General features: G+C 39.2%; 5 protein-coding genes and 1 long non-coding RNA gene across 10 annotated transcripts; 4 read left to right on the top strand and 2 right to left on the bottom strand.

Moving 5' to 3' along the window:
* Positions 1-6159: 6159 nt before the first annotated feature.
* LOC124177391 lies at positions 6160-10450 on the bottom strand. 5 transcript variants are annotated; one of them, XM_046560009.1, is made up of 8 exons: positions 10327-10450; positions 9664-10006; positions 8997-9273; positions 8139-8354; positions 7789-7989; positions 7311-7633; positions 7064-7232; positions 6160-6701 (listed from the first exon to the last, which is right to left on the bottom strand). In XM_046560009.1, exons 3-8 carry the CDS (start codon positions 9265-9267, stop codon positions 6448-6450), a joined length of 1434 nt encoding a protein of 477 aa, XP_046415965.1. In that variant the 5' UTR covers positions 9268-9273; positions 9664-10006; positions 10327-10450; the 3' UTR covers positions 6160-6447. The 5 variants fall into 5 exon arrangements, with proteins under 5 accessions (XP_046415965.1, XP_046415712.1, XP_046415799.1 ...); XM_046559756.1 differs by having other exon boundaries at positions 6161-6701; positions 8997-9294; positions 9465-10006; XM_046559843.1 differs by having other exon boundaries at positions 6161-6701; positions 9465-10006.
* Positions 9986-12885, bottom strand: LOC124187812. The gene is made up of 5 exons (XM_046580000.1): positions 12673-12885; positions 12405-12547; positions 11848-12333; positions 11207-11760; positions 9986-10006 (listed from the first exon to the last, which is right to left on the bottom strand). Exons 2-5 carry the CDS (start codon positions 12541-12543, stop codon positions 9986-9988), a joined length of 1200 nt encoding a protein of 399 aa, XP_046435956.1. The 5' UTR covers positions 12544-12547; positions 12673-12885.
* Positions 12886-50551: 37666 nt separating this feature from the next.
* LOC124179000 lies at positions 50552-52035 on the top strand. The gene is made up of 3 exons (XR_006869935.1): positions 50552-51101; positions 51696-51809; positions 51926-52035. It is a non-coding gene; the product is annotated as an uncharacterized LOC124179000 (long non-coding RNA).
* A 2954-nt stretch (positions 52036-54989) lies between these two features.
* LOC124187811 lies at positions 54990-57898 on the top strand. The gene is made up of 3 exons (XM_046579999.1): positions 54990-56511; positions 56647-57612; positions 57693-57898. Exons 1-3 carry the CDS (start codon positions 54990-54992, stop codon positions 57896-57898), a joined length of 2694 nt encoding a protein of 897 aa, XP_046435955.1.
* Positions 57797-58996, top strand: LOC124187810. Its single transcript, XM_046579998.1, has 4 exons — positions 57797-57917; positions 58120-58546; positions 58688-58865; positions 58984-58996. Exons 2-4 carry the CDS (start codon positions 58120-58122, stop codon positions 58994-58996), a joined length of 618 nt encoding a protein of 205 aa, XP_046435954.1. The 5' UTR covers positions 57797-57917.
* A 182-nt stretch (positions 58997-59178) lies between these two features.
* Positions 59179-61511, top strand: LOC124178463. The gene is made up of 5 exons (XM_046561861.1): positions 59179-59516; positions 59826-60110; positions 60415-60490; positions 60632-60800; positions 60893-61511. Exons 1-5 carry the CDS (start codon positions 59187-59189, stop codon positions 61056-61058), a joined length of 1026 nt encoding a protein of 341 aa, XP_046417817.1. The 5' UTR covers positions 59179-59186; the 3' UTR covers positions 61059-61511.
* The last annotated feature ends 10578 nt before the right edge of the window (positions 61512-72089 follow it).

The following is a 72089-nucleotide window of genomic DNA, read 5'->3' as shown; positions in this document are numbered from 1 at the left end:
GAAAGTTTTCTAATTTATTTCGCGCCAGCTAGTATGAATACTAGAAAAACTTGTCTACCAGCGAGAGCAAGAAAAGTGAGTCCAGTTGGTGGGACCAAAATTTTGCAGAGTCAAATAAATACCAAGGATCACATGCTGCAGAATAAAAGTGTAACAGTTGACTCACGTTTGTGCTGACAATCAACGAATAATTCCTTTTATTCGGTCCTTCAAATGATATTGTTACAGGCGTCTTTCCTTCTCGTTGGATGAATTTACAAAATGCAGGCTTTGGGTTGGCCGGATCTGCTCTGACAAATACTCTCGTTCGATATCACACACACACGCAAGATATGACCAACTATAATTTTACATAAATAATATACGGATATACGGATTACAATGAATCGAGTTTTACAGATCGGGATCGTTCTATACGGGTTAAGTTTCAGGCGTAGACTCGCTGGCGGGCCGTTTGTCAAACTTGCCACCTTGAAATTACGAGAATGGAGCAAGGACTCGAGTGGGGCGAATCCCAGCGCCATATTAGATGAAAGTCTTGTGCTAAAATGTGACGTACTTATTTAATCTGTCGTAACGCGCGACACTTGAATATCGTTGATGGGCGTCACTCGAGCGAACGAGTCGAGGACGACATTTTCCTGTCTTAATTTATAGTTTACATGAATGACATAATAAAAGAATTTTCGACTGATTTCAATATTGTCTTATTTGCCGACGACATGATTATTTATACGGTAGGGGGCAGTTCTGCCGAGATCGAAAGGAGACTAAATGAATAACTAATACAAACTGAAATATGGTTGTGTAAAAATAAGTTAAAAATGAACGCGAAGAAGACCAAATTTATGATAATAAGAGGACCAAAACAAACCGAAGGTGAGAGCGTACGTGTTATAAGTCGGGATGGGGAAGAAATCGAAAAAGTGACGAAAATCAAGTATCTAGGTGTGATGATTGATTCGAGATTGAATTTTAAAACGCACAAAGAATTTGTTACAAAAAAAGTTGGAAAAAAGATGAGTTTTTTTAATAGGTTAGGCAAATTCCTATCCCCTATGGCGAGATGTACGGTATATAAAACAATAGTAGCCCCCCATTCAGAATATTGTAGTACGTCAATGATAAATATGAACAAGATTGATATGGCTGCGATATAACAAATTCAAAACAGAGGAATAAGTTATATTACAGTGCAATCAGGAAACTCATAGATGATATGCTTGAAAGCATTATGATTTATGAATGGGAGAGAAAGATTACATTGTAATGTGTTATTTACTTATAAATTGTTAAAAGAGGATGATGAGAAAAATGTGCGTGACAGAAAATTTATGAGGGTAGGAGATGTAACAGGAAGAAGAACGCGCCAATCAAGTAATATAAGACTTGAATTTCGGAGAAGAGAAATTGGGCAAAAAGATATGTATTACCACGGATTTCAGTTGTACAATGAAATGCCGATGGAGATTGGACAATCTGGAACGTTGAAAGAATTGAGGAAGAAAACAGTAGAATGGGTAAAGATGGGGAGAAGGTGGTGAAAGTGAAATGAGAAAACAAAGAAGAGAGCATTCTAGAGGCTTGGTAAATAGGAATAAGAATAGTAAGTAAGAATTAGTGAATAAGAAATGAGGAGAGCGTAGGATAGAGGTTGTAACGTGGCATTTTTGATGCCCGTTACAAGGGGCTCCTTGAACCCTAGGCGGACCAAAATTTAGGAATTTCCGAAATTGAGTCGCGAAGTTTTTGCAAAAGAGCGCCAGGACTAGAGTCACGGATCCGAAACTACGAGAGGGGACACCTTAGCGAATAGCGTAAGATATTTCAGGTTTTTTGTTTTTTTTTCATTTTTCGAGCTACAACGGCATCAGGGAAAAAGTCGACACCGGATTCGAGGAAATTGCGAGGAGGCGGACTAGCGACAATTCCGACGGAAGGATGTCGAGGCTGCGGAGGGGGAGCCGACGCAGATCCCCGCATGGCGTAAATCCAAGGTGGACGCGATTTCCGTTGGCGGCCGGCGCGCCGCAGCCTCTCCCCCTTCGCTCCGCCAACAATTGACTAGCGAACGTACGACGGACCGACTAGCGACGAGGGAGCACCACGCTCACCGTCAAGACGTCATGGAGCTTCGCGGAGGACGAGATTGCGATCTAGCTTAAATTCTGCACAGCGATGCTATTGAAGGTGCGCGTCGAGTTGCGCGATCGACGAAATCGATGACGGATCGATTATTGCGTATTCTTGTGGGTATGACGTCACGTATGGGATGGCGTATCGAGATCCGTGTTGCGGCAGGTCGTACGTTTTTGAAACCACTCTAGTTCTGGCGGTCGTGATAAGTAGTCACGTTTTAGGGAGTTTCGCGGAGTAATGGAGTCGCCCAAAACTCGCCAGGGGAATGGAAAGGGGGTTGCAGGGATATAGAAGGTAAGCGCTGCTTCTATCCCCGCGATTGAATTTCGAGCATAATTACGAAAAGGCTTGCCGAGTAACGGATAGCCGTTTTCGATTTGCGTTGTTGAAAAGTACTCGAAATTCTTTTGCCGATTCTTTTGCTTGATGACCGTAGCCTGAGTACGCGTGTTAGAGTAGAGTAAATTTTGAGTTCACGAGAAAGTTGAGTAGAGTCACGAGTTTTAGTTGATTCTCTCTCGTTTGAGAAATCAAGTATAGCGGAATTTCGCGCTACCGGGTTGAACCGCGTTATCGGGTTTTTCAGTGTCACCTCTCGAGTAGGTCGGGAGTGCCGAATTGGAATGCTCGGATTAGCGGATAACGTTTTGGAGGATTCTGAGAAGGTTTAATTTCGGATGCGTTGCGATAGCGTATACTTTATGTTACGTTCAGTTGCGCCTGCATTGAGTTCCGTACCCGTTAGTCAAGATAATGTAAATTGAGTTGTGTTACCTTGATCTTGTATTTAGTTGAAGTTAAATTTAGTGGTGCTTGCGCTTAGTTAAGTTGCCGTTTAGTTAAGATAGTGTTGAGTGGAGTTGGGGTGATGTATAGTCGAAATTGCCGTTGCGTTGAGGAGCAGTTGAGACGAGAAGTTCGAGTATTGAGTTTTGGTTGCGTTTAAAATATAGTAACGTTCGCGGATTCGTTGAGCTGAGATAAGTACCAAATAAGCTTTAGGTTGAGTAATGTTGTCACGTTTAGATTTACGGCAGCTCGCCGTAGCGTCGAAGCTCCGGTTCGGGTGAGATCTCGGTTGAGATTGAGGCCGCCGTCTGTTCGGTGGCCCGACGGCGCACCGTCGAATAATTAGTTTTAGTTTCGGTTTTGAGTGATTAGTTCTAGTTTCGGTTTTGAGCAATAATCGCCATGGAGTAGAAATGGTGAATTCGCAAATTCAGAATTGCGTATGAAGATTTTGTGAACGTTGATTGACATTTTAGTTAGGGAGCCGCGAGCTCAGTAGAGCAAGAAATAGAGTAGGTTACGTGCAATTTTCTGTTCACCTGTAGATTCGCGATGAGCGACTTTTGCATTATATTTTTTTTGTTTTTGTATCACCCCTATTGGGAAATATAAGATTTTATTTTACTTCTTTTGTTAAATAGCGTGTGTATTTCGAGTGTCTCTCTCTCTCTCTCTCTCTCTCTCTTTCTCTCTTTCTGTATATGTATTCTGTATTTCTGAATATGATAATGCAACCATCTATGTCACATCTCAAGGTTGCGTCCTTTAATGCTAATTCGCTCCTTGGCCATTTTCCGTTCTTTATTGCGCATGTTGCTCTTAACTTTTATCACATCATATCTATTTCGGAAACGTGGCTTCATGACAATATTTCAGACGATCTTGTACAACTGCCAGACTATTTTCTCTTACGCAATGATCGAGTTGGCAAAAGGGGTGGTGGGGTTGCCTGCTACATTCACAAATCGTTACGCTTTAAATTACTGGCGCTCTCAACCCCTGATTTCTCTAATGCTCCAGAATATCTGATCTTCGAGACTCGCAATACCCAGGACCGCTCAGTTCTGTTTGCCACTATATATCGACGCCCAAAAGGCTTCTTATTTCACAATTTTGAGCACATATTCTCTTCTATTGCCATAAACTACCAAAACATTATCTTAACTGGCGACTTTAACTGTAATCTACTTCAGAATAATTTTGAATCAAGCTCACTTCGTGAATTTGCCAGCACACAAGCTCTTCATATTGTTGAGGCTGGAGCGACCTTTCACACAAGTACCTCTCACTCTCTACTTGATCTTTTCCTAGTTGATTCTTCCTCTAAGGTCCTTTCTTTTAATAAATCCTCGGCTCCTTTCATCGCTGGTCACGATTTACTTGAGCTCACTTACAATTTTCAACCCGATCCTCGCCCAGCACATATGATTGCCCGCAGAGACCTAAAACACTTAGTTGTGATAGATTATCTGGCATCGCTGTCATCTTCTCTGTCCCGACTAAATACTCCGTCCATCTCTACTCTTTCCTCACCTAATCATTTTGATAATATGGTCCGTGGTGTTTCGTCTGCCATCGCTCAGGCTTTTGATACCCATGCTCCGCTGAAGCAATGGACCACAAACAGAAGGATGGCGCCATGGCTAACCGATTCACTACGATCGAAAATTAAGTATAGAAACTCGCTTTATAACCGAGCTAGGCGTACGGGTGATTTACTGTCCATGGCCGTCTACCGTCAATATCGCAATGCCCTTTGTAGTGAATTACGTATTGCTAGAGATAATTTCTACTGCTCCCGCATCTCGTCGATCTCTGATCCGTCTGGAATTTGGAGGGAGCTGTCGTCTCTTGGTCTCACTAAAGCTAGGGGATCTTCTCCTTTTTCCTTTTTTTCTCCTCATAGCCTGAATCAGTTTTATTCCGCTGTCTCAACCTCTGATATTCCCTATCCAGACTCTCTATCTTCCCTATGTCTACCCCCACTGTCTCCCTCTCAACCTGTGTTCGAGTTTGCTGTGATAACCGCTGATTCATTGTCATCAGTTTTGAGTGTTCCCCACTCTTCCTCATTATCCCAGGGCCCCGACTTACTCTCTAACTATGCAATTAGTAAAGCTGTCCCGCTTCTGTTTAACAGCCTTCTGGATTTATTCAATGCAAGCCTCCGTCTGTCACATTTCCCGTCATCATGGAAACGTGCCTTCATTCGCCCAATACTTAAAGCTGTTCCTCCGTCGTCTCCATCTGACACAAGACCAGTCGCAAACCTCTGTGAGCTCTCTAAAGCCCTGGAGCGAATTGTTTTCGGTCAGATTACTGACTTTCTCCATGCCAATGATCTTGCTGATCCCTTTCAATCTGGCTTCAGGAAGGGTTATAGCACGTTAACTACTTTGCTTAAGCTTAATCAAGACATCAGACAGGCAGTTGATGACAGAAAAATAACGGTGCTTGTTCTCTTTGATTTTAGCAAAGCGTTTGACATGGTTCCACATCGCCTACTCTTACATAAACTTCGTCTCTTGGGTTGCTCGAATGGAGTGCTTGCCTGGTTTTTCTCATATTTATCTAAACGATCGCAAGCAGTTGTTGATGACAGGGGAGCTGTTTCCTCCTGGTGCCCCACTAATACGGGTGTTCCACAGGGATCAGTTCTTGGTCCTCTTCTTTTTTCAATCTTCATCCGTGATATTGGCATTGGTCTGAACTATACCCAATACCTCACCTATGCGGATGATACACAGATTTATCTCACCTGCTACCCCAGTGACCTGGCTCGTGCTCTATCCGATCTGACTATCGACGTGAATTATATCTTTGATTATGCTGTGGCGAATGGACTCAGGTTAAACCTTGCGAAGTCAAAGGTTATGATTTTGGGCAGTGGTGCTTACATAAATCAAATTGATTTTTCGACTCTCCCTCGCATTCGAGTCAGGGAAAATGAGCTTCCCCGTGCAGAAATTTAATTCCGGTGCTGCCTAGCACCTGGCTAGTTTTCCATGAATCTGGCTTGGCAATGGCTAGGTCAGCTGGGCTGAGCCAGTCCTGGCGTGTAACACATTTCTACGCAGTGCCTAGCCAGAAGGTCTGACTAGGGTCTAACCAGTAAAGTTAATAGGGTCTAGCCAGAATCCTTGCAAGTAGCTATTCATATAATTATCGGAAAAAAGGATAAAGGATAAATTCTAGAATGAATATTTCGCAACGTATGAAAGTTCTATTCATTTATATTATTATATTATTATTTTCTTCAATACATCATATCAGTCAGCAGTAAAGTACGTAGGATTTTTTTTTTTAAACATGTAAGTGAAAAATATGTTAGTAGTGAATTTCTTTTTTTTTTAATACATCACTAAATAGAAAATACGTAAGTAACACATATTTTTTTTATTTTTCAAACCCATCAGTGAGTAGAAAAGTACGTAAATAATGACTTTTTTTTTAATACTTTTTTTTTAATCAGTAAGCACAAAAGTACACAACTATTTTGGGAAGTTTTCGAATACGTTACTAAGAAGATTTGTCTGTGGATTTACGAGACAACGATTCCATGCTGGTGCCGCTGCAATGTACATTGACACAAACTGATTGGACTGCAGCGATTGTAGTACTCTTTGCAGCTTTTTTCTTTAGTCGAGATTTACGATGCCCATCCCAATCGACGGCATTACTCAGGCAGTTACCGAGTTCTCGATAAACACTCTTTTCAGTTACATGTGTCATTGATCCCTGCGCTCCCTCTTTGTATTTCAACAAAAGCACATCTGGAAGAAAAGACTTTAGTTAAAAAAACTAAACAACCCTGCTTTCTTTTTCTTCTAAAAGAGCAAATCGTGGTGGAAAGTCTATTAGTTTGTAAAGTTGGTGTCATCAATTTCAAAATTGCTTCAAGTCTTCACGATGATAGGTCTTACCTAGACTGAATCCAACTATACCTACAAGGCGAAGTCTGACATACCCTGAATTGTACTGTAATTTACTTCAAAAACGAAAAGCAGGCAGTTGTCTTTTCTCTTTTTAAAATGGGAAAAACCTTTTGGCATACCTATACGGATTCTTCGAAGATGAGTGAACAAAAATCTATCAGGTATGATTTAACGATTGAGGTTAACGATAATTGTGTTACCCAGCAATATTCCACAAAGTTGTGTCTCTTTGAAAATGCGTTTATCCATGCCAGCCTTCACTGCGTTGAAATTCAAGGCCACATCCCGTGAAATATTTTTTTTCAATAATGCCGTCACATTTTTTGGTAAGGTTGCATTGTGGTCGAAAACGAAATGCAATGTACTAGTCTATAGAGAGATTGAAGCAATGAGTGAGATATTGTATAAGTGACAATACAAATTCAGTATCCAAATTTTTTTACTCACGAATTCTTTACGAAATTTTTTGTCAGCTTTTAATTTCTCGTCGAATGCGTCAAAGTCCTTCAAAGTCGTTACAGGCAGGTTCAGATCATATTGTGTCGTAAAACTTTGGACATTTGCCCCATGAGCATCCATCGCTAAGGCCGATTTTTCAACGATGGCCTTGAGTTTGTCGATGGCTTTGGTTAGCATTTGAACATCGTATCTCAGTCCGCTAAGGATATCACAATCTCTCTGATTCAGTTCAGAGCTATTTTCTTTAGGCACATTTTTTGTGGATTTTGACACTTCACGTGATGATCTTTTGCTCAGTTTTCGTTCAATTTCTAGAACAAAATTTTGATGTAAAAAAATTAATTATAATGATGTATTATTCGACGAGGTTCTTGGTGTTTCTAGAAATTATTCATATCAAATTAGGTTCCAGAAATGTCGAAAAACGGCAATTGAATTAAACAATTTAAATAGTTTTTGTACACACCTTGAACGTGGTTTTTGCCGGTAGAGGAAGCATGTTCTTGTTTTGATTTTTGCTTCGGTTTTTTTCTGGGTTTGATCACATTGCTGTTTTCATCAGCTGTTGACTCATTGTCAGTTTCTGTCATATTTTTAAGTTTTGTATTTTTTTTCTTGGCCTTGATGCTGTTAATACAAGGAATTGGGTCAGATGTTTCAAAGGATGCTGTAACAATATATCCGCACTTCTGATTTTGCACAAGAGTGAAAATTTTGAGGGCCCTATCGAAGAAGCGAAAATTGCGCCGCCATTTTGGTCACCCAAGTGTCTAATTTATATATGTATAATATATATATTGTATATATTATATTTACAGTCTACATTTGATGCATAATCGTCATTCCTGGAGGTGTTAATGGGTTGCACTTGCATCAACTTTTCAGCAATTGCTTTATCGCCTTTGACTTTGATTCTCTGATATGCTTTTTTAGCTGCCTCTGATTTTTTTTCTGGTAACGTTCCATCCTCTGTGTATACAAATTTCTTGTCTGCTAATACTTTGAGACGTTTCATTGCATCATCATAAGTTGCTAGAAGAAGAAAAAATATAACAGAAATTTTTAACCTTCCATTATTTACAAGAAATGTTGCTCTCAGCTGAACTTTTTGATGCTATACAAATTATTTGGCAGTGAAAAATAAATTTTGATAATTTTAACTTTTTATTGCTCGTCTTCACATGTACACGATTCAAAATTGATGTGTTAAAAAGCTCAATGTATATTTGATCGGTATACGTCTAGATCTGAGATCAGAAGACACGAAATCAATCATGTGCTTGTGTTATTCGTTGCCACAACCCACAAAAATATATGAATTTTTGCAAAGCCGGCTTCTACAATATTGACTCTGTTAAAAGTTTCAGACGTAGACTATGTGACGGCTACACAGTGCAAGCTTGTGAGCTTCGGATGACCCTCAGAACCCAAGATTTTCATATCTTCTGATTTCAGCTCCGTCGACATATAACTGGGTTTACTTATAACTCTCTGAGAGCAGTGACTTTAAATACTGATCGAATCTTATGGCGTTATAGTGAGACTATACAGACGAACCTTTGTGATATGAACTGAATACGTCATCTTTTCAAAATTTAACAGTTATTCCCCTTTGATGATTATTTCCGAACAATATACAAATCTAATAGAAAACGCAACAGATCATTTACTTACTCGCATGTCCCTTGAGTGTTATTGGGTAGACAGGCCAAGATTCTTGTAGAGGGCTTTGTTCTTTGACGAGCCAACACAAAAGTTCAGAGTCCTCTACTGAATACGGAGGTGGCATGAATTTGCATTGGCATCTGCCAGTCGATGGGTTATAGGAAATCCAAGTCGATGGTACGCATTCTATCGTGCCTCGTTTTTGTTTTCTATTAGGTGGATCGAATTCGACTAATTGAAAAGCCTTGATGGCCTCTTCTGCCTCTTTATCATCTCCCATTATATGCTTAAAATACGAAGAGGGATTCTGTTCATAATATAAAGGCGTCTGTTATATGTATATATGCGCTGTTACAGGTTTAGTAAGATTAGGTTAGGTTAGGGTAGAGTACGCACGTGTCATATTTATATAAATAGTTTCTTATTGTGTCGTAATAAATATAAATGTCTGTACTTGAATATTCAAGGACAACTTACGAAGAATAGTCGATGGCACAGGTAGCTGTTATAAAAAATGATAAGCGATGCAATGTAAGGTTAGCACGTGGGATAACACGTTCAGCGAGCCGTTCGGTATTTGCGCAGCACGTTTTGTGTTTTGTACACTTTTGATCACTTCTCACTTCGTAAAGTTCAAAACAGCTTGCTTTCGTAATAATTTTAATGAACCACTTACAAAAAAATTCCAGCTTTTTCAAATGATTGCAATTTTCGTGAAAGAAAAATCCAGGCACTTCTAGGCTTTTAGGACGCTGTACACAACACGTGCCGGAACGACGATAGTCAACAAGTCGCCACTATCGACATGTCGCCACAGTCACGCGCGTTATTTAAATATCGAGACACATCAGAAACGTCCTCGTCAAAAATAATTCCAGTGTCGGCAATTGATTGACGGTCTTCCCATACTCAAACGAATAATATTGATATATGTATTATACATATATAATATATATGTATATTTATACATATATTATTCGTGAAAATAAGCTTGCGCATTACACCTTGTGACACTCGCCCTGAAATTAAATAGGGATAATAGTACATTTCTAAACAAGTATGGATAAGGCTTTTTGACGAGACGTGAGGTTTACGGCGCGAGCCGAAGGCGAGTGCTTGTAACACGCATGTCAAAAAACCTTATCCATACGAGTTTCGAGTTGTACTTTTCATCACTAGAGCCACGAAATCACGACGAAGTCGCGTTGGTCGAGATTTTGAGGTTAGAGTACTGAAAAATATTATTTATTGTTAAAATATAAAAAGATATCCAGCTACTTTTTTCGGATTAATACAAGTATATACGTAACATTACACTGTATACCACGTTTCAACCGACCTGTGTTAAATTAATGTAATAGAGATATTCCATATGTTTTCTCTCTTCCAGGCAAACGTAATATTATCATTTTGCGTTTGATTTGATCAATAGGGCACGTAATTGTAGTTGCAGATGATCTGTCTTCAAGCACCCATTCTTCCAGCACTCTCGAATCACACGGATACATATACAGCGACTCTTTGATTTTCCATTTTTTTCCAATAATTGTCACGTCTTCTAGATTGTCATCAGGGTACGACATAAGATTTATTTCGAGAATAGTGCCATTTTTAAGAAGAACTACATTATCGGGAGCCTTGACCGAAAGTATATATTTCCCTTTGAATTTCAGTTTCGATATCGCTTTGTGATTCATCCTACAATTTGGGATATCACTATTCTCCTTGAGTATCTCTACATACTGGGGTAGAGTTGCTTTATGATTTTTTATCGAAAATTTCTCATTCAAGCGGCGACAGATTTGAGCCAATGGTCGATTTGGCGAATGGACTAACTTTTTTATGTGACCGAGTGCATTTTCAAAAGGAAATGTAGTTATCTTTGTAAGGGAGCACTTCATGTTCTTAGCATCATCGGCCATATGAATTAAGTTATGAAGGTTCATGATTTGCGAATCTGGGCCATAATATTGGCGCATAACTAAGAAAAAACTTCTGAGATACTTCTTTGCAAACCTGTTGTACCTGAGGGCTAGATCTTCGCAGCATAAAATTCTGCATGCCGCATGAAATAATAAAAAATGTTTATATAGTCTATTGTTCAAAATACCCTTCAAGACTACAACTCCACAATATAATAGAAAAAATCTAAACTCGGTGGCCTTCCACTTTGCTATAAACGCTACGGACCGTGGTTTACGTTGAAATTCAGAAGTTACCAGAATTTTTAAATACTCCATTCTGCGAGACAGTTCGATTCGACTTCTGCGGCCTAGTCTGAGATGGAGATTGCCTAAAAGCCAAAAGTCTTTCAAAAGTTTCTTCATCACACCATGCCAAGCTAAGTGCAAGAAATCGAGAATAAATAACAAGACCAAGTTTACTGCAGGTCTTAAACGTAGCAATGGCGAAACACTATTGTGATGCTCTCGCTGCCTTTGTCTATTAAAGTCCTCAGCACTTCGTTCAGGACAATCCGCATCAGGAAATACAGTAGATCTGCCAGGTCTGCATCCTCTCACGGTACACCTTTCACACGCATAATATCCAGTATGACCCTTAACACATTTGAGGAAAGACCTAGCTGGCGTATCACATATGAAACTTTGAATTTTTACTTGAAACAGTCTGCCATTAATGTCAATACCATTCGCTGATAGTTGGTTCATTTCCTCAATGAACTCATCCAAGAACTCATCAACTCTTTTTGGTTTTGTAGAACCTGCGTATATAGCTACAGGCACCGGCTCGTATATGTCTGGTTCGTGGACAACTTTACACAAAATGGGCCACAGTTGAGTGTTACTTGATTTAAAGAGAGGCAGTCCGTCGACATTAACTTGGATCAAAATTTCATTACCTATGTGCACTTCTTCATTGACACAGGCTCGAAGCCTTTCAGCAATACCAAAGTACACGAATTGTCCCATATTTCCATCATAATCTTCCATGTCTTGTATATCATAGGCCACTGCCGATGTACGTAGAAATGTTTTTGCTGTCTTTGGAAGTTCAGGCAGCAATCTTCTCCTCAAAATCACCAAAAGCCCATCCAATTGAGAATGACTAAGGTGTTCTTTTATTGCCCATTTTCGAATTTCCTCAGCTTCATTTCGTTCATTCAAACTATCGTCAGTCGCTTCATTTATAGATGAGCCGATATCACTGTTTTCATCAATGACACTGGCTGATGATACACTTTCTTCGTGGTCTATCTGAGAACCGTCACCTGAGTCACCATTCTCTTCGTCGATCTCACTTTGGCTATGTTCAAGTAATTGTTCAGAAATACCACCCTCGGATACATCTTCTTCAGACCTATTACTATTTTCTTGATCACTGACACCTGCAATTCATACTTGCTTTATAACAACTGAAATTTTATTTCACTTATAGGTTGATGCTTATATTACACACATTCAGTTTCGGAGTTGATGTCAGAGTCACTGTCATCATTTAGCGGATGGTTCTGTGGCACAATAGTGTTTTGATGAACGAAACGATGCCTTCGCACACGGTCGCGTGTTCGTCGTCGTTTTTCAATTATGTTATTCATTATGCTGAAATAGATAGACAATAAAACATAAAAATGATAGGATAGAAATTTTTAGGTTATGTTACCTTCAAAACATATTTACTATGGTATTCTACATTCCCATTACGAAGATTACGAAAATCAACTCACAAATATCACAGTGGACGTCTGGAGTAAACTTTAAAAATTATAAGTTGGAGTACTGATAAATAATGGTAAACACCGGTAATAAGTTTTCATCAGCGAACAACGACCAGTTTCTGGACAGTGTTGGCTAGGGAACGCGGAATTGGGCCGAACTCGCCAATGCCGAGGCAGGGCCTGTACAGGTTGCGCTAGCCAGTAAATCACTACGAGGTGCTAGAGAGTAGCCTGGCTTTCCAGTTCAAATTTCTGCACGGGTCCCTATGTCTCGCACGCTCGCAACCTGGGCATCATTATGCAATCAAATCTTTCGTGGCACAGGCACATTATGCACATTTCGGCCAAGGTGAACTTTACTCTTTTTCGCCTAAAATATAACAAGAACCTTCTATCGAAGAAATTGCGCATCACGCTTATAACTGCACTTGTTTTTCCACTAATCGATTATTGTTGCCTCGCCTATATTGATTTAACCTGTGAACAGAACCTGATATTGGAACGATTAATCAATAACTGCATTCGCTTCATTTTTAACGTACGTCGTGACATCCATATCTCCCCATATCGCAACAGCTTATCTTGGCTTACGGTTTCAAATCGCAGACATTATTTTATGGGCATCCTTATTTTCAAGCTCCTCAAACTAGATGTCCCTTCCTACATTCGTGACCTCTTCTCTCTTGCTCCCACATCTACTCGTCCAACTCGTCTCCATTCTACACCAACATTCTCTATCCCCCTACATCGTACCTCCACACTACGCAATTCTTTCGTTCTCTCTGCTTCCTATTTCTGGCATTCCCTTCCTCCTAGCATCACAACTCTGCAGTGTCTCCCCACCTTTAAAAGAGATCTGCGGACGCATTTGCTGGCTTCCCAGCTCTAATATATTTGGTTTCTTTCATTGCATGCGGTTAAATTGGCTTGCTTGCCACTCTCCTTTTCTTTTCTTTTCTTTCTTTTTATTATTATTTCTTTTTCTTTGCACTATTTGTATGCTTTATTTGTGCTATATTTATACTTTATTTGTGTTTATATTCGCTCGCGGTCTTTCCGCGTCTTGACTCTATACTCTGTATGCTTCTTCCTAGTTTTCTTAGTTTTCTTAGTTTTAAGCCTAGGTTAAGTCTTATTACTTTATATTTAATCTGTTTTCATGTACCCATTGCCCACGGAGTTTTTTCTCCAGGGTATAATAAAACTTATTCATTCATTCATTCTTTCCAAAAATTACCCCTTCCCTCTCCACCGTACTGAGCTATCGAGCATATGCCCGAGGTATAGCGCAATGGTAATTTCGAGGCGTGTTAATCACGCCAGGCGCTGAAGAAAACTTCGCGATATCGTTTTTAGATCCAGGGTACATCGTGGACGCCAAATTATTGTGCACGCTGTAAGTTCACGGTCATTTTTTCCGAGTGACTAAGGAGCGGGAAAAATCTGAGTGATTGAGGAGCGGGAAAAATCCACATCACAGGGGGAAATCCCCCCATGACGATACCGAATGATTATGATAAACCTAAGTGTAAATAATCATTTTACCGAATACCTTTAACAATGAACCTCTTATAATTTGCCGTTGGTTTCTGTTACCTCAATTGGTTTCGAGACCTTAATTACCCTTTACCTAAGTTGTTGATGATTGCGAATATCTTAGGTCGCTTTCCTAAGGTTAAAAGTGTCCTTGCGATGCTTTATTGTCATATTGCTGATAACAATAGACCTTTATGTGGTTTTTCGTTCACCAATGATGTTATTTATGTCTCTCATTTATATACTAGTACCACGTTTTTGAATTCACTCTCAAGTTTTGTCGCTTCAGAACTACGAGTTGGTGGAGAGCACGTATTGCATACGGCTCACAAGGATACTTTTGATCAGATAACGAATCTTTTCGGTATTGGATATGCTTGAGTTGGGTAAAAATGTTTTTTGAAATGAGCTGAATGATAAGAACTCTGAAACACGAGTGCAACATACAAACAATTTAACTGAGAGGATTCGTCGTACGATGGAAGTGAAACGAAAGAAACTTAGAATTAACGTTAAGCTTGATCCTATACAACAAGCTGAATTAGAGAGAGCTTACCCCCAACTTGACATTGAATATAGGAATGTAAGTGTACTTCCCTATGCCTTTTTTGGGACGTCAAGAAAATGTCAATACGAATTTTGTTTAGATATTATTGGTTATGATGGTAGAACACAACCTGCAAAAGGATATATGACTACGGTTAAAGATTGTGGTGGTAACTTCATTATGCACGCCGAGAGAGGTAGGTTTGTGCACACTTGCAATCCTATACTTGACCATAGAGATGCTCAACGCTATTCCACTAGACCACTTATGATAGAGTGCTTGCGGACGGAGTCACAGAAGATCTACATATACCCGAATGCTACGAGAGCTCGTCGAATCTCGTAAGCTCATTTGTTTTGATAAGTCACAAGAATGTCCTGTTACCGCCGAATCGATGCTCTTTGTCCATAGCGTTTATGACATAAGCTTAGTTGATGTAGCTGACTCAATGGACAGAGCCAGAGCACGCCATGCTGCTGGTTGCATTTTGTTTGATCCGATGATACTGACGGATAGCAAATGGGGTATGATTCCTCAAGAAGCTTACTGGTAAAAATATGAAAAGGAAAATAAAATGCGAATACGAGTTTCGTTTAAGAATGATGCATCTTGGGCCTCCGATCATCTATTGGATAGATACATCAGTTACGCCACCAACAGCGTACTTGTCAGTTCTGGTAACCAAATGTATTATCTTGAAGTCAAGAACATAGTCGCTGGTGTTCTTTTTGTTGAAATAATTAAAAATATGGCGCCTCATGCCCCTAGATCAGCTATATCGCATAAGATATGGTTTGGCGATGAGAGGAACATTTGTGTCAAGTATTATGAGTGGCAGTTTCCGGGAGGGACAGAGCGAGCACGAATAAACATGAAACCGAAGGTGATAATAGTGCTTAAAGACATGTTGGAAAAAGGGAAACTATTTGCCTTTTCTCAAAATGGTACTACATTTACATCTGCTATAATAGGGCAGAGCGAGGTCTGTTGAGCCGCGGGGTCTAGTGCTCCACCTATAGTATTATGCACACGGTGTTTGATATCTACGGGTGGGTGGTATAAGACGAAGCAGGGGGTTGCGGGACCCGCGCCACTGTTGCATCAGTCGCCGGCCGGCCTTTGTTTTGGGTAGGAGCACGTGATGTTGGAAGTTTAGTGCTAAAAGTAAAAAAACATCATGTCACTGAAATTTGGTTTAAAAACTACGAATATTATCATAGGTCATCAAGTAAGTATATTGTGATTTTAACATAATTACTGTTAATGTTTCAAGTTTCATAAATAAATTATTTTCAATGAATTTGTAGTTATTCAACATATTAAATGAAATTCGGGGAAGGGGTCATTTGAGGCACAACAATTGGGGTCGAATGAGCCATGTTTAGTCATGTTCAAATGACTTCTGATATCTAGTCATGTTAAGAAAAATAATAAGAAGGTTAATCAGAAGAAGACAAAAAATGTAAAGAACACAAAACTTCCGTCAGACACCAAAGAGGATGATTATTTTTGTCTAGTGTGCGCTGAGTCCTATTCAATCAGTCTCCCAGGAGAAGAGTGGGTCCAATGCACTAGTTGCCGAGATTGGGCTCATGGAAAGTGCACTTCTGGTGTCAGTGCATTTCATGTTTGCATCAACTGTGACAGTAACTAAACTATTCAAGTGTTTTTTTTTTTAATACAGAATTGATTTGAGTTTGTTTTTGTTTCTATGAGAAATCTCAAATATTTTATCATGTTTTTGTTTCTATGTTTCATATATTTTAATGTGACAAGTTAGTACAACCCAATGGCTCTAGTGACACCGTTGGGTGGTTCAAAAAACCCCGCCAGTGGGGTCTTATGAGCCATATGACCGTTTTCATTAGAAGTTAAATTTAGTATAGTAAACAACGGATTTGTTCAAGTTTTTTGATCTCAATATGTAGTCCAATACATAAACGACTGATTTGAAATTAACTCTTTTGTTATTATTTCTTTGAATTCACCTTACACTGATTTGAACAAAATGCGGATCAAGTGACCCCGCTCTGCCGTACTTGAATATTTCGGATCAACTAATGGTATTTTGACAGCAAACGGTACTTCGATAATCAAAACGGGTACTACTATTCCGGCAGACGACCTGATAACTCTCGCAGGCGCTCTGTATGTACTGTAACGTGGCATTTTTACTGCGCGTCCCACACGGCTCCCCGAACTCTAGACGGACCATAGACTTAGGGAGCACGCGGAGCAGACCGCGGCTCATTTCGAAAAAGAGCGCCAGGACAACAGTCACGCATCCGAGACTCTAAGAGGGGACCATTGCCGGTTCAGCGAATAAGACTTTTCAGGATTTTTGTTTATTTTTTTTTGGGTGGCGAGTAAATGCGGCTTCAGACAGGAGATCGGCAGCAAATCCGAAGGACGTTACTGGATGGCAATCGCGGCGGATCGCGACGAAAGGAGGGCCTCGCACGGGCTACGGACAGAGCGTCAACGGAGAGCTCTGCCGCAAGGGAATCCAAGGCGGACGAGATTCCCGTTGGTGGCCGGCGAGCCGTAGCCCCCCCCCCCCTCCGTCGCCCAACTGACGACAGGTACCCTCGCGAAGTCGTCACCACGCCACTGCCAAGCTACGGGGTACCCGAGACTGGCCAGCCAATCAACAACCCGCGACAGCGATGCGCTAGATTGTAAGAATTGCGTAACGAGAACCCCAATTCGATCGGGAAAATTTTGACTATGAACGGCGCCTATGTTCGGGGCATGTTCGAATTGCGGCTCCAATTTGCAGGACTCGTCACTTGAGTCCTGGCGACATTTCGCGACAGTCGAGTAGGGTAGAAATTCAGAAAAAAAAAAAACCTGATTAAAGTGTGTGTGCCATGGCCGAAACAGGAGTTGGCGAGTTCTTGGTGTGGTTGCGAAGCGGTAAGCGCTATTAATTCTTTGCGAACGCATTTCGAGTGCAAGTAGATCGGCGCACCGGCACCCGGTTGGCCTAGCCCTGGTTGAGTTAGAGTAGTACTCGAAATTCGTTTGCCGATTTCCTTGATGATGACCGTAGCCTGAGTTTTCGCGATAACGCGTAGAGTCAAGTGGATACCTGTAAAGTCTCGCGTAGAGTCACGGTTTCGAGTGGGGAACAATTTCGGTTCGAAAGTGAGTGCGGCCAAACTCCGCTGCACGGGGTCTCGTCGGGTCTGCGTACGTAAAAAGGGTCACCTCCCGGGGGGGGGGGGTCGCGTGTTACCGTGCGTAGATGCTTCATTTGGCGGGAAGGGTTGTGAACTTTGGGGAAATAGGGACTACGACTGGAGCTCGGATGCGTCATAATACGCCACACACTCGCACGATCAGAAAAGCTCCCTAGAGTGATTAATTTGGTTGCGATTAGCGCGTCGAGTCACGTCTTTTTGGATTTAGTTTACGAATTCTTGTGCATCAGTAAGGTGGCGACTAGCGCCCGTAGAAATAAGATATCAGCTAGATTTAATCACGATTGCGATTAGCGCGTCGAGTATGGTCTAGATCACGTTTGTGTTTGGCGGTTTATAATTAAGTGACGAGTAGCGTTGTAGTCGAGGACGATCGCGGGCAGCGCATCGAGTCCGATTTTGTTTTTGGTTTTTGCGAGTTAGGGTATTATTAAGACGGCGACTAGCGCACGTAGGCCGTAGAGGTCTCCTAGATTTATTCACCTTTTTTGTTATTATTTGGTTTGTTTCTCCCTTTCTTATGTCTTTTGGGTTAAATTTAAACCTTTGTATTTGGGATCGCGAAGGACGACTTGCGCAGTCGTGTTATTATTTTTATTTTATTTTTTTTTTTGTAATATCGCTGACGAGAAATATATTATTGGAATTTTATCGTGATTTGGCCATACCATGCGTTGGCTTACTTGTGTTGCATTTCTCTCTAACCAAAAATTACCCCCCCCCCCCCCCCCCCCTCTCCACGGTACTGAGCTATCGAGTACATGGTCACGGTATTTCGCATTACCGATTTCGAGGCGTGTTAATCACGCCAGGCGCCCAACAAATTTCGCGATATTGTTTTAGTTCCAGGGTACATCGTGGACGCCGATTTATTGTGCACGAGGTAAGTTCTCGGTCAGTTTCTCCGAGTGACCGAAGAGCGGGAAAAATCCACGTCACAGTACATAGTTTTAAAGAAAGATACAACCAAGGAAAAGTATCATCGACATTATTAGAAGAAATTGAAGGAATGCGTAAAAGTGAAGCTTTCTTTCCGAGAGTTTGGATGAGGATTAAAGATCTTTTTGAATGGGTGGACGACATTTATGTCGCAATACAGTGCATGTTAGCAGCACCGGAACGGTTTCCCATCATTATAAACGATATGGTTCGCTTCAATGAATACGCGGAAGTCGTGTCAGAGTATGTCCGACCACTTCTTGAACCTCAGTATACAATGACTCAAGTTATAGATAATAGAGGTGTGGTCGACGAAGCAGTATTTTTTGATGACAGCGAGAGGAAAGTCGTCGATGAAAATGTGGAAAAGATGATAGCAGATATACTTTGCGACGTGTATCGTTGTGATGCTGATTTGGTCCTTGAAAAGATACCTGGTGATGGACATTGTCTTTTCAACTCTCTCGTAAAGGCTGCTTATCTAAGTCTTACAGCTCAAAAACTTAGACATCAGCTCTTGCAAGCACCTGAAATACATCAGTCAATGTTCGAATCAGAGGTTACTGTAATACTCAAAAGTAACGAACAAGGAAATGAGTGAATTGTTAGATTGTTTTGTCAAGTTCATAAGATGAATATATGTTGTAACGTGGCATTTCGGTTAGACCTGCCCGTTACAAGGTACTCCCTGAACCCTGGGCGGAATCCAGGAATAAGGGTTTCGGAAATCGAGTCGCGAAATAATCATAGAGAGCGCCGGAACTGGAGTCACGCATCCGGGCTTCGACAGGGACGAAATAGCGAATTACGAACAAGATATCGCAGGCTTTCGTTTTAATTTTTTAATACATCGGCTACCAACCAGCGACCAACTCCGACGCCGAAGATATTTCGAGGCAAGGCAAAACCGCGGAGATCTCGCGGGAAGGATACCGAGGCTGCGGAGGAGGAGACAACGCAGATCCCTGCAGCGCGGGAATTCAAGGCGGACGCGATTCCCGCTGGCGGCCGGCGCGCCGCAGCCTACCCGCTCACCGCGCCTACGCCCAATCGAGGCAACCGCGAGAGACCAGCTAGCGACGAGGGAGCACCACCCCGCCCAACCTCAGGACCCCGTAGAGATGCGCGGAAGATGACATCGCGATCTAGTCTTAAGTTCTGCGCTGCATAGCGACGACAGGTGCGCGTCAAGTTGCGCAATCCCCGAAATCAATGACAGATCGATTGTTGCGCATTCTTAGGGTGACAACGTCACAAAGGATTGGCGTGACGAGATCGGCGTTGCGGCTGATCGGCCATCTAAGATCACTCTAGTTCTGGCGACCGATTAGAAAGGTCTTGTGGCATTTGATGATTAAGGGTTTTGTAAGTTGTGCGGAAGAGTCAGGTTGTGTTGCGAAGATGATGGCCGCCAAGGATCACGAAGGAGTTGGCGACTTCGTATGCTGGATGTAGAGCGGTGAGCGCTGCTAATATTACTACGAGAGAATTTCGAGAGATAATAACTAAAGGCTTGCCGAAGAACGGATAGCCATAGAGGATTTGCGTCAACGAGAGTACTCGGAATTCTTTAGCCGATAAATCTGCTTGGTGACCGTAGCCTGAGTTGCGCGTACCAACGTAGAGCCACGGTCAAGTGACCGAGAAGGTCGAGTAGAGTCCTGGGTTTAAGTCGCGGCAAGACTACTGTAATTTGAGTGCAACCAAATTCCGTTGCACGGGGTCACGTCAAATCTGTACGATACAACCTCCTTTCTCGTATAGGTCGCGAGCCGTCGAAAGGGGAGCGTCTGAAATCGCAAACCGCGTCCCGACGTCGCGGAGAAAGTTGAGCTCGGGTGCGTGTTAATAAGAGTCTTCTTTTGCAGAGGATAGTCGCGGGTGACGTGACGGGCCTCTTTTCCGTTTGGACTTCGGTATTATCAGTTAGTAATAAGGTGGTGATCAGCGCCCGTAGGCATGAGCAATTTTATTTCTTTTTGTTTCCCTTTTTTTGTTTGATTTATTACCGATGGATGCCGAGGAGTCGGTTACGTTTCCGTCGGGGAGTTGATTATCAAGTTGGCGATGGGCGCCATTTTGTAGAGGACGATCGCTGGCAGCGTGTCGGGTTCTATTTTGTTTTTGATTTTTGCAAATTAGCCGTTATGATCAAGACAGCGACTAGCGCACGTAGGCCGTAGAAGTCCCCTAGATTCGTTCAACTTTTTTTTTTGTTCTCTCTTTTCTTTGATTTTTTTTTTTTGTATTATCGCTAGCTGGAAATATATTGTCTAATTTCATTATTGCTTTGTGAAATAACGTATTGACGTACGTGTGACGTATCTCTCTCTACCCAAAAATTACCCCTCCTGGCTCCGCGGTACTGAGCTATTGAGTATATGGTCGCGGTATATCGTATTACCGATTTCGAGGCGTGTTCATCACGCCAGGCGCCCAACAAATTTCGCGATATTGTTTCAGGTCCAGGGTACATCGTGGACGCCAATTTACTGTGCACGCGGTAAGTTCTCGGTCATTTTCTCCGATCGACCGAGGAGTGGAAAAAATCCACGTACGTCGTAGACTACCCACTCAAGTTCCGGACTTGGTCGGTGGTCGAGGGGCGTCTGCACCATCTACGAGCGGACCCCTTGGTCGAACCGATACTAGCGGACTTGGCGCCGTGGAAATTAGTGCTCCCGAGGGAGCAGCGGTCGCGGATTTTTACAGAAGTCCACGAAGACCCCCAGGCAGGGCATCTTGGCGTCGGAAAGACCTACGCGCGAGCGAAAGCCGACTACCACTGGCCCGGCATGTATCGCGACATCGTTTTGATGGTCCGGGCTTACGAGCGCTGCCAAGAGTGTAAGGTGCAACAGGTGCCACCGGCGGGCCTGATGGGTCGACGAGTCGTCGACACGCCCTGGACCGTAGTTGCGGCTGACGTCATGGGTCCATTTCCCAGAAGTCGCGCCGGTTCCGAATATCTATTGGTTTTCGAAGATCTGTTTACCCGGTGGGTGAAAGTAGCGCCACCGCGTAAATCCGATGCAAAGAATATTCTTCCTGCGTTTAAGACCTCGTGCTGTCCTGATGGGGTACTCCGTAGGTGCTCCTGACGGATCACGGTACGAAGTTCGCGAATAAGGCCGTCGACAAGCTGTGCGTTGCGTACAATATCACCCGCGCAAAGGTACCGTCGTATCACGCGCAAGCTAACCCCGTGAAAAGGGTGAATCGCGTATTAAAAACCATGATCGTGTCCTACATCGTGGCAGATCATTGGGACTGGGATGTGCACCTTCACAAATTTCGATTTGTGTACAATACCGCCGTGCATAATTCACTGAGAGTCAGTCCCGCGTTTTTAAACTTAGGTCGCGATCCCAAACCACGGATGCAGTTGCGACGACTAGTGGAAGGTTCCGCGGAAATCCCCGTTCCCCATCCCGAAGTATGGGAAGACCGAATGGCGAAGTTACGTGAATTGCGTAATTTAGTGTCGGAACATCTCGGAGAGGCCCACGAGCGACAGGCGCGGTATTATAACCAGGGGCACCGGGATATTCGTTTCGGAGTAGGGGACTGGGTGTGGAAGCGGAACAGAGTTCTGTTGTCAGCCGCCCAACAAGTAGCTGCGAAATTAGCACCCAAGTTCGCCGGTCCGTTTCGCGTTGCGAGGGTAATCTCGCCCGTCGTTTACCAATTAGAAAATAGAGAATAAAGGGGTCTCGGGAGACACCACATTAAGGATTTGAAGTCGTACGTGGAGTCTGAGGCACTTGCGCATGAGAACGGGAAGGAACAGTGAGGGGGTAACAGGCGGGGAGAGAAAAGAAATGACAGGCGATAGCCACAATCCTGACTGACTCGTCCTCCATAGTTGGCGGAGAGATCGCGAGGACAGCAGGTCTGGGACCTGCTGGACTGGGCGAGGATGCCGCCCCCCCCCCCCCCCCCCCCCCCCCCGGGGTCGATAGTTGGGGCCGGGAGCGTCCGGCACCAGCGGATTGGCGGCGGGGGGGCAGTTTCACGACTACCGCAACTGCGGGCGGGAGTTGGGAGTCTTCTGCCGGCGATGCGGCTGGCCGGGTTGCATTAGGCCAACCTGTCCGCGGTGCCACCACCAGCAAAGCAGACCCGGCAGGGAACTCTCCCGCCAGCCACTAGCAGGTCCTCCAGCAACCCCTACCATCACGAGGAGAGTCACCCCCCTGATCCCATCCCTAATGGCGATGGAGGTCCAGCCGTTCGTCTCTGCGAGGGAAACACCAGCCCTGCCAGACTCCATAGCGAGGGAAGACACCCCCCCCCCCCGTCCGTCCGTCCTGTTGTGAGGGACAAGGGAGAGGTAAAATCGGAAGTAGAGATATTGCGAATACGGGATCGTAGCGTCAGCGGCCGGCCGGGGCCGGGACCGAGGCCGAGCGGGAGGACGCGGCCAAATGTGAGGAAGAAATGAAGAATGAGCAAAATTTGAATGGCGTTTCGCTTTTTTTCCCCTGGGTCCTGGAGGCGGGTCCCGATCGAAGTTACAGGTCCGGTGGCAAAGTGGAGGGCTCCCCTGGACAAGCTTGGCCTGGAACAGGGAACCCATAGAGCTCGCGAAGAATCCCGGAGGCCCGGACGCCGGAACAACGGCGGGTAGACGGCCTTTCTGAGATAGTTGAGTGTTTTTCTGGTTTTTTTTTTTCGTGTGAGTCTCTAGGTGAATCCAGCGCAATGGCGTCTGGTTATAGTAGACTTGCTGTCACCTCGCGGGATGCAGCGCTGGCGCTCTGACACCGCACATTCCTTTGAGGGGGGGGGGGGGGGGGGGGGGGGGTTGTGGCATGGCATTTTGGACGACATGCCCGTTTACAAGGTATTCTCTAAACCTTGGGCGCATTTCAGGAATGAGAGTTTCGGAAATAGAGTCGAGAGTATATTGAATAAAGAGAGAAAGAGAGAGAGAAAGAGAGTATAGTGAATAAAATAAGTAAAATTAAAAACATCACGTTGAATGAGACAAGCGAAAATGTATGCCGTCGTACGTATTTGGAAATAAAATGTTGTTGTTGAAAGGCAATGTATGCGCGGAGCGCATGTTCAAAATAGCGGTAAACGCTGAATGAAAATATTCATTCATTGTGTCTCTCTCTACACCGGACTCCGCCAGGTCGGCATTTATCACGATCGAGTGGCGCAAGAAAATAGCTCTGTAATTATTATAATTCTATTTTCTGATCCCTATTTGACATGAGTTACACTCTTTCTGTGCTTTGACCTGAAATTTTGTACGACTCATGTTTCATTCCGCTCGTCTTCGAATTTTTAGTGTGAATTCTGTTGTGTCTTGTGTAACATTTGCCCTCTAAGTTCAACTCGGACATCATTGAGAAAATCAATCAATATCTCTCTTTCCCTGTCCCTGCCCGTAACTCCTTCACTCCCCCGCGACAACATTACCACATCCTAACATCCCCACATCCCCGCATCCCGTCAACCCCGCAGCACCACATCCCCGCATCGCCACATCCCCGCATCGCCACAACCCCGCAACGCCGCAACCCGACATCACCGCACCGCCACATCACCGCACCGCCACATCCCCATACCACCACATCCCGGCACCACCGCATCAACATATCCCCACATCCCGACACCACCACATCCCGAAACCCCCGCCCCGCGACGGCACCGACACAACCGGACACCCCGGCGACCGGACACCTCCGCCCCATACCGCCGCTCGCCCTCTCGCCCACCCCCAACCGCGCTTCAAGTACGCAAAGAGTATAAAAAGAGCACCGTTATGGGCTCTCGAAGATTTTTGAGAAAGTTGAGAGTGGTCGGATCAAGTCCTACTTAGACGATTATATCTTGCTCGATTCGAGGCAATCTGGGTATCATTCCAACTACAGCACTCAGTCCGCACTTCTCAGAGTAGGGGACGATGTTCGATGGAATATTGATGAGCGCATAATCACCGTTCTGATATTATTTGATTTTGGTGAGGCTTTTGACACTGTCAGCCATACACGTCTCCATACAGAGCTCAAAAACTTCAGTTTTTCAGAAACCACTTTATTGTGGTTTTTCCATGACTTGACGGGACGTACGCAGGCAGTGATAGACGATCACAACTACGCTTCGCAACAGCAACCTACGACATCCGGTGTTTCCCAAGGCCCTGTCCTCAGACCACTCTTGTTCTCCCTCTTCATTGATGATACAAGTCTTTCACTCAAGCACTCGAACCACATGAAAGTTACCTATGATACGCGAATTCATTTGTCTGTTCCCCCGTCAAACGTCGTGCAAGGCATGAAGCTTATCGGAGAAGATGCCACAGCAATCTCCAATCACGCAAAAACCAATGACCATCGACTGAATTTGGCCAAGTCACGATTTTCGGCAGTGAAGCATTGATCAGATCTATCGACGTGCATAGCCTCGGTTTCATTTTTGTTGATGGTATCTTGTTACACTATGTTTCAAGAGCGAAAAATCTTGGTGCTGTCGTGAGTGCGAATCTCTACTGGAATCGACATATTGCTGCCGTATCTCAGAAAGGTTATTTTACATTACAGGAGCTCAAATATCACAATAATTCTCTTTCGCAACTGATTCAAGTGAAGTGAGTATCGACCTTGATTTTTTTCTACATCGCTCGTTATTCTCTGGTCCATTTTGATCTTACGGTTGAACTTAATACGAAGCTTCAACGCCTCGTCAACCGCGCCATTAGGTTTATCGTCAACTTGCGCAGAGACGAAAATGCCACGCCGCGCCGTATCGACATCAGCTACGATGGTTGTCGGTCCGAAACCGCAGATTATATTTCTTAGGTATGTATATGTAGCAAGTCCGTTTCCTCCATCCACCCTCACACGTAACCGAACTTTTTACCGCTGCAGACCCTGCATCACGACACTGGGTACGGCACCCACTCTTCCTGTCATATTTCCACATTCCGCTCCATCGAACCACTGCTCTGGCATTTTGCTTTCACCTCTCAGGAGCCCATCTATGGAACTCACTCCCTTCGCCTATCACCGCTGCTAGCTCACTATCTAGATTCAAACCGATGTTATTCACGCACTTATTCACTAGCGAGTGTACACCCTAATTCATAATTGCTTCGCATTTGCACATCTTCTTAATATCTTGCACTGTGCTTATCGTAGTTTGTCGCGCGCGCTTCGTATTATGCTAAAATTTTGTCTGTAGTTGTATGTTGGTTCTAGTTCAGTAGTATTCAGGACGCTAGCAAATAGCTTTGTAATAATTCTAGTTCTATTTTCCAATTCCCATGCGAAATGAGTCATACTCTTTCTGTACTTTAATCTGGAATTTTGTAAGACTCGTGTTTCATTCCGCTTGTCTTCGAATTTTCAGTGTCAAATCTGTTGTGTCTTGTGTAACATATGCCCTTGAAGATCAACTGGGACAATCATAAAATAATTAATTCATATCTCTTTCTCCCCCCTCTCTCCCTTACCGTCACCCTAACTCCCGCACTTCCTCACTTCCACACTACACCACAACCACATGGCCACATCCTTACAACCCCACATCCCCACAACCCCACAACCCCACATCCCCACAACCCCACATCCCCACAACCCCACATCCCCACAACCCCACAACCCCACATCCTCACAATCCGACATCCCCACAACCCTACATCCCCACGACCTTACAACCTGACAACCCCACAACCTGACAACCCCATAACCCCACAACCCCGCATCACCGCATCGCCGCATCACCGCATCCCCACATCCCAACTTCACATTCGGACAACTCCACATCCCGACACCCCTACGCCCCCACATTCCGAAACCGCCGCCACACACCCACACCCCCACAACTCAACACCCCAACCCCACTTTGCCACTCTCCCTTCCGCCCTACACCCCTCTTTCTTGAAGTATGCAAAGAGTATGTAAAGAGAACCTTTTTGAGCTCTTTAAGATTTCTGAGAAAGTTGAAAGAGTCAGATAAAGTCCTTCTCAGACGAACATAACTTGCTCGATTAGAGGCAATCTGGGTATCGTTCCAACCACAGCTCTCAGTCCGCACTTCTCAGGGTAGGGGACGATGTTCGATGGAATATTGATGAGCGCATAATCACCGTTCTGACATTATCTGATTTCAGTGAGGCTTTTGACACTGTCAGCCATACACGTTTCTATGGAGAGCTCAAAAACTTCAGTTCTTCAGAAACCACTTCAATGTGGTTTTTCCATGACTTGACGGGACGTACGCAGGCGGTGAATGACGATCATCACTACGCTTCGCAATAGCAACCGACGACATCCGGTGTTTCCCAAGGCCCTGTCCTCAGACCACTCTTGTTCTCCCTCTTCATTGATGATACAAGTCTTTTACTCAAGCACTCGAACCACATGATAGTTACCTATGATACGCGAATTCATTTGTCTGTTCCCCCGTCAAACGTCGTGCAAGGCATGAAGCTTATCGGAGAAGATGCCACAGCAATCTCCAATCACGCAAAAACCAATGACCATCGACTGAATTTGGCCAAGTCACGAGTCACGATTCTCGGCAGTGAAGCATTGATCAGATCTATTGACGTGCATAGCCTCGGTTTTATTTTTGTTGATGGTATCTTGTTACACTATGTTTCAGGAGCGAAAAATCTTGGTGCTGTCGTGAGTGCGAATCTCTACTGGAATCGACATATTGCTACCGTATCTCAAAAAGGTTATTTTACATTACAGGAGCTCAAATATCACAATAATTCTCTTTCGCAACTGATTCAAGTGAAGTGAGTATCGACCTTGATTTTTTTCTACATCGCTCGTTATTCTCTGGTCCATTTTGATCTCACGGTTGAACCTAATCCGAAGCTTCAACGCCTCGTCAACCGCGCCATTAGGTTTATCGTCAACTTGCGTAGAGACGAAAATGTCACGTCGCGCCGTATCGACATCAGCTACGATGGTTGTCGGTCCGAAACCGCAGATTATATTTCTTAGGTATGTATATGTAGCAAGTCCGTTTCCTCCGTCCGCCCTCACACGTAACCGAACTTTTCACCGCTGCAGACCCTGCATCACGACACTGGGTACGGCACCCACTCTTCCTGTCATATTTCCACATTCCGCTTCATCGAACCACTGCTTTGGCATTTTGCTCTCACCTCTCAGGAGCCCATTTATGGAACTCACTCCCTTCGCCTATCACCGCTGCTAGCTCACTCTCTAGATTCAAACCGATGTTATTCACGCACTTATTCACTAGCGAGTCTGCGTCTCAACGGGGTGAGGCAACTGTGAATTTTTTGAAGAAACGATTTTTCTTCATTGGCTTCAAAAATATTTTGAACCCTTTATAATAAGGAAAAAAGGTTCCGTGCGAGAAAATTTTTTTTCCTTAGGAAATAGAAGTCTCCGCCAAGCGCGTCAAAACTTACTCCGAAACGACTACCTGCGGCAAACATAACGGGGAAATGGGACGGCACAATAGCCCCCCCCCCCCCCCTATTACTCCCAAGCGCCTGTCTTGTTGTTCCACGTGTTCTTCCGAGCCTTTTAAGCATTATGAAAGAAAATTCCGTTATGTTGAGTATTTGTGACCAGGAGGTTGATGGAAGAAGAAAGTTCAGTCGAAAATTCCGGTCAGGTAGAGTGAAATTTCAACTGTTGGGACAACGCAACATGTTTCACGTTTTTGACGTTTCGGCCGGGCCCTGCCGACCATCCTCAAGCTATAATAATCAACAAAAATGTTTTAAAAAACAATTCTGAATTGAAACAGAGACTACGTTCATAAGAATAGTTGCTGTTGTTATAACTTTGTTATAACTTAGTTATAAATTAATAAATTGTACACATGTTTGAGTGACTATTTTCAGGATAAGTGTAGAAATTTCGGATGGAGAAAAAAGGTATGAAATAAGTTTACATGAGTGAAATTTTGACGACTAAAGAATTCAATAATTGTGTGAGAATTGAAATAAACAAGAGATCAACCATGTTTAGACAGATTACTTACAAATTTTGACGACCTGTTCCCGCTTAGATGTACTTAGTTCAGCATTTTGGATGGAAGTGAAGATTCGCGGATATCGATACGAAAATCTATGGTAATGAGGTATGATATTGATCTATGTTCGAGTGAAATGGATTTGAAACTGATGACCAACAGAGCAAAAGGCGCCAATATTTGCAAACTAGAGAATTTCTGAGTATAGATGGTTGAGATGTTGGATATCTGCGCGTTTGTTGACAGAGTTACTTTTGTTCTTAAAAATATGGATCATTTCCTCAATAATACGTTTATACCAGTTCGGTTCTGTAGTTAAGGTTATGGAGTTATTAAAATCAAAATTATGTCCAAGACTCAAGGAGTGTTCTGCTAGAGCGCAACTTTCAGTATCATGGCATTTAATATTGGAGCGATGGCCAGAAATTCTATTTTTTAAATGTTGTGACGTTTGTCTAATATAGCTTTTGCTACAGTCTCGACATGGTATTTTGTATACACAATTAATTTTATCTAAATTAGGAGTTACAGATTTAAGATGAGAAAACAGAGGAAGTTTGGTAGTATTAGAGATTCTGAAAGTAATTTCAATACCCTCGTCATTCAAAATGTTTTTGATTTGGCTGGTGAAATTTTTAATGTAGGGTATAGAGATGGAGTTCTTCAATTTGTCTTTAACATTCGTTTGATTGTTGGAGTCTGAATTCCAATCAATCGAGTTGTACATTTTATCCACTCTATATTTTTTGATATCATTAATGAATTTCAAAGGGTAGCCATTAGAGATGAGAGTTGTTTTGACAAGTTTTAATTTTTTTTCAAGAAATTGAGCGTTTGAAATTTTAAGGCAGCGATCGAATATGGCTATGGCGACAGATTTTCTATCTTTTATGGGATGATCAGATTTAAAGTGAATGTATCTTCCAGACCAGATTGGTTTGTGATGCTAATCTAAAATTATAGTATCATTATGGTTAATCACCATAGTGTCAAGAAAACTGATTTTACCATCTTTTTCCAACTCAAAGGTGAACTGTATACGTGGGTGAAAATTGTCAAACTTGTCCAGAAGGAATTGTAGGTTTTCATTCTTTACACAAGTTATAATATCGTCTACGTAACGATCGTAAAAGGGGAGACTAAAAGGAAGATGTGAAATGATTTTTTTTTCAAAATGTTCAAGTACTAAATTCGCTACTACTGGGCTAATTGGTGAGCCCATTGCTACGCCAAAAATTTGTTGGTAGAATTTATATATTATAGTATTGGTGATCGGTCAATTAAGAAAACGTAATTTTCGTTAACGTTTCGACCCGGATATGGGCCCTCCTCAGAACGATTTATTTAAAAACTGTCAAAAAAACAAACAAAAGGAAAATAGGACTTAATCAAATAAAATTGGTACTAATAGTAATCGGACACAAATATTGCAGATGTAACATTCTCAGAGACAATAAACATTGTTGATAGTAAGACCTTATGAATAATTGTGATAAGGATGTTTTTTGGTATTATTTACCTTTTAAGTTAAGTAAGTGTAATAAGATGTAGTCGATTTCACCATTACAATTGGCGGAAACAGTGTTCTTTTTAGTGACGGTAGACAATGTCACTCTTCCAGTAGTTTTTTTTGTAGGAGTTAAAGGTTGGTAGTCATTTATTTAAAAAAATTAAAGAACTATGTTTTTTCACAGTCAATATGTCATAGTGTTAAAAGGTTATTAAAGAAGGTCAATTAGCAATGAAATTAATTCACAGGTGTCAAAGTGGAGGTAAGCTCTTTATAATTAAATTCTACATGTCTAACGAAATATTGTTGGTTGAACCAATTGGGACAAGAGGTGAATAACGACTGATGGGGGAAAACACAATAATCCAGAGTGAAGGTGAACATATTATAATCATTATACAGAAAAAACAATAAATATTTGGTACGAAAGGTTATGTAGAAAGAACTGTAAATGGGGACTAGATAATAATTTTTTTTTAAAAAATAAAAAAATTAGTTTAGGTTAAACAATATTTGTTGTGTGGGCAGAGATTAGAGGTTTGTAAATATTGCTTAAATGTTCAACGTCTTGTCTGAGATTTACCGTATTGGTATGACCTACAATGTTGCACATTTCTAAAAGCAATCTTCTGTAATAATTTTGTTCTTCACAAAGGATGTTTGTGTTGTCAAAATTGAAAGTGTGTTGTTTATCAATCCTATGTTTCGTTAGAGCTGTGTGCCGTTCATCTGTCTCATGTATATTACGTTGGTGTTCCCTAATTCTGGTGTTGAGATGTCGACCCGTTTGACCTATGTAGACTTGATTACAGTCCTTACAAGGTATTTTATACACTACATTTGAACGTTTGCCTATGGGGATCTTATCCTTACCGGTATCAAAAACCGGTTGTTGTTTTTTTGACAGTTTTTAAATAAATCGTTCTGAGGAGGGCCCATATCCGGGTCGAAACGTTAACGAAAATTACGTTTTCTTAATTGACCGATCACCAATACTATAATATACTACATACGAGGTCGAGAATTCTTATTCATCATATCTACATGTTGGTAGAATTTATCTTTGTAGGCGAAATAGCATGAATCTAGACAAAGTTTGGTGGCTGCAAGGAATTCTTTTTTATTTATGTTAGGGTGAGATTTTAAGTTGGGCCAGTTTTTACTGATAATAGATATTGCTAAATTGGTCGGAATTTTGGTAAACGGTGATTTGACATCTAAGGACACCAACAGGTGTTCAGGAGGGATTGGTGTGTTCCTGATTTTGTTTACAAAAGACCAAGTGTCCTTGATGTGATAGTTGGATGTACATGTTGTGTTATTTTATATAAAAATTTCGAAAATTGTACTCTCCTCTAGCAAATCGTTCTCGCTTGAACATGATATGCGTATTTCATATCGTCAAACATGAACGCCCCGCCTTTCAAAAATAAATGGCTAAGTGAATTTAATTTCACAGTAATAGCCACATACAGTATATGTGGGCACATACCAACAAGCTTCACACACAAGTCTAAAATGTGTCTCTTCGCGACGAATTTCAAATGTAAACAAATTCAATGGCACACGAAAACAAAAAAACAATTTCGAAATACAGGTGATGAGAGAAATTAATGACAGTGTAGTCAGGGCGGCTAGGTGGTCTAGTGGAGTAAGTCTCCGGCAAAGCATCTCTAGATACCAGGTTCGATTCCTGGCTCCGTCGTTAATTTTTCAACTCACCTAAAAATTTCGAAAATTGTACTCTCCTCTAGCAAATCGTTCTCGCTTGAACATGATATGCGTATATCATATCGTCAAACATGAACGCCCCGCCGTTCAAAAATAAATGGCTAAGTGAATTTAATTTCACAGTAATAGCTAAATACAGTATATGTGGGCACATACCAACAAGCTTCACACACAAGTCTAAAATGTGTCTCTTCGCGACGAATTTCAAATGTAAAATAATTTTAAATCGGCATCACAAACCAACCTGGTCTGGGAGATACATTCATTATAATTCAAATCATCCTATAAAACATGAAAAATCTGTCGCTATAGCCTTGTTCGATCGCTGCCTTAAAATTTCAAACCTTCAATTTCTCAAAAGAAAACCTCAAACTAGTTGAAACAACTCTTATTTCAACTGGCTACCATTCAAAATTCATTAATGATATTAAAAAGTATAGAGTGGAAATAATGTACAACTCGATTGATTGGAATATAGACTCGAACAATCAACCCAATGAAAATGACAAATTTAAGAACTCCATTCCTATACCCTGTATTGAAAATCTTTGTAGCTAAATTAAAAAAGTTTTGAAAATTGAGGGCATCGAAATGACTTTTAGAATCAATAACACTAACAAATACTCTCTCTTTTCTCATTTGAAATCTGTAACTCGTAATTTAGATAAGATCAATTGTGTGTACAAAATACCATGTCGAGACTTGTAGCAAAAGCTATATAGGACAAACGTCACAACATTTAAAAAATAGAATTTCTGGCCATCGCTCTAATATTAAATGCCATGATACTGAAAGTTGCGCTCTAGCAGAACACTCCTTGAGTCTTGGACATAATTTTGATTTTAATAACTCCATAACCTTAACTACAGAACCGAACTGGTATAAACGTATTATTAAGGAAATGATCCATATTTTTGAGAACAAAAGTAACTCTGTCAACAAACGCGCAGATATCCAACATCTCAGCCATCTGTACTCAAAAATTCTCTAGTTTGCAAATATTGGCGCCTTTTGCTGTTGGTCATCAGTTTCAAATCCATTTCACTCGAACATAGATCAATATCATACCTCATTACCATAGATTTTCGGATCGATATCCGCGAATCTTCACTTTCGTCCAAAATGCTGAACTAAGAACATCTAAGCAGGAACAGGTCGTCAAAATTTGTGAGTAATCTGTCTAAACATGGTTGATCTCTTGTTTATTTCAATTCTCACACGATTATTGAATTCTTTAGTCGTCAAAATTTCACTCATGTAAACTTATTTTATACCTTTCTTCGCCATCCGAAATTTCTACACTTAACCTGAAAATTGTCACTCAAACATGTGTACAATTTATTAATTTATAACTAAGTTATAACTAAGTTATAACAAAGTTATAACAACAGCAACTATTCTTGTGAACGTAGTCTCTGTTTCAATTCAGAATTGTTTTTTGAAACATTTTTGTTGATTATTATAGCTTGAGGATGGTCGGCAGGGCCCGGCCGAAACGTCAAAAACGTGAAACATGTTGCGTTATCCCAACAGTTGAAATTTCACTTTACCTGACCGGAATTTTCGACTGAACTTTCTTCTTCAAAAATTCCGTTAGTTTAGCGACAGCAAGCGCACAGTAAAGAGCGATTGATTGTTCATGAGCGACGATTTTTGCGTGTTTTCCGTGGTTTTTTTACGATTTCACTGTAAAATTTACGAACGCGTTAGTTGAAATGAGTGATGGAGTGTATCTTGGAAAAAAAGGTACGAAAACCTCGTATCCAACGCGACGTCGATCAGGCGGGATGAAACGACGACCCATGAATCAACATGAATGTGAGAGCGATGAGCACGAAAAATGTTCAGAGAATCGGTGCAGTTGGAAGAAAGCGAAAGCGGAAAATGCCTCGGATGCGTATCATCACAATCAGTCAATGAGTGAGGAGGTTTATGAAGCCATCAAACCCATCTACATGGAATTGAGCCGGGACGACTTGCTGGAGCGTTGCTCAAGGGCCTATACTCAAAATAATAACGAAAGCTTCAACGCTATCGTTTGGAGTTTGGCCCCCAAATCATCTTCAAGCGGAAAAACTGTCCGAGATATCACGACGGATATCGCTGTTTGCACAGTCAATGGCGGCCTTACCAACGTCTTGCAAATATTCAAGATGTTGGAGGTGGAAATTGGTGTTCAGTTACATAATTTCTGCATCGAAGCCGACGCCAAACGCATAACGGACGCGGAGACATCTCTGAGCGACGCGGCAAGAAGGGCGCGCGCGCTCCAAAAAACCACCAGGAAAGACGAAGAAGACGGAAATTTGGCCATCGAAGGACAAATGTATAGTGCTGGGATTGCAGACTAACGGTAAAATTTTTCTTCACCTTTTTTTTTTTATTTTTTCCAATAAAAAACTATTCGCAAGACTTTAAACGCGTTTTTCTCGAAACATGATTTTTCAAAATGGCACGCAACATCACTCGAACAATTTTCATTTTTTTTACTTGAAATTTCGACCAGATGGGAACATTAACATTATCTTGAGCATGTCGATCAGGATTTCCAATTACTTCATTCATTGATTTTTTATCAACAAAAAAGTAGCCGTTTTTCTCGTCAAAAATCAAATATTTTTTTTCAAACGCACGCCAAATCCGCAAAAATTGATACTTCTCAAAATCCGATCGACATTCTCTAGCTATAACCCTTTAGATTGATGGATTTTTTTTTTTTTTTTGTTCTAGATTCAAAAGTGCACCAGTGGTGCTGCGTGCCGCGGAGCCCTGCAAGCAAAACATGCTCCGGGAAGATAGCTGTGGAAACGCCATTCTGTTTTTGTTTTGCTGTAAAAAAATTTGGTAATAAAGTTTGACGTATGCCCGATAACACCCTTAAAAGTTTTTTTTATTACTTTCAATTTTGCAAGCAAAAAATTCGTGAAAAAACCTTTTTTTTTGGACTGTTCCAGTGGCCTTACCCCTCAATTCATATATTCTTCCCATTTGCTCATCTTCTCAATATCTTGCACTGTGCTTATCTTAGTTTGTCGCGCGCGCATTGTATGTCAAGATTTTGTCTGTAGTTTCATGTTAGTTCCAGTTCAGTGGTACCCAAGTCGCTAGCAAATAGCTTCGTAGTTATTCCAATTCTATTTTATAATGCTTATTTGACATTAGTCACACTCTTCCTGTACTTTCATCTGAAATTTTGTACGACTTGTGTTTCATTCAGCTTGTCTTCGAATTTTTAGTGTGAATTCTGTTGTGTCTTGTGTAACATTTGCTCTTGAAGTTTAACTAGGACATAAATCAAAAACACAATTAATATCTCTCTCTCCCTCCCCCTTCTCCCACTCTCCCTCCCTCCCCCTTCTCCTACACTCCCTCCATCCTGCCCTCCCCGTCTCTCTCTTTAGGTATACAAAGAGTACATAAAGAGCACCTTTCCGAGCTCTTCAAGATTTTTGAGAAAGTTGGAAGTAGTCAGATCAAGTCCTACTTCCCGGAGAAAATTTTTTTTATATAATTATGTACATATAATTATATAAAATTAAGTATCATTTTATATGATTTTATCTCGTTATATATAATTTTATCTAATGAAACATGATTTCGTATATAAAATTTTATATAAATATATATAGTTTTATAAAATTATACATAATTATATAAAGTTTTATAAAACGTATGTTGCAGGTTTCTTACGCTTATATAAAATTATATATAAATATATAAAAATTTGTATAATGTTATAAAATTTTACAAAATTATGTATTATTAAATGAAATTATATGTAATGGCTGCTTCGGGTTTTTTCTTTCATTTGAAATTATATATGATTATACTTAAATTTGTATAATTTAAAAAAATTATGTTCTAATCAAAGATAACTATATAAAGTTATATATAAATTCGTAAAATATCTATGCATATTTTTATATGGTTTATTTGAAATTTAGACATAATTATACAGTATATTATACATTATATTATATTATACATTGAAAAATTATTCAAATGTTTACACAGTTACAGTCAAACCAACGATTAATTGCAATTTAGTGAACTACATATAAATACATGAATTAAAAAATGTAATTGTGATGAAATATAATTGCTTTTTCAATTGTATGAAATCTCAATTACCAAACTTGTTGGGTTAAATTTGGTCTTTCACACAAAAAGTCACCGACTTTAATAAGTTGAGAAATATATCGTAGGTCTTTCAGTTCAATCAATACACTTTCTTCTGCCAGTATTACCGGTTTTATGTGCTTCACTTTAATTTTAGTAGCATTGTGCATAAATATTTTTGGGTGATCAATAAAATATTTGTGCAACACAAAGTACAAATCATCTTCGTACTCAAAAAATAGTTTAATTAAACCATAAATATTCAAATTGTCTATTGTTATAATCTGTACATTATGGCTATTAGCTTTGATTTCTTTATATATATCAGAGGTATAAATTTCTTTATTAATATTCACTCGAGCATATATATATGGATATTTTTTTTTATAATACCCCGTGAGTCAAGTAGTTGGCATTCTAAATTACTTAGAGTAATTTTATTAATTTTTTGTCCTAGTGTCTGATAATCCTTGGTTGGTTCAATAGTTTTAGAATCTTTATTACTTTGAGCCAGATAATTTTTCAAAATACCAACACCTTGAGCAATTATTACTTGCTTTGCTGCTTTTTCGGACAAATTCTTTGTACCATGAGCTTTTTTTGCGATAAATCCATTATAATTTTCAAAAGTGAAAGCCGATGTACCTGATACAGGACCCCATCGTTTCACAGACAAAACAAGATGAAGTAGTTGATGTAAATTGTATGTCAACTCTTCATCATCGAATAAACTTGGAGTATCTTTAACGAAAATTTGTAGCAGCTTATTTGATTCTTCCAAATCTTTTACCGAAATATAATCCGTCAACAAATTAAATAGAGCAATAACTGAGCCCATCAAGTGTTGAAAGTATTTTTCTGGTAAAAAATCTTTTAGAGCTGGAAGGCAATAAAAGAGTAATAAATTGTCAAACTCAGAAGCCTTGAAAAGATTAGATTCAGATAATGATCGTGGCATTCGATTAAAAGACAAAGGAGGATAAATGCTTAATATGAATTCAGCAATAATTTTTATAAAAGATTTGATACTCCATGGGCCTGGTTTATTGATGTAAGTATCAAATAGTCGCTTTCCCACTCCCAGTAGAACCGAATGCATGATTTCAGGTATGAAACATGTACCTAGATCAAGTAACGGAAAGCAAGATACTATAGACAATCCTTTTAATCCCCTCAGATGTTTTTTATTTAATTTTTTTAAAGCATGAGCTTGAGAGATCATTCTCTTCCCATCTCGTAGTTTAACGTCAATATCATAGGGATACACTCTACTTGCTCTTTCGCCCGATATAAAAGTTTGGCTTTTTTTGTTCTTACCTCGCAAATATAGCATCCATACCGTCCGTTGAAATTTAAGATGTTTTGAAGTTTAGCTCGAGCTGGAGCATCAGCTATGATTAATGAAGGTACTATTTTGGTGACTAGTATCTCCTTTGTAATTGGATGTTTCCACTGCACTCCATTTTCAAAACATTCTTCGAGTTTTGATTGCAGAGGCCGCAAAAATGTGCCCATCGATGGTTTAAATGTTTTGCTATACCAAAGACCTACATTTAATACAAATGACTCTCTAATAGTGACCGGTAGCTCAGCTATTGTACATAGCAGTGGCCAACAATGACTTTTAGCACTTTTAATAAGAGACAGTCCATCTGTATTCAAAACCAGTGTCGAATCATATTTTTGCCAGTCAGGTGGGGAATTAATTCGAATGTACTCAGTGTTATCAGTGATATCTGTAATAATATTGTCGTTTCGTAGAACAAAAGGCTTTAATTTTTCATAGAGATGGTAATGCTCAAATATATAATTTGAGTGCATAGATCGAATTAAGAAAAAAAAAGTATCTTCACATTTTTTGGCATCACATATTGGACATTTTAAAATTTCAATGTTACTCCCAATATACTCAAAACAATTTTTACAATAATAATGTTTTGTGACAGTGCATGGAGGCGCAATTTGTTTAACACATTGCAGCAATCTGTACACTGTTTTGGGCATCAAATTATTTTCTGGTAATAACTTTAGCTGTATCTTCAAAGCAGCTTTAGTTAGATCATGTTTGACATATAAATTCAATAAATCGAAGACTGCTTCGTCCAAAGTAATTCTACTACCTTCATAGAGTATGATATTTGATCTATTTTCAAGATTATATAAATTTTCATCAACATCTTGAACTCCGTGGTTTAAATTGATGTCATGATTTTCTTCTTTTTCTTCATTTGGGTCAAACTGATTATAATCATTATTTTCTAATTCATTGTCACAATTTTCATTTTCACTGTTGACTATAATTTCTTCGGCTAATGAGTCTGCTGAATCTTCATCTTCTGAACTTGAAGTTGACTCACTCTCAGAATTTTCACTCAAGTCATTTTCATAGTCTACGGTATTATCCATATGAAAGGAATTATTATCTTCGTTTGAAGTTACCCCGTTGCTTGTTTCGGTCGTGTTATTTCGAAAACATTTATTCCATCTATCTAACGTTCTAATAGAAATCTAGAAAAATTATAATTTAAATAATTATTATTATTATCATTTAGTATACCAAAGAAACATATTTACTTTTGAGACAATCAACTTACAGGAAGAGTTGAGTCTTCAATATACAGTTTGTATCTTTTTCTTGGTCTAATACCCGATGACTCCTCTCCATTTGTTGATAATGATGACATGATAGCTCTCACACAAATATTAATTCGTATCTACAAACAATAATCCACAATATTTATCATTAGTCATATTCATAACTACGAATAATCAAATGGAGTGACATTCTGACTTTTTTAGGCTTTAAATTAATTAGTAAAAAAAATTATTGCGTATTCGGTATTCTCTGTGATGCAGGATATATTATGAGTTTTCATGACTAAACTCGATATTGTGAAAAAAAAAAACAACAATATATTTCGATATATGTTACATTGACAATAGCAGTCATGTCCAATAATTTTTGAAGTTATACTTCTTTAGGTGCGTTATGAAAAACTGATGAGAGTGACATTTCAAGATGCCCGCGCATCACTGTAACACAAAATTAACAGGATAAAGTTGCCCACTCAACCGAATTCATTAAGTCTGGAAAAAAAGCTACCAACGAAATAGAAATGAAACCTCTCTTAGTCGCGCATGTTGGTACGCTTGTCGCCTCTGATCACTGTTTTCATATTTATCTATAATATCTATCCACATGGTTTCAGTTTTTACAGTCACAACACGTATTTTATTTTCATTCAAGTGCGAATTATATATGTGGCAATAAAATATATTCAGTAGTGATTTAAATTGAATATTTGGATTAATATTATTTACTATTTGTGAATATTAGTGAAAAAATTGTGCTACAATACTTTTTCAAGTGCTCCAATATAATTGAAGTTGGTTATCTGTATGTATTATTTTTGAGGTTAGTTATCCGTATGTATTCATTTCTGTTTGTTAGTGAACATAAGATCTAAATGAAAAATTTTTTAAGAAGTACATGTTTAACCTTTTCGCTTGCCCCAACACACCAAGTTTTATGAATTTTAATTATACTCAACTTAGTAAACATCTGATAATTAATTGGCATTCTTTAACAAAATAATAATCATCAGATATTTTCTTTTAAATTTATCAATTTAGTTAATTAACTAGTGGAAATTTTAACAAATAATGAATGCAGTTTTATTTTAGTTTTCTCAGCCTTAATTTGTTCTTGACATGATGTCAAAAATCAGCCAGATGACTATTGTTTTCAGTTTCATAATTTTTGTAACTTAAAATTACATTTCACTTAATTAATAAGTCTACGAAATAATTTCAATGTCATTCCTTAGATTTTATATGGAATTCATTTATGTCAAAGATATATATATATATTTTTTACTCACCAAACTATTGTTTATAAAATTTGACTAACAAATTTTATTTGTTTTTTAATTTGTGGAGCACAATTATAACAACAAACGTGAATATAATACTTTTTCACTATGTTTATTTTGTTTTTTTGTTAATGTTTATTTATACGTATCATACATATTATGACAATTCTATTAGTATTACTACGTAAACACTGCGACATTTATTGTTCAGATGTAATAATGTCTTTACATGAGTGTGTGTGTTGTGTACATACACACGCTCGATCAAGTTCAGCGTCCAGCGGAGAGTGGGGATGGAAATTTGGCGGTCGAGCGTCGCGTGTTTTCTCAAGGGCGCGTAAAAGCACAACGGATCGGACGCGGAAAGTATTTGCTCGTTAATATTTAATCCGGTTAATTATTATATTGATTAATATATCTGTAGTGTAAACCAGTGCTCATTTTTTTTGAGGAGATTTTCAAATCTCAAGAATAACGATGTTTTCAATAGATTGTGAAAAAGATAATTCATATTGTAAGGTTGACGACTCTGAGGTTAAATTTGATGAGGAAAATATTCCAACACCTGGTGAACTAGTGAATTTCTATTGGAAATCTAAAGAGTTTCAGGGCAAGGTTATTATGTATTTAAGTAAGTAAAAGAAACTTTTATAGAATTTTACGGTTTTTGAAATTATTAATTTCGTGTTGATATTTCAGAGGATGAGAATGCTATTGCCCTGAAATTTGAGGAGTTGACAAAGAAAAATGAGAAGTCGAAACGACGTAAATCTGGTGGCGTCATTGTGACACCTAAAAGTTCGGGAAGTCGAAAACGGCGTGGGACACCAGAGAATAAAAATGTATCGGATGCTTCCGATAATAAGAAACCTAAGGTATTTTAACAGAGAGTTTACATGATCATTGTTACGTTTTTTTTTTCCACAACAACTAATATGACAATCTTAATTATTATTTTTTTTACTCGTCCAGAATTATATGTATTTACTTCGATATTTTTGCTTAAATTGGCAATGATAATTTCTATTTATCCGAGTCATTATGTTCAATTAAGGGCGTTGCCTATGCCTCGAAAAGCGCGCGCAAACACAGACTCACGATTTTCCTTCTCATTTCCTCATTTTTGAAGATAATTAGGTTCTTAGGGGTCATTTTGAAGGTCAAGGATAGATCTGTGTCGCCTTGTTTGCCGAATTTTCGATTTCGCTTTCAGATTTGCGTAAAACGTATTTGAAAGTACGTTATGTTTGAAGTGAAACACAGCGGACAGTGAATTTTTTTTCGCAATTCGGCGAAAAAGGCGACACAGATCTATTCTTTATCTTCAAAATGACCCCCTAAGAACCTAAGTATCTTCAAAAATGAGGAAATGAGAAGGAAAATCACGAAGCATAAGACAGCAAATTTTTCGCGCAAAAGGCGGACGGCTGCTAGCGCCACGACTGCGTTGGCGGGCGACCATGCGAATTACAGGCGAGGAGAGTGGACTCAACACCCCCCACTACAATTCCCCTCCTTCGAATCCTCGTCGCTCGGCACGTGGATAGTGTTCCGCGCTTTTATTTTTGCTTGTGTTTTTCTACAGTGTTTTTTATTATTTCGAATCAGTATTTATTCCCGCGATGGCTAAGAAGAGAGGGAATGTGTCTTTGGAGAAGAAGAAACGACCCGGCATAAAGATTTTGGCTAAATTTCAGGAAAAAATGAGGTAAATCGAATTATTTACATGATTGATGGTGCACCCTCTCTGACTTCGAAATTTAATCACTTGAGTACGAACAATCGCAGGGCTTTAATTTAAGAAGGTACTTTCAAGAGCCGATAGTGCTGTTCATAATAGCAGTATACATTCATTCTCTAGTTTTTTTATACATACGAAAATATAAACTAGAATGCATTGTGACGCGTGGTACTAGCCCGGTTTGCATTAGTCGCTAAAATATGTCAACAATTTGTTACGTGTTCAGGTTAAATGATCGAAATCGATATTCGGCAATTAGCATGAGTGTTTACACTTTGTCGATCATAAGGAATATTCTTATCACTTATTGTGACTACCTAAGTATCCAAGGTAAAATTACAATGTACCTCGCAGAATTTTCCATACAAAGTAAATACGGCGCGTACGTATTAGGCCACTAAAATACGCGCGTTTTGTTTTTAGAAATAAACTTGACGTAATTCTGGGGTAATCATACATGCACACATTACTTACAAATCAGCCACCTACAAAACTGTCATCAAATCAGATACTACTGCCAAGTATAATTTATTTAGAAACTAATGATGATTTTGATATACTACAACTAATGATGACAAAAAAAAAAATTGAAATCAAAATTGCAATCAAAATTGAAATTATGAAAAAAAAAAATTGGAGTACGTGGTACTTGGCGGGCCCATGCTTATATTGCCATTACATTACAACATTGATATAGCTCGACATGTATTTTCTTGTGCTTGTTTTAAAAAAGCCCGCCTTTACCACCATCTCCAATTTTTTTTTTTCAATAAAAATTATGTTTTTTTTTTCAATTTCAATTTTGATTTCAATTTTTTTTTTGTCGTTATAGTATATCAAAATCATCATTAGCTTCTGAATAAATTATACTTGGCAGCAGTATCTGATTTGATGACAGTTTTGCAGGTGGCTGTTTTGTGGGTGGCTGTCAAATTAATATACTTGGCGAAAGGTTTTTGCAACAGAGGTGCTTTTTGGGGATATCAGTACTTTTTGTGGGATTTCGCTTGAACATTTAAAAATTTTGCTCGCTCGCTGCGCTCGCTCGACAGATTTTTGGGATACAGAATTATTATTTGAGATGAAAATAATCGGTGGAAAAGCCAAGTTAGAGCTTCCTCATAATTACATGTATCAGGTCCAAGGTCTTCCACACATTACGAATAGGAAGTGGTACTATTTTATAGTTTGGACGTCAAAGGGATTGATTTTTGATAAAATAAAACGTGACGATAAATTCTTGACCGAAAAAATGGAGAATAAATGAGCAGATTTCTTTTACTTTTGTTTGTAACCCGAAATCGTAGATTCTAGACGCGCCCGACAACGCTCAATCTGCGAACCCCCTCAAATCATCGAAGCCCAGATAAGGCCGCGCGTAAGAAACAGTAAATTCACGACCGACAGACGACAAAACACTGTAATCTAAATATATGTACATCTAAATATAAATATAATAGCTTTGTATATATCTCACGTGCAATATTTCTGTGATTTATGTTTAGTTAGTTATATGTATTACTGTGCTAAAAATTTGCTAGTCATATCGTTATAATTATATATCTGATTATTCATTCCAAGAATACTTTTTACTTTCCGTACTATTTTCCATAGTTTGCGCTTTCTATAGAATTTATTTAGCCATATAATGTATACAATGCTCGATGCTTTGTTATATCAATTTTCTTTATCACGATTACTGTCATGATTCACTTATACTGTTTCAATTTAATTTCTATGAGATCCTTCTCATACAGATTTCGTGATTATGTTTATCAAGTTTAAACGAGTTCAATTTTACTTTTATCTGTATTTGTTTGGTGCAAACCCGATCATGGTTGGGAGGCAGGGACGGGTTAGGCGGGTCTCTGTTTGATAGCGACCTCCACGTGGTGAGACCTGGGAGATTGATGATATTTTCGTTGCTATATTCGTTGCATGAATTTGCTCACAGCTATTCGTTGCATTTTCAATTTAAAATGACCTGTGACGACGTCTGGCCGGTATTCGTAAATAGTTACGTATTATTTTCGAGACTGTATTAGGAACAGCTCTCAGCCGATCAAGCTATGCTTTCAGCTGCCTCAAGACAGTCCTGCAAATCGAACCTGACTACGAATACCGGCTATTAGACTATTACCAGTCACGTGATCGCATTGCGTAGAAATACGGACGCCGGCGAATATAATTTTCGTTGAAATATTAAGAATGTGTATCTATATCAACATACGTATAAGGAATTCTACGTCACGTCAATCAAAAAATAACCTCGTATTTTTTCAATCTATTCATACTTTTTTTCACATGAAATAAAGGTAAAAAGAATCGACACGCATTTTGGTGTTCGTCCGAATTATGTTTGTTTTCGAAAGTTACAAGACAATCGTTCAATTTTAATCCAAAAGGAGCTCGGATATATCCGGTTCTATTCGACGTAAAGACATCATTTACAGTGCATTCGGAAGGTGAACGAATAAGCTTTCATAAAAAAAATGCAATGTTGAACATTATTGAAAATCCCAATTTTTATAAATAATTCAAATATTTGACGATTTTTACCTCATTAATGACAAGTTTTCGAATTATGAAAAAAATAGTTTCGGGTTCCTTATTAAATTCTGTATTACTAGTAAATTTTTCAAGTGGAATCTGAAAGGAGTCTACTTTTTTTTTTTATTATTCATCAGGCGCTGCGTCGTGCCGAGCGCGATACACCGGGCTGTTTAAAAGTATTTGAAACCGAATGCCCGTGAGGGGTGGAAGAGGATAGCCGCGTCACCCGCCCCACTCCGGCGACAGCTCGGCTGCTCCGTCTCACTTGTTTCTTTACCCTCTCTCTCGCCACGGTTAACGCGGGAAGCGGAGTAGCCCGCGCTTTCTAGCTAGGCAACGCCCTCAACTGTTAATTACAATCACTTGCTCAATCATTAAATTCATCTTATATAATATGACAGAAATCCGCCAGCAACAAGGTTAATAACAATTCCACTGATCCTGACCAAACGTCTCAAAAGTATATTCAACAGTTCCTCAATAAGAAAACAACAAAACGTAAATTGTCAAAAATTGAAAACACAACAAGTCCAACAAAAGAAGACTTAAAAGAAAAATTACAAAAAGTACAAGCGCAACTAGATGCTGTTCAAGGTGAAATTTCTTACTGATTTATAATTATTCCAGAATTATCTTTATCTGCTGCTAATAACTTTTTTTTTTTTTTTTTTCATTAACCAAAATACAATTTTCAAATTCACAGGCAAAATTCGCGCAGAGAAAGAACGCAGTCCTTGTACTCGTGGTAAAATTGAAGGTAAAAAGAGAGATTCATCACCCGTCACTGAATCACCCAATGATCCAGATAGTTCTAGCGTGGGCTCAACTGCCGGTTCAGTAAAGTCAAGGTCTGATGAGAGGAAGACGCTTGATGTTTCACCACCTTAATTTTCTATCCATGAAGAAGTGGACAACTATGATCTGATAAATCAGGAAGAAACTGATGAAAATGAGAACAAGCGTAAAGAAAACAAAAATCAGTCCGACGAAGACAACGATAAATCTGCCCCATATGACAAGCCTGACGATCCCAGTGAACTTTTGGCTACCTCAAAGGGCGATTCAAAAGATAAAGCCCCGCTCAATGATCCTACTTTCTATGATGAAGACGTACAACTACTTGGCCCTAACCACAACATCAAGGTATTGTATATTCTTGCTATTGAAATAATAAAGAAGTAATTTTGTTAGTTCTTTTGTTTAATAGTGAAAGCTACTTTTGGGTCTAATGTTTCTTTAATCTGTTATGACAGATGATTGACATAGGGCAAGGAATATATTGTACAGAATACCGCTTGAATTTAGCACATTCATCACGAGAAGGAACAATAATGATTAGACATTTAATGGAGGGAGTTTTCAAACATGATAAAATATTGAACTGTACTTTTACGGGCAACCTCCGAGAAACAAACCAAAAACTAATGAAGTTCTTCGTCCACTTCATACGAAGGCTACATCATGCATTATTAGTAAATATCATGTATTTTACCTCTTTTTTCATTCTTGATATTTACTAGATTTTGTTTAACAGATACTATAAGGGATATATATTAGTGATCGATTCTATAAAAAAAATATAAGCGCAGAAGTCTATTTATTGTTTCCATTTTCGGATTATGTATTGAAACGTGCAAAAGATAATAAATGGATGAAGAAAACAAAACATGGGCTTGTTTGTTACACATGGGAAACTCTTCAGCAAGCCATGAGTCAGCGCTTGGGAGAAATCAAACGCACCAACTCCGCAAATTCTAAGTTGCTGTCAAACCCCGGCTCTTAGAATATAGGATGATTCAGCTCTGCGTTTTTTAAAGTGCAAATGATTGGTGCTAATATCCTTTTACTGTAGTTCGTAAACTTTCAGTTTTTATCGTTTTAATTATCTTTACTAATAATTAACATACAACAGCTTAAGAAAATTTTTTTTTGTTAAAAGTAACTCAATTACATATTAAAACTATGACTATGTTATATTAAATATTTATGGGTTCAAAAATATTTACGTTTTGAATTTTTTATTTTTATTGAATTAGTGTGTATCCATGTGTATTCTAAAAACAATTTTTTATAAAATAGAAAAAAAGTCATAGATTCAATATATGTCAGATAATAATAAAACCAATAAATAATTTAATGTACGAAACGTTGAAAAATATGCAACTAAACGTTTTAAAACGTTTATAAATTCATTAAATCGCAAATTTAGTGACTAATTATAATAAGAAATGGTAAATTTAAATATAGAACTCGATATTTGACTCTGATAACGTTACAAGTGCAAACGATCAGTTATAATTTTATTTCAGTGCTTTTATCGTTTAAAATATTATCGTTATTATTAGTTAACACGCAACATAGCGTAACAAAAATATTTTGTGTTAAAATAAAACTTTCTTAAATATTAAAGCTGTGGTTATATTATACCAAATATTATGGTCTCAATAATGTTTCATGTATTTAAATAGTATTTATATCTTTTCAATAAATTATTTTTTATCAATTAGAAAAAAAGTCATAGATTTAATCATAAAGTAGATATAAGAATATGGCGAGATAATAATTTAATAAACGCAATGATTAAGCATATTCAGCTACAAAGAAACAATTGTTTAAAAACGCTCATATATTGATATAATTACAAATGTAATAGAAATATTCATGTAATAATAATTTAAAATGCTAAATAGTGAGCTTGTATCACGTGTTTATAAAACTCTCATCAAGGAAGATAAACGTTATTACATTTTTATAATACATCAAATATGAATATATAGACGATGCTCAAAGAAAAATTATACATAATTATATATAAATCATTATATATAATTATGCATAATGATATATAATTATATATGGCCAAAACTGATACATAATTTCATATAATGATCTATATTTATTTTTATATAATTATATAAAAAAAATTTTCCCCGGGTCAGACGAACATAACTTGCTCGATTCGAGGCAATCTGGGTATCGTTCCAACCACAGCACTCAGTCCGCACTTCTTAGAGTGGCGGACGATGTTCGACGGGGTATTGATCAGCGCATGATTACGTTCCAATATTATTTGATTTTAGTAAGGCTTTTGACACCGTGCCGCATCTGCTCCTTTCAACGAAATTAAAAGCTCCTGGTTTCTCACAGGCAACCTCCACGTAGTTTTTCTCATATCTTACTGGGAGGTCACAGACTGTCGTTCATCAGTGTGGTCGTAGATCAGCTTGGTTAGATACATCAATTGGGGTACCACAGGGATCTGTTCTTGGTCCTCTGTTATTCTCCCTGTTCATCAATGATATCGGTAGTAACCTTAGATACTGCAAGAGAACGATCTTTGCCGATGACACACAAATATATCTTCATTGCTCCCCCTCCGAAATCAATGACGGCTTAAATAAAATTGCAAACGATGTAATGGTTGTTTCACAGTTTGCTGCTACAAATGGTTTAGCCGTGAACATCGGTAAAACTAAAATATCGATTCTTTGTAGCGGAGTTTACGTACGAACTATTGACCTGCAAAATCTACCTCCCATCACTATTGGCGATTCATGTTTATTCTTTGTCTCTGACACACGTAACCTTTGTCCACTTCTCCTTTGATCTTTCGTGGAATAGGCTTATTGCTCATCTGTCACAGAAGGTCCACTCTATTCTCCACAAACTAAAATACCACAAGAACTCGCTCTCAACGCAGCTTAAAATCAAACTTATTTCTACTCTTATCTTCCTGCAACTCGACTGCTGTTGCTTAGTGTTCAACGACTTAACAGACGAGCTGAACACCAAACTTCAATGTCTAGTCAATTGCTGCATTCGTTTCATCTATGATATTCGTCGAGATGTACACATCACTGCGTTTAGGCTGCGCCTGGGATGGTTAACCGTGAGAAACCGTCGCTTTCATTTTCTTGGCATTACGACGTATAAAATACTGTCGATGCATTTCCCTCGTTACCTTGCTGAACTGGTTCAACTTGTCGACGATGGTCTTCGACGCTCCTTGCGACTTCCCCAGTCTCATTCCGTTCTTCGCATCCCTTTAGACCGCACTGCTACTTTGCGCAATTCTTTCCGCAATTCTTCCCGCCTGCTGTATTAATTTCCTCATCCCCTTCGTTAGATATTTTCAAAACGAGACTTTTTGATCATCTCCGACGGTCTTAATTATAGTTTTAAGCTCCATAGCGTCTAATTCTACTGTAATGATTATTTGATTGTTTGTTTTGCAGCATTATTGTCTATAATAACTCGACTATCAGCTAGCTCATACTGTTGTCCTCTGTTGTACATTACATAACTATTATTAATTATGTATTATTACCATCAGAAGTCAACAACTTGTTTCTCTATATTTTATCTTTTTTCTCGATCAATCACTCTATATTTACCTGTGAGCTAACTTTACTATAATTTATAAATGAAATATAACTATATTTCCACCTTACGTTAGTCTGCCTTCGCCCTACAGCTTGCTAGGGCATAGTAATAAAATCGATCAATCAATCTCTCCCTCTCTTCCTCTCCTAAGTAGTATCTAACGTGTTCTGTTTACGCTTTCCCTTGTAGAACTGTGTTATGTACACTGTAATGTATGTAAATACACTGTACAAGTGTATGTATGTATGTACGTGTACCCCGAGAGAAGAGGTAAGCACGAGAGTGTGGGGGAGTCCTAGCGTGGGCACGCAGTAGGCAACACATGTGTTCTACTGGTGAAAATAAATATTATATTGTTGTAATGAATATTGTTTTCCCAGCCTTAAAGAACTTTGCGACCCAATACACAACAAACTGTTTTCTGCCGCTTTCTGCCTTCGGGCGACGTATTTTGCAGAGTTCAAGCATGCTAAATTGTTGCTTTTCATCAAGTTCTATTCATTTTGCACGCAAATTGCATCTTTCGCTCTATAAATCGATGTAAAGTGCATTGGATCTTTAACCTCAATTCATCGAATCTGGCCTTGAGATTGATCATTTGTCAACGTGAGCATACGCTGAGCTTCTCATCTGCATTCTCTACTACTATTGGCCAGTAGATTTCTACGGAACCACCTATTGCTTCTTCATCTTCCCTCTGCACCAATAGCTCACCGAGAATTCGCCTCATCTGCCGCGTCGCTGTCATCGATCGCTAGCCTTAAGATCGAGCACCTTTGTCCCACCACCTACACCTACATAAATAACTGTTGTTACACAGCTGATCATTCTATCGCAACCTACCTAACCTAGTGATAGCTTGTCTGTGACTGCTTCTAACGAGCCGCATGTCAGTAGCTAAGTGCAATAAATGCAGCAAGCATGTTGCGCGAGACAGTGTTAAGTAACCAACGAGTTCAAAAACTTTTCACCCGGGTTGTGGAAAATCATACATATCTAATCGGTCGGCGAGTAAATGCTGTGTCGGAAATTTTGCAAAAATGTTCGATATCGATTTCTCATCGGTCGGTAAAACTGCGACTAGAATGACCGCGGCTAGCACGACAGCGGCTGGCATTTTGCCAACAGCTAGTACCTCCTCGATTAGTAATATAAGCTCAAATGTAACGGTCAAGCCCTCTGCCTTTTTTCATAGCCATCAGTAGCCAGTAAATGCAAACATTAATCTCGACATGCTATTTTCTAAACTCTCGTCGTTCATCGAGCATCAGAATAAGACAAACAATGAGATCTCAGCAGCAATACAATGAGATCTCAGCAGCAATACAATGAGATCTCAGCAGCAATACAATGCTGGCTAGAGCTTGTGAGAAAAGTTGAAAGTCACGATATAAAAATTAACAATCTCGAGAGGCAAGAAGCAAAATCGATACATGATTCAAATGTCATCCGTGCCCCTGAAATTTCGAGCCCTCCTTCGCCTCCGAGAGAGCTGATTATAACTGAAGTTCTTCCAGAAATTCGCCAAGCACCAAATAATATTGCATATAAAGTATTAGCATCGCTTGAGTTGTCTCACTTGATGGGTGATGTTTTGTATGTACGTCCCCTAATAAAAAAAAATCGACGGCATTACGTAGTCTTGCTTAAGCGGCGAATCATGCATTACCAAATAGTAATGAATCGACAAATAGCCAAATGCAGTCGTACGTCGTACACTGTAAAAAATAAGGGTTAATTTAACCGTCACATGGGTAGGTAATTTTTCATCATTCAACTGTAAATCAGTTTTACCTCCCCACTGGTCTTTTACAATCGATCGTCTACCCATACAGACATTTTTTACTACCCAAGTTATACGTAATTTTCGCATACAGACAGATAAATTTTGGTGCCGAACTGTAAATTCAGCATTTGGGTATGCGTTTTGGCTAAACGTACCCAAAGTGGTAAAATTATCTATCTGCATCACCGATAAAATAATGTGTGCGACGCGCATACCGACTGAAATTCGGCAAAACTTAGGCGTTCGCGAACGATCTTTTCGGTAGATAAATTAAATGGATGTGATTTTCGTTACGAAATTTACAGCAGTTGTATTCTGGCAACATAATAATTCAGATTCAAGTTTAGTTTCAAGTGAGAATGTGAAAAATTTTCTGTGACCACCCAAGTTATGCTGAGTTTTGCGTAGTCTGAGATGGCGCTTCCATCGCAGACGGGAGATACGCAAGAAGCGTTTAGACACGCTTCCGCGTTGTGTGTGCGGTTAAGTAGGTGGAGTGGATCAAGTGGAATTTTTTGCATTTTTCATCAGAGAATAAAGGTATGTGATATCAATTGACATTGCGTTTGGGGTTTGGGGTACGAGTAGCAACGCATGTTTTGGTGTAGATGGTGGAGTTTGCTTCTATTTCACGTATGTAGTTCTCAAACTAACTTTTTAAGGTTAGGTTCGAAGGTACTTGCTTCAGCCTGATCGTCGAGTTCTTCTCTTTTTTCAAATTTTTTTTCTTTTATACTGATCAGAGTATTGTTTCCAAGTTACAGCTATCAAGTATAATATTTACTCATTGATTGATGACTGTGTTTTGTTATTGATTGTCAAATTGTTTTGTTGCCATTTTTTTGTAAATATATTTATCAACTTTTACGCTTGTTCGTTGTCACTTTTCAGTATATAATTTCACCCAACCCATCAATTGATTTATTAAATTACTGCGATTATCTTATAACCTTCAGATCAGAACTGGACTAATCTCTTCAAATAATTACTTGTTTTTTTTTTCAACATGATTTTCTCCATAATTTATATTGTAGATTCAAATGAACTAAGAAGTGATAGAGACAAATAATAATATGTAGTATAAATTTATACGTATTTTAAATTTTGCAAATCCAAATAATTTCATGGACAAAGGTTCGTGGGCAAGAATACGGATCCATCTGGCGAAATGAGTTTTGCGATTGTCTCATCGGACCGCACCCTCTGATTGAGTGAAATCATTTTACTATGATTTATTGAAGGACCTTAGTAAGTACATAGACCAGGCAGATGCGTTATTCGTCTGTCTCCCTAACCAAAGGTTTCGGCAGATTTTCATAGTTTGCATTAAAACGCTTGACTCTGAGTTTCTAAATATTCCCTAGGTTGCCATGCTATGCCGACAATGATTCGTAATCTTGCACGTTGCACTTCCTTTGAACCGTTCCAGCTTACTGCGCTGACCATTGACTCTTATCTTTCAAACCACGCCTTCGTTTAACCTTTAAAGTGCATCACGGGTGTTTGACACCCGCAGAAATGTTTAACGTCCCAAAAACATTACTTAATTTGAAAAAAGTGGGTATATGTCGTCATCTACCTGCAATTGAGATCACTAACTGTAAGTAAAGTAGGTTAGTATATTTTGGTAAGCGTCAGTATACGAACAGATGCTGCGCAAAGTAGACGTTCTAAAATCCGCGGGTGTCCGACACCCACTGTGCACGTAGTGGGTGAAAAAGTGTTTTTGGAGCAAATTTTTTCTTTGTTTTAGTATACGTAATTAACAATAATTTAACGTAAGTACACTATCGAAAGTGAAAAAAAAATTTTATTTTCATTATTTAACACATTTTTGCTTTGTAGATGGCTTATAGCCTACGACCACGCTTGTTGCGTGAAACGTTATTAGAAACGGCAGACGATGAAGAGAATTTTGGCGGCCAAGAAAGTGACGCAGAAGAAAATTACTTTATTTTTTTATAAATAATACTTTTTTATACGATCCTTTTTTATGTGATCCTTCAATATTTTGTATTATTTCATTATTTCGATCCTTTTTTTATTAAATAAAAACATGAAAATAGCTAAGAATTGATGTGTTATTTTACCCGAAAAATTGGCACTTCAAATGTGCAAATAAATATCTTTTTTGAAAACATCCGTATTATAGTATTTTTTTTCTAAAAGTATAGTATTTGAAGAGTACCATCCTAAATTTTTAGCTAAAAATATTTAAAATTACGCGAGATACAATTTTTTAAGTAAAAAAATCCATTTTTTCCATTTTTTTTCTTTCAGCAATTTTTTTTGTGTTATTAAAATAAATAAATACTTAAAATACCTACTATATAATAAAATATATAAGTTAAACTATATCGGATTAAATTTTTGTAACAAAATATTCGATAGCGGCTGAGTAATTAACGTTCAAAGTCTCGCGGGTGTCGGACACCCACGATGCACTTAATGATCCGCGAAACAACGATGCACTTTAAAGGTTAAGCCAAGTAAGTACTAAGCTCCAAACTAAAAAATTAATAATATGACATTCATCCCAATGGTCTATCTAGATATCCATGATTTTCTGAAAGCTTCTGTTTCGATCAGACTTAAGCTAACTATGCTAAGCCACAACTCATCTTCTGCTTGAATGACTCACAAGCACGTACCATCTCTCCGGCTCATCAATTTGAACAGGACTTTTATGAGGTAATCTCCCAGGCTACAACTTGCAGTCAGTTATACCATATACATTATAATGGGCCTTGGTACTCCCAGCGAGCCTCAAGTTATAGTATTATGAAGCGGCAGATGAATGAACATTTGGCAGGGGCGACAATACTTTATACTCCTTTTTGGGATTGAGTCTGTCATTATATTCTGCTATTATGGTATCACATAATTGAAATAAGAGTGAGCATGCTAAAAAATTACATTTCACAGGTATAGAATACCTGTATGATAACCAAAATACATTATCGAAGGCTATGCGATAGTCAAAATAATGAAAGTGCAAGAGAATGGTAAAATAGCAAATCAGAGCACTTAATGAAATCCCAAATAGAATCTTAATACTCAATCATGCTCATAGTATCAGGTAAAAATTGTTTGACGAGCTCTTTAGCCTCCAGTGAACTTGGAAAAACCTTTCGCCATATTGAAATAGCCCTCAGCAGCCCATGCCTTCGGCTTAGAAATAATCTCTATGTTGACCAGATATTTTTAAACTTACGGATTCAGGTAAAAATGCTTTATATATGACTTTACCGTGAGTAACACTGGATCAGGGCCGATCCGTTCACCAAAGATGGCGGCTGCGTGGCCGTAAACTGCCAGTAGTTCCCAGTTTTCAGACCCGCACAGAGAGGGGTTTCAACCATGCCTCATTCAAGCTACAGAAGAAACAGAGAAAGATGGAATTCTTTGTGGAAGAGTCGACGGAGAGTTCTTAGCCTCAAGTCTACAGAGATGAGATTCTCCACGTCAAGTCTATGGAGAGGAAATTCTCTGTCGACGCCTCAAGTCTACGGAGAGGAAATTCTCTGTCTACGCCTCAAGTCTACGGAGACTAGATTCTTCGCCTCAAGTTTACCAAGAGGAAATTCTCCGGCAACTCTTTCACAAAGAATTGAGGCGTCGTCAGAGAATTTCCTCTCTGTAGACTTGAGGCGAAGAATCTAGTCTCCGTAGACTTGAGGCTAAGAACTCTCCGTCGACTCTTCGACGAAGAATGCCATCTTTCTCTGTTTCTTCTGTAGCTTGAATGAAACATGGTTGAAAATCCTCTCTGTGCGGGTCAGAAAACTGGGAATCACTGGCAGTCTACGGCCACGCCGCCGCCATCTTTGGTAAACGGATCGGCCCGCATCCAGTGTTACTCCTGGTATATATATAAAAACATCTACCATCATATACAACTATATACAACTTTATTTAACTATATATAACTATATGTGGATCATGTATAATTATTGTACACAACTACATATAATATATGACTTTATATAGATCTATACAATTACATGATGCGATTGTATAGACCTATATAAAGTTATATATTATATGTAGGTGTATATAACTGTATATGTTTTGCATTTAATCATATGTAAACCATTTTTACACAGGGAGCTTATTTAGTTTACTATACCCCAAACAGGAGATGCAGTCATACAGTTCTAGCGTTACCATTTTCACCATTTTTTATTGTTTCAATCACTGCCATGTGAAAAGACTTTATTTGATGATAGTGTTTAGTAAGGTTAGGTCTGGTTGTGAGAATACTGAAGCAGAGAATAATAATTTAACGCGAAGTTTTTCTTTCGCAGTTACCTGAATGGTGCAACGATGGACTTAACGTGTAAACTATGCTCCTTCAAAACGTCAATGGCACAGAATTTTGGAGCACATTTCAACCTGTGCCATAAAGTATCAGCTCATTCGTTAATGATGTGTGGTGCCATGGACTGTTACGCACAATTCCACTCTTTGGAGCGTTATATTCAACACATCAATATAAACCACACTAGACCTATAACTCAACTCAACGTAGAGCGAACGAACAACCCTGTAGCTGCAACGGAGCATCAGCAACTGTCCTCTCAAGATCCTTCAGATTCCGAATTGTTCATTCAGTGCCCCCATCCATCATGTTCTTATAAATGCACTTCCAAAAGTACTCTACGATCACATCGGTTCAGATATCATAAATCAGCCACTCTTCCTGAAACTTCTGCAAATCCTACTGTAACTACTGATAATGATCTATCTCAATACACGCATCAAGAACCCTGCAGTGGTGCACTTAGTTTTTACTCTCAGGGAATTGAAGCCCAGGACACTCAAGTTCCAAATGATGGCGGCGGTATTGAAGCTGATTTCAACTCAGAAGAAATACTTTTCAATAAATTTGTGCACATTTATCTTACTTTGACATCCAAGTTCCATATTCCTGATTCAACTCTTGATTATATCATCAACGATTACCATTTGCTGCTAAAACATTCATTGGGATTATTAAGTACAAAGTTACTTTCAAAACTTACATCGTTTGGAATTGACTGTGATCCACTGAAGCCTCTGATAGAAAGTATTTTTTCCGAAGATACTTTGATTCGATTACATAGTGCTGATGGTCCAATGCGCTCTCGATATATGAGGCGTCAGCAGTATACGAAATTATTTGAGTTTGTGAATCCCATATCGTATAATCTAGGTCTGAATCAAAATAATATACAGAGAAAATATCATTATGTATCGATTGAAAAAACCTTGAAAGCTTTCTTCGATGATACATCAGTTTATGAACAGTACACTGAAAGGAAGAATAAGGAAGTGACACGATCACATGTGCTAACGGATATCGAGGATGGCTCCCTTTTTCAGACTCATCCAGTGTTTTCCTCCGATCCAAGCAGTATTCAATTAATTATATACCAAGATGACATGGAAATAGTGAACCCACTAGGATCTGGAAAAGGTGTTTACAAACTCACCGCTTATTATTATACATTGGCCAATCTGCATCCCTGGAGTCGGTCGTCCGTTGACCCGCTGCAGCTGATTTTGCTCTGCAGAGAAACTGATGTGGCCTACTTTGGTTTGCCACGTGTACTGAAACCTCTAATTGATGAATTGAAAAAACTTGAAGACCATGGTCTTGAAATACGAGGGCAAAATTTGAAAGTCAATATCCTTGTACTGTTGGGTGATAATCTTGGCACTCACACAGTCAGTGGCTTCGTTGAAAACTTTAGTACCGCAAAATATTTTTGCAGATATTGTGAAGAAAGTCGTGATGAGTGGTTCTCAAGAATGAATCGAGTGAGTGCAGGTAATTCTAATAATCCGCAATCTGATGTTGAAAGTGAGGCCAGCAGTAGTGAAAGTGAAATCAGTTGTTATACCAGTTCTACAGAGGAAGAAGGTTCTGAAAATGATGAAACTCAAAGAGTGCCTCGCCCTGTCGATTGTGATTTGAGCGAAGAAGAAGAAGTGGAAGAAAGAAGTATAAGAAATATTGAAAATGATGTCGAAGAAGAAGATCGGGAGCTGCCATTTGTAGCACCTATGCGTACAAAAGAAGCTTATAATATGTGCGTCGCAGGGCTTGTGAATCGACCAGAGGGTGTAAAAGGTATCGTTGCTGACTCTCAATTCAACAAACTCACACATTATCATGTTGTCGGAGCGACACCACCTTGTCTTCCACATGATATATTGGAGGGTTTGGGTGCACATGACGCAAAATTAGCCGTGACCTATCTATCCAAAAAATACAAATTCACCATTGAATCACTCAATCGTAAAATTGCGTCTTTTTCATTCGTTGGAGACGAGAGTCGTGATAGACCTTCAAAGATTGGTGAAAGAAGTAAAACATTAGGAGGACAAGCAGTGCAAAACTGGGTGCTTATCAGGTTTTTGCCCATGCTGATCGGTGACGCAGTTACAAATAAGAAAGATCCTGTGTGGAGGATGGTTCTTTTGCTCATAGAAATCTTGCAAATGATTACTTCACCTAAGATATCGTCAAATATACTGCCCGATCTTCATAATCAAATTCAACAATATCTACATCTGAGGAAGATCAATTTTCCAAGCATGAAACTGCGACCAAAACATCATTTTTTGGAGCATTATCCCAAACTCATCTCAATTTTCGGACCACTTATGAGACTCTCTACTCTCAGATTTGAATCAAAACATACATTTTTCAAACCTGCTGTACGAAGTCAGAAAAATTTCAAGAATATCACAAAATCCCTTACCTTGTCACATCAACTGCTGCAAAGTTCTCTCTCAATCAATAATCTGTTCAATAATTACCCAGTGTTAAAAGATGATTTGCCCTTTCGGCAATGCGTTCTTGAGGATGGAGCTTTACAGTGTGTTTTGAATGCATTTGGCCAAGAGTTCGCTAACTCCATGTCGGCCAGTGAAAAGCTATCCTATCATGGCACGGCATACGAAAAGGGCAAGATTCTAGTTGCCAACACTAAAGATCACCCTGTTCTTGATTTGTGTAAAATCATACTATTTCTTACACGGGGGAAAGCTGTATACGCTGTCGGTGAGTATATACCTTGTGCTTTGAATCTATGTGTGCATGGTCTTATATGATTTCATACGTATACCTATATTTTTTTGCAGGCAAGAAATATGAGGGCTTACTAGACCCAGACCTTCAATTATATCAGCTGAAATACACTGGTACTTATATTCTTGTATCTTTGTCTGAGATCGCAGATTACGTCCCCTATTCAATCTACCGAAGAGGAACGAATCGTGTGATTGTGTTGAAACACTTATTTTTTCTCGGCAAATCTGAGACTGCATCATCTGGAAGGGCTACCTAAACAACGATATACCTATAATGTATTCTATATATATACAGTACTCTTTTTGCACTTTTACATACGTGGTATACGCAAATATTTGTATTCATGGTTCACGTAGTCGCAGTAGATTATTTCACTTTACGCTTCATGTAGTACTGTAGAATATTGAGCTTAACCATTCGCTAAGAGAGCAGCATGTTATCATTTTCGACAAATTTTCATCGTCTCTTTATGTTTAGATGAGTGCCGTCGATAACATTGACAATACCACCAGTGATCTGGATAGCGATGTCGATGAGTACAGCACAAATGATGATCGACCAATAAATGAGCAAAATGGAGTTGAGAAATTTAGTAATGACCTAGGCCACGCAACGACTGAGAAGTCAAATAGTGCATCAACCAGTAGGACCGAGATTAATGATCGTAACCACAGTGGAAATAATGATAATACCATGCAAGTAGATGCAAGCATGAAGATGATACTTGAGAAGCTCACTCCATACCTGCAAACTGCAGAAGACAAAACAGTGCTTTTAGAAAGACTCTTCACCTTAGGTATTAAAACTCTGTCAGACCTAAAATTCGTCACAAATATGGAGAAAGATTTTTCTGGGGTAATAAAACCCATTCAATGTCGCCGTCTGGAAGCTGAACTGTTAAAAGGTACATATGTTGACTATGATTGAAATATTCTGAGCCCTGTGTTAGTTTTTGGTCCAATTTATCACAAGTCTTACAAATTGCGAGATTCCACTTGCTCGCAATGTTTACGGTAAGGTTTATATTATAGTATTTCGTCTTTAGAGGATGCAGATTCGAGTGAATCTGGCACTCAGAATGTATCTATGTGCCGAGTTATTGATGCAAACAAGCTTTTCTCAAAACAGTTTATGGAAAAATTAACAGGATCACAGAGATTAAGCAATTCTGATCGACTAAAATTTGTTAGGAGAGTTGGGGACGAAGTATATGATAATATGCGGTAAGACTTTGACCCTTTTTTAATGCTTGCAGTCAATCCACCCGTAAATTGCCATATGTATGCTCAAATTTTTATAAATTATGTAAACCGTGCATTCTCATTTTCTTACCGTCTCCAGGTATCTCCTATGATTCAACTTTTCAACCTCCGAATCGTTGATTGCTAATTATTGGCTTATTTTATAGGCCTGTAACAAAACACACGTGCATAAGGATCGCAGCGGGCTTGATTAAAAACTATGAAGGAGCTTTAGATTTTTTGAAGCATGATGAAGTAGGGGTTGACTCCTTGGCCACGCAAATTCATGCACACGCATCGTACATGAAAAAGCTTGATAATAAAAGAAAAAGCCTTGTGGAGGATGATCCAGATGATCCTGCAGAAAAGAAGGCAAGCCGAAAGAGATTTTCAGTTCGAGAAAATTTCGGTATCAATAAAGATATGGACCTGCCCAATGAACTGCCGGAGGATGAAACTGTGGATAGCCAGAAAGAAAAACAAAAACGGATGCAACAAATGGCTGAAACTGGGGAAATTGATATGCGACTCGTGATACAATTCATGATTAAGACATATCCCTCGCAACGTGCTTCCATCGCCCAAGGTCTCAACATGGAGGATATCATCAAACTCTGGCCGTTTATTGGCTATGTAAGTTTTTTCAAGATACTACTGAAGTTGTAGCTTACATGATCAATGCTAATGTTCTGTAGATAAATATCAGCAAACATAACAGAGAAAGTGTTTTAGACCAACCGAGTATGGTGGAAAAACGCATTCTGTCACGTGTGGCAAACTTTTGATTGGGTTCTAGAATAAGAATCTGCTTTGCATGTTATTTATTACTGAAACTATGTACATATCATGTAGAATTTGAAATACTATTACACTTTTCACGGTTCTTACCCAATTTTTGTTTGTAAATTTCAGAGTAGTATTTTTTTTGTCCTTTGATTACAGTTCGCCGTTTTGAAACAACATTTCTTTACTCTTATCCCAGAGATTGAACAGGTGAAGGTTGGAGATAACTTGAACGAAATCGTTTCAAAAATGTTGCAATTTTTGAGGGCAGACAGTAGCAAAACAAGGAAGGGCAAATTGGGTATTGCTACAAACAATATACTCGAAATTCTGAAGCGCTTTGATAAGCAGCAGCCTACTACAAATTTGCAACGAATTGCTATGACTATGTGTCTTGGTGAAAGGATGCAGCAAGACATGACCAAGATTTTTATTTTCTTCGAGGTACGTACAGAACTGCTCCCAACAGTTTTTGATAAAGTATGTAATAAAAACAACTCTTTTCTGTAATACCTATGCAAATTTTGTGTGCAGTTGTGAGCTTTGCTGCAAGAGTATCTTGTATCTTCGATATACAGTACTTTGTTACGCTTTTAGAGCATCTTCTGCCAAGAAAATATGATGTTCATTGACATAAGTCTTTGTTTACTTTCTCTGATAAAATACTGCGCACATGAAAATGTAGGGTTAATTCTCAAAAAGATTGGTATTGGTACTTTGATTTTCACAATGGTACTTTGTTGGACAGGAAACTACTAGCTTTGATGAAATCCAGGCTTCGTCGAAATTGCCTGATAGCGGAAAGCCTATAGTAGCCGTCCTTGGTAATTTTACTTCGACTATGCTTCACCTTCTACAATTATGTACTTTCAGCTGTTTCTCTTCAAATAATATCTACAGTACATTTCATAGCAAGGGATATCGGAAATATTCCTTGGAAGTATTGAAAACTTTCTCTTTTCAAGGATCTGATCTGATGAACAACCCGAAGTGCTATGTCGTCGTCGAAAAGAGATGTATCAGCCCTGAAAAGATCTCCCCATTCAAAGCTCTCATGCTGACTTTCATGGCTTACTTTGTATTCAAAATCACCTACCCACAAGAAGTTGGTGGCCTGCTTGAATTCTTCCAAAGGTCAGAGATTTTCATTTTTATTCGGTCATTCGACAGGAAAATTCCCATCAAGAAGATTGTCAGATTCAAAATTGTATATCCTCTATGAATAGGGCTATCTACGACATCAAGGGAGATGAAACTACAAAGAGTAGTAGCAGGGTGGAAAGAAGAAAGTCAGCAAAAGGAGTGTTGTTCAAAAATCCACCAATGATTTCTCCACAATTCAAAACGTTAATGCGGGATTTTGATAATTATCGGAGCTTGTGGGGTATTTAGATTATAGGGTATTTTGAGCATATAAATGTATATACTCAACAACTACCAAATAAATATAGCATTCATATAGTTTACGTCCTAGGTTAAGCATGTAAATCTGTACCTAAACACTACCGAAGAAAAATATCATAAGTTTGAAATAAATGTATCATTTGCTATCACTAATTCATTTCTAATGCCATAAATTTGTTGATGCGGGTAGTTCAAATCACCTATCACGCAGATTGAATTTACCTACACGGGTTGTAAAATCCACTCTGTTCACCTCGGAGTTATTTTTACCCTTCAACGAGGATAATCTTGATTTATGTCCCCACATACTACGTAAATTTATCGACCCAAAAAAAAAATAAAACTACATACCCATGGGTAGGCATATTTCTCTACCCAGACTAGGTAACAAGGCGTTGCACCACCCACACGGGTAAATTTACCCTCAAAATTTTTTACAGTGTACATTTCAAATCTGCTAAAATATGCGATTTTATCATTGCGAAAAAACGAGCTAAACGTAATCTGACGGTGAGTGAGGTATTCTCGATCGATGCTCCAGGACAAATCCATGTAAAACGAGCCCCTGCCTCCGGAAATATATAATCTATATCGTCGAACTAAAGAAAAGGCAAGAGCGACCGCACAGAAATACACATGGGTAAAGTCAACGCATATTTCTGTGATACGCGATAACGGGCATCCAACCGTCCATATTAGATCGGACGCAGACTTATCAAAACTCGATTGACTCGCGCCAGTCATTCCTATTGCTAATATATCATCGAGCCAACAAATCTTGTGTCAAAAGCTCATTTTAATGCGAATTCTCTTCTAAAACACATTGAATTCATCCGTCTTCATTTGAGATTGCATTTTTTTTACATAATCTCAGCCTCAGAGACATGGCTACACAAGAACATTACAAATCAGCTAGTATCGATGGATGGTTTTTCTCTTATAAGAAATGATCGAGAGGGAAAAGTAGGAGGAGGCGACGCCTGCTATATCAGAAGTGATCTCAAAGTACGTATCCTGGCAATGCCCCCTAGTGCTTTTTCTAAATCGCCCAAGTTTATAATACTGGAAGTGAGTTTCCCCGGTTTTGAATCGTTATTATTCTCATCGATATATCGGAGGCCGAAAGGCCTCCTACTTAATGAATTCTTACTTCCACTTAATCAAGTCTCACATGCGTACAAGAATGTTATTTGAACCGGAGACTTAAATTTCAATCTATTACAAGACAAATTTGAATCGAGATATCTTAAGGAGCTCGTTTTGTCACTCTCTCTTAGTATAATTCATAGCGAAGCAACTTTTCCCTCGACCACTTGTGATTCGCTGGTCGATGTTTTCATTATCGATGATGTTGACAAGATTCTATCTTTTACCAAATCTTGTGAACCGTTTATAGTAGCACATGATCTGTTGACACTATCGTATAAGTTTGATCTTCCTTAATGTGAAAAAAGACAATAACAAGACAACGCATTCAAAAATTTGACGCAAATTCATTCCATGCCTCCTTGACTTCTCAAATATCTCGGTGGTGCATATCGACATCAAATCATATCAATGCCCATAGCGATATAGAGCTTTTTTCCGACTCTCTCTCATCTGCGATTCTTTAATCATTGGATGAACATGTGCTAAAGAGATCACTCTGGGTGAGAAAGCCTCCGTCCCCTTCGGTTACACAAGAACTGAAAGATCGAATAAGACATAGAAGTATTCTGTATAAGCGAGCAAGGCGGTCTCACAATGTTTTGGATTTAGCCGAATACAGGCATTTTAGTAACGAGCTAGACGTTGAAATCAAGTGTGCAAAACAAGCTTTTCAAATGACAAAATTAACGAGCATAAGTGAACCTGATAAAATATGGAAGGAACTATCGCGCCTAGGTTTAATAAAGCCGTATACGACTTCTCCGCTAAATTTCTTTTCACGAGATCAACTCATCGAGTACTTTACCGCGATATCGTGTGCAGCTCCTCCCTGCTCTTATGATGAACTCGCGGAATTACTAGCTCTTCCACCGAGCACCGATCAAATCTTTTCTTTTGCGAACATCTCGACTCTCTCTATCACTAAACAAATCGACTCACTGCAAATTAAATCATTGGCAATTGGACCAGACGAAATTCCATTATTTTGCATAAAATCAGCATCAAACCTTATAGCTTCTTACCTAACAGGACTCTATAACTCGTCTATCAGGCTAAGTTATTTTCCGAGCCAATGGAAAAGAGCTTTCATTATACCGCTAGCTAAACTGCGTACCCCGCTCTCGCCGTCTGACATGAGACCCATAGCAAACTTAAGCGAATTGTCAAAAATATATAAGCGATCAATTTCAAATCAGATAGTAAATTATTTGCCAGCCAACAATATACTTGACCCTTACCAGTCATGATATAGAGCGAATTATAGAGCGAATTATAGCACGCAAACAGCTCTCCGCCGTATCGGAGATGATATACGCAGAGCAGTCGATGAGAGGCAGATCACTATACTTGTCATGTTTGATTTTAGCAAAGCGTTCGACACTGTCTCTTATCGACTGTTTCTGGCCAAATTACAATCTTTTGGCTTCTCTCCGGATGCGCTTCTGTGGCTTCACTCTTATTTGACTAGTCGTTCTCAGGCAGTGGTAGATGATAAGCGGGAGTGTTCAGATTGGCACGATGTAACATCAGGTGTTCCACAAGGATCGGTATTAGGTCCGCTATTGTTTTCGCTTCTTATCAACGATATAGCGTCATGTCTAAACCACTCAAAGCATGTCATTTTCGCTGACGATACGCAACTTTATCTTAGCTGCCCACCCAGTCAATTGCATAGAGGGCTTCAGCAAATTAGTGAGGATGCGCAAGCGGTATTCGATTATGCAACCAGGAATAAACTCAAGCTAAATTCATCAAAATCGAAAATATTGATATTAGGAGGTAATCCGTATGTTCGAAATTTCGACTTAAACTCTCTGCCTCAAGTCATAATAAACGACACTCCGATTCCATACACAGATGATGCTAAATATGTTGGCGTTGTATTGCAATCTAATTCATCATGGAAGAGTCATATAGCTAATATCTCGCAAAAAGTAAACTTCACCTTACATAAACTGAAGTATCTCAAAAATTCTCTGTCGCGTGGGCTTAGAACACGCCTCATCACTGCTTTAGCTTTTCCACACATCGACTACTGCTGACTCGTATACGATGACTTGACCGACGAGCTAGATACCAAGTTACAACGCTTAATAAATTGCTGTATACATTTCATATTCAACTTGAAGAGGGATGTTCGGATTGCTCCCTATCGTCACAAACTAGAGTGTTTATCAGTCAAAAATCGAAGGCGCTATTTTCTTGGAATAATGACGTACAGAATTGTATATCTCGACACCCCACGATATTTAAATGAGCTATTTGTAAGGGTGACGCTAAACGACTCTCGAGTGATACGCCATTTAAACCCGTCCAAAATTATTTCAATTCCGAACCATAGAACGTCTACTTATCGCGGATCTTTTCTACTTCCTGCTATCTATCTTTGGCACGCTCTTCCACCGCGCTCAAGTACAGCTCCATCTCTCAACATATTTAAAGATCTACTCTTTGCATATTTAAAACAAAGAGAAACAGATGAAACTATGCTTGACTTGACTGTTGGCGTCTTTTTCAATACTTACACACAGATATCATTATCTATATTGAGCCATAACATTGTATCGTTAGATCAAGCATACTCTAAAGAAGCACAAGTACTTTGAGATGAATTTGTTTGCTCATAATTGTTTTGAAATTTAATTTTGCTTTTGATTCTATATTCATTTATTTTGCCTTGTTGCCCCACAGTTGTGACCAAGGCATAATAAATATAATCAATCATCAATCAATCAATCACTCTCCCTCTCCCTCTCCCTCGCCCTCTCCCTCGCCCTCTCCCTCATCCGCTCCTTCTCCTTTTCCCTCTCCCTCTCCCTTGCCCTCGCCCTCTCTCTCGCGTAAAAGAATCCGAAGAAGTGTACTGTGATAAGAGTAATCGTGAAATTCGCATCAACGCTGACCTCCTCTAACTCATAAGCTTGTGCTTTTGTTTTTCTACAGTTGCTTGCGTTTGGATTCTTGTTCGATTTCTATGGATCTGATCCATCAGAACGGGCAAGGGAGAAAAAAAATTTTTTCAAACGAAATGTTTGAACATACAAACTCTGATAACGATTCTCTTGAAAAAGCGAGCTGTGCATATAATTCACATTATGCCCAAAAATTCTGCTCCAATGTGGCAGAATACTGCAAGAGGAAGAACCCAAAAATTTATGTCTACGACAAAAAAATCGTTTTTTAACAAAGCTGTCATTCATAATTTCATCAACAATGACATTAAATTATACGCAAAAGATGACAAATTATTAGCATATGACGAAGGTATTGTACATGATCTATGTTATAAACGTGATTATATCAGATTAAACGAAGGGATTAATAAAGACGAAATTGGTCTGTATGTTCATTCAAACACCGATACAAGAGAATTCATCAACTCAGTTATGACCATATTACAGAGCACATCGCCAGATGACCAAAGATGGAGTGATCTAGATCGTGAATCCCCCTTGTCAGTCGGCGCAAAGAATGACCTTGGACCATCTTCCTCAACTTCAAATGAAGTAAGCATTAATGAAGAAAAAAATACAACACCTGAAAAAGATCCGGACGAAAATGCAGAATTTCAAGATGCGAATCCCAGATATTAGCATCTCAACTTTTGACGATATTCGAAAATATCCGAAAGGCACTCCTTTCATGGTCCAAATAAAAAAGAAAGACTCTGCAGGCGCTGAGACTGCTGGCCCAAGCGCGATCAACCAGAACAAAGATAGGACCACGTGACGGCAGCACGCCGAAAATCGATCGGGATCGCGAGGAGCATTCCTCGACCCGGCACATTCTACGTTCAGTGCTTATACCAACTAGACGTGTTTTCGCCGTATCATAAATATCTTTTCTCACCGCACCTTCCGCCTCAATTGTGTTTTGCCGCTATCTTGAATTTTCTCTGAGCTTGTATCTTTTATTCACCTGAGTGAGGTTTTCGTTGTTATTTTGTGAAGCCCGAAGTTATTTGCATTGCATCCTATCTATATCTTTTACCTATTTTCTCACTTATCTTTTCTCGCGGCTCGTGCTTCATCATCTCTCTCCTCTAATACCGCAATCAATTTCGCGACTAGTTAGCTTACTTACTTGATTAGTAGTGATTATTACTTCCTCTCTTAATTTCGCTTTGCTCATCTAATATCGCTGAATTGCAGCTTTTTGCTATCGCCTTGCTTCTGACTCTATAGAAATTATCCAATTACCTGTTTTATTTGAATAGCTGACTATTGTTCTTTGTGGTGACCGGAAAATTAATTAGCTTATATACAGGGTGACCGGAAAATTAATTAGCTTATATACAGGGTGACCGGAAAATTAATTAGCTTATATACAGGGTGTCCCTAAATTGCCTCCCACGGACTAGCCAGCATGATACCTCGTTAAAATCCAACCAAGAATTTCTTTTCCGGAAGCTCGTCCGACGCATAGTTTTTGAATTATGAGCGATAGCGCTAGGCCAATCAGAGTGCACCATTTCATCTAGATTTGCGGCCACGGAAATTGCTGTTTTGTTCGTCTGGGTGATTTATTATTGTTCGTCTAGGTGATTTATTATTGTTCGTCTGGGTGATTTATTATTGTTCGTTTACGAATTAAATATCGACACCTTCCCTCTCTCCCTGTTGTCCCTCTCCAAGACCAACAGAATCGAATCCTCCACAATTCTCCACATACATCACCGACCTTCGACGAGATTCTCCCAGACTCATCGTCAACGGACACCGAGTCATCGAGATTTCTCGTCACAGCGAGATTTTTCACCAGCAAGAAAGTTGGAGAATGTACTAGCCTCACCCAACGAAGAAAAAGGACGCTGTTTGCCAAAACCAGAATATTATTTGCATACTTGTAGTAACACTTTCGTTTCTCGTGATATTTCTCAATTTCTTCATTATTCTTAATTTTCTCTGTTTCAACCGTAGACTACCATGACTATTTTTCTTAATTGTAATATTACTATTCCCTCGCCATCGCAGTTTGTTGTCGTTTGCCTTGTTGCCCTAATTTAGAAACGTTAGATTGTGGATTGCATGCTAGCCTACAATGATTGAACTATTTTGTAAATCTTGCTGAGTGTACCTCAATGGTATCGTGAACACACACATTTCTATCGCTCACCACATCTCTCGTCACGTTGATCCGTCAAGTCTCACTCATACCTTTTCTCCGGATGTATTTGAAGTTCTTCCATAAATTAATTGTACCTAAATGTCTTGTATCTCTCGCTTGTGATTATTATCGCTCGCCTTTCTTCAATATATTCAATACTATTACTGGTCTCTATTATATTGTGGTTATCTGTCGGATACGAACCCTCCCCTCCACCACTGTCTTGTCTATACTAAGCCGGCTGTGCAAAACCGTCGTAGAACCTGATCGGCTCTTCCCTTGTCTATTCTATAATTATCTCATATCTGACGCTACTGCGTCTAGCGCCCAACAATAGCATCTTCATCGTTAATGATCTTATTCTGATCAGTACCTGCGCCATAGAGTTACCGGTCTGTAGTCCTCACAATTATTATGACAAATAAAATATAAATAAAATATAAACAAAACATAAATCAAATAAAGAGAAAACCTCGGTTACAGTGTATTCCGTATTCATTTCTTTCGTATTCTAAGCAACTGTAGCGCTGGTTGTGCCTCGGTCAGGAAGGGGGCAGGCTCCCCACTGCCCCGCCAGTGGAATTCCCTCTGGGCCTCCCCCCCTTCCGCCCCCGTCGGGGATTCTCTGATCCTAAACTCCCGATGGGCCGGCGGGTACCCGCGGACCAAGACGAATTTCGAGATGGATTCATTACGTTGGAACAGTACGTTACGTGTGGGTGGCTCGAATGAAGTTTTCTACCGCAAGTGCCCAATGAGGATCGCGGAATTGTTTCGGAATTTAAAGAAGTGAGTGTCGTAATAAAAAAAGGAGTTTCCCATCGAGATGAGCTTGAAAATTGGGCCATGCTGGCGGTAAAATTACGAGACCTAAAAGCGGCGGTGGGGTGGGATTTTGCCTACAAGCGCGGTAAAACGGAAACGTGAACTTCGATTATGAAACGAAAGGATATGAGTGGTTTTTTCCTATGAATTTAGATTCCACACAGCTGCCAGTAAATGTCGCATACTGCTGTGCTGTAAGCAGCAATGGGAATCACCAGATTGTTCTCAAATAAGTACAATGCATGAAATAAGCTATGTTGTTGATAAATTCCATTTGTTGACTACACATCCGTGAAACCCTCTTCAAATTTCCAGTTAACGTGAGTGACCAATTCTCATTTTCTAGACTTTATTTCCGGCCACAGGTTTGCCGATGATGTGTGTTTAATATCAGTTCACTTTTGATGCGAAACATCTATAACCACACGTGAAAAAATCGTAATAATTTATTTCATCATAATGGCCATATTTAGTTCCTATCGCAATCTGTTCTTTTCTGCATATTACTTTGACAAAACAATATCGATGTTTCACATCTGCCAGGCATCTCGTAACGACTCGCATTTTTTTTACGGTGGTGTGATTCGGAAGTGCTGCGTTTTGGCGCGATGTGTACGGATTTTCGAACTTTACATCAGAGGAGTTTAAAATATCCATTGCGGTTAAAATTTAAATGACGACAGGTATCCGGCGTACGTGCCGAAGGGGACCTACACGGGATCCATTTAGTTTTTCGGTTCAGTTACTTGTACTATCGTGTAATGTTACGTAATGAGAAACCCACGGGGGGTTATGGAATTTATCAAATACCGACATTGCGGCAACCTTCCTGCACCTATGATTCAGAGCGACTGGCTGTACATATACTGCAATAATTATACGTCATAATCTCTTAGACAGCTAGTGACGATCATCATATCACGCAAGATCGATACTAATTTCTCTACGATGTTCGTAGGACCAGAATTGCCCGCAGACCGGTGCGCGGAATGACCTTCCGCAACTCTTCGGGTCCCGTTCGGTGCAGTGGGATATATACCTGGCCGGCGCCGCTGGAGTTGCGAGAGACGGGCGCCTCTAGCGGGCGCGTGCGCTACTTCGACAGTGCCCGCGGTACGGCGCGCGGCGTCAAGATAGCGGCAGCGAATTTCTGACCCCAAGACGTGCGGTGTTCCGGAGTAAGTTCCGAGTCGCTTCGACCATTCTCTCGATAGTTTCGGCATAATCATACATAGCTCAGGCCAGAAACGTAAGTATGTATAGCTTTGTGTCTCTCTTTCTCTTCTCGGGTTACAGCTCGAGGCTGATGTTTATCTGAAAGGGTCTTTTGCTATACTGTGTTTATATTTAAGGTGTGGACGACTTTTCTTAGGTACCCCCCCTATATCAATTTCAAATCATTAAAAAACAGTTGCGTAATTTTTTCAGATTCTTGTCTCAACTCTAACTCGTGCTGTCAACAGGGTGGATTTCCCCTTTAAAATACACATATTTCGGCCTTGTTCTCAGTATATTTCTTATTATAAAGGTACTGCTGTCCAAAAAATTTTGTAACTGTAAGGTTATAATGGTCATTAGCGCAACTATCTAAGAAAAGGTTCATGTCATCATACGATGCAATCGCGACGATTTGCACACCCTCGAAATCTGACTGTTTTTGCATTGAGAGGAAGTGTAAATTCGTCGAGATTGTATGGTATGTGATGTGAATTTTTTCTCAGATAGTAACAGTAATCCTCGAAGTAACCAGTAAAACCTCGCAGTTACAAATTTTTTTGAACACAATTACTGTTATAATATAACACTCGTTTACGAATTAAATATCGGCACCTCCTCTTTCTCGCTGCTGTACCCCTTCTCGGGCGCTGACCTCGGTATTGTTACCGCGGCACACGCTGCCGGCCGCACATCCATGGGCGCACACTTGTGTGTGTAAACAGAAGCGCATCCTCAGCTTGATAATGCTATGAAACACACATCTACGAATAAAAATCAAAATAAATCATAAAATGAATCGGAAAATTTAAGATTCCATGCTATAAAATTCTCCGAATCATCGTACCGTGATAACGGAGGCACGTGAATATCACTGTCAACGAATTGACGCGCTCGTCACATCTTCCATAATTACTCACCCAATCAAGCTGGCTCAAAATCGTCAAAAAAATGCTTCCTGTTTATTTTTAGGATACTTGCAAGCAAAATTTTTCACTAGTTTTAAATAATTCTACACATCCGATTTTTTAGTAATGCGGATCCAGAGTAGCAACACATGTTGAAATTATCGAGATCATTGTTGTACAATTTGGTCGGTTTAACCGGTTAAATTAGTGGACCTGGTTACCGTGCTCTCGGTTCAACCCGTTAACCGCCTGAGCCGGTTGATTTGATCAACAGATTTGGCTGGTTAATGTGGTTAAGCGATTTGGCCAGTTAATCTGGTGAAAAATTAAAGCTCGCTCGATCAGTTGGTGCTCGATAAATTTCAACATCCAAATCCAATGAATCAGCTGTGAATAATCATTAACTGACCACTCCGGTAATAACTTATTACCGAAAAATGATAATTTATTCATATTCTTGTATCAAAACCGGGATATTCTGACGAAAAATACGAATAAAGGCGAATACTTTAACGTTGACCATAGACATAATTTTATTGGAACGTTTCGCAATTATTTTTACCTCTTATACGTTCAAAATTCTACATTGATTATTATTTCATTGTTCTTGGAATTATAATTTACTTCAACAAACCTTCGAAAGCGAATTTGGAATTCGGAATTCTAAATTCGGACCTTAATGCAATCGAACATGCGTTACACGTACGGTACATCCCTAACAATCAGCGTAGAAAGGAGATTTAGTCTAGTCGAGAAGTGAGTTTTCTGCGAAAATTAGTTACAGGTCTCGTGAAAATATGAGCGATAGCTCATTCGATCCGGAATCACAACCCGAAAAAGGAGTTTTTTGGATTTTTTCTGCCGATCAAAATTACGATTGTTATTAACAAAAAACTGAAAGAAAACGCCCTTTGCTTTTTTGGTTAAAACTCAAAAATTACAAGTGATAGCGAAATTTAAAAAGAAGATCCTAAAAGAGGAGGAAATTTCCGATAAAAAACTCCATACTCCCGGAATTCAGGCTCCATTATTTATAATTTTAATTTAACGCTGAAAGTAGGCTTCCGCGCGGCAGTTTCAGCATGCGCGCGCCGCCACTATAGAGAGTACTGCACATATAATAATTTTTTTGTCATTTAATGTTTTTTAAAAAATTTGAAAAAATTCAGGGGTCATCTACAGACTTCAAAGAATACGGTCCCGTTAGAATTTTATGTCTATCTCAATTTTTCAGAAAGTTATGCAATTGTTAAGTAACTAACTTTTTCCGGGTTTCCGTTATTAAAGAACCCGGTATAAAAGTTTAAATAATAAACCTGAAAATATTTTGCTTCTTGGAGCCTTTTTTTATAAGCATGCTGAATAAGATGACGTCATAAAACTTTTATAAAATTTTTTATTTATTTAATTATTAATTTTCACAGCAACAAAAAATGGAAAATTCAAAATATTGTTGTTGAAAAAGTTTTTTCTTCAATATAATAAGCTATCACTGATTTCAACTCTACTTCAGACAGCAATCAATACCAGTTTCAATTTTTTTATGTCATTTGTTTATAAATTGTTTATAAACAAACTTATAAATTTACAATTTTTCAAAGTTTTTTTCTTACCATATGGTTGGAATGTAGAAATAATGATTTTTGAAAAGAAGATTTTTTCTTAAAAACATTATCTTATTGTTGTTAATCGTTTGTCTCATTTTTTCATTACTTAAGTAAATTATTAAGAAATCGTTTTTTTTCTAAAAATCATCATTAACATTTCTCAATAGAATAGCAAGAAAATTTTTTTTTTTAATCAACAATTTGTTCAT

This window comes from Neodiprion fabricii, chromosome 1, assembly GCF_021155785.1.
Source record: "Neodiprion fabricii isolate iyNeoFabr1 chromosome 1, iyNeoFabr1.1, whole genome shotgun sequence".
Classification (NCBI taxonomy): Eukaryota; Metazoa; Arthropoda; class Insecta; order Hymenoptera; family Diprionidae; genus Neodiprion; species Neodiprion fabricii.
The sequence above is the reverse complement of the archived record's forward strand: the minus strand, read 5'-3'. Positions and strand labels throughout refer to the sequence as shown.

Bases quoted from the DNA above. Each gene is read 5' to 3' on its own strand.
- LOC124177391 (XM_046560009.1), bottom strand. From the start codon at position 9,267: ATGGGAGATGATAAAGAGGCAGAAGAGGCCATCAAGGCTTTTCAATTA. The intron at 7,634-7,788 runs GTGTGTACAAAA...ATTTTGTTCTAG, and splicing joins CGGCAAAAACCACGTTCAAG to AAATTGAACGAAAACTGAGC. The intron at 6,702-7,063 runs GTAACACAATTA...CTTTTCTTCCAG, and splicing joins ACTTTGTGGAATATTGCTGG to ATGTGCTTTTGTTGAAATAC.
- LOC124187812 (XM_046580000.1), bottom strand. From the start codon at position 12,543: ATGAATAACATAATTGAAAAACGACGACGAACACGCGACCGTGTGCGA. The intron at 12,334-12,404 runs GTGTGTAATATA...TATGAATTGCAG, and splicing joins CATCAACTCCGAAACTGAAT to GTGTCAGTGATCAAGAAAAT. The intron at 10,007-11,206 runs GTAACTTCTGAA...ATTTAATTTCAG, and splicing joins TGGAGTATTTAAAAATTCTG to GGCGAGTGTCACAAGGTGTA.
- LOC124187811 (XM_046579999.1), top strand. From the start codon at position 54,990: ATGTGTGGTGCCATGGACTGTTACGCACAATTCCACTCTTTGGAGCGT. The intron at 56,512-56,646 runs GTGATTTGAGCG...TGTGCGTCGCAG, and splicing joins AGTGCCTCGCCCTGTCGATT to GGCTTGTGAATCGACCAGAG. The intron at 57,613-57,692 runs GTGAGTATATAC...ATTTTTTTGCAG, and splicing joins GAAAGCTGTATACGCTGTCG to GCAAGAAATATGAGGGCTTA.
- LOC124187810 (XM_046579998.1), top strand. From the start codon at position 58,120: ATGAGTGCCGTCGATAACATTGACAATACCACCAGTGATCTGGATAGC. The intron at 58,547-58,687 runs GTACATATGTTG...TTTCGTCTTTAG, and splicing joins GGAAGCTGAACTGTTAAAAG to AGGATGCAGATTCGAGTGAA.
- LOC124178463 (XM_046561861.1), top strand. From the start codon at position 59,187: ATGAAAAAGCTTGATAATAAAAGAAAAAGCCTTGTGGAGGATGATCCA. The intron at 60,491-60,631 runs GTAATTTTACTT...TCTCTTTTCAAG, and splicing joins GCCTATAGTAGCCGTCCTTG to GATCTGATCTGATGAACAAC. The intron at 60,801-60,892 runs GTCAGAGATTTT...CTCTATGAATAG, and splicing joins CTGCTTGAATTCTTCCAAAG to GGCTATCTACGACATCAAGG.